At 45.7% G+C, this 72,089-nt stretch overlaps 4 protein-coding genes across 4 annotated transcripts in view; 2 read left to right on the forward strand and 2 right to left on the reverse strand.

Annotated features, from left to right (window-relative positions):
• Nucleotides 1–8,399: 8,399 nt before the first annotated feature.
• LOC120393570 (olfactory receptor 6F1-like) lies at nt 8,400–9,326 on the reverse strand. The gene has a single exon (XM_039518201.1). The coding sequence runs from the start codon at nt 9,324–9,326 to the stop codon at nt 8,400–8,402; it is 927 nt and encodes a 308-aa protein (XP_039374135.1).
• A 10,584-nt stretch (nt 9,327–19,910) lies between these two features.
• Nucleotides 19,911–20,876, forward strand: LOC120393571 (olfactory receptor 6-like). Its single transcript, XM_039518202.1, has one exon. The coding sequence runs from the start codon at nt 19,911–19,913 to the stop codon at nt 20,874–20,876; it is 966 nt and encodes a 321-aa protein (XP_039374136.1).
• Nucleotides 20,877–62,098: 41,222 nt separating this feature from the next.
• On the forward strand, nt 62,099–65,840 carry LOC120393572 (olfactory receptor 1009-like). Its single transcript, XM_039518203.1, has 2 exons — nt 62,099–62,180; nt 64,876–65,840. Exons 1-2 carry the CDS (start codon nt 62,150–62,152, stop codon nt 65,838–65,840), a joined length of 996 nt encoding a protein of 331 aa, XP_039374137.1. The 5' UTR covers nt 62,099–62,149.
• Nucleotides 65,841–71,893: 6,053 nt separating this feature from the next.
• LOC120393573 (olfactory receptor 5A2-like) overlaps nt 71,894–72,089 on the reverse strand; it is a 945-nt gene continuing 749 nt past the window's right edge. Inside the window, exon 1 of the mRNA XM_039518204.1 lies at nt 71,894–72,089. This exon is cut by the window's right edge and continues 749 nt beyond it. Coding sequence (XP_039374138.1) covers nt 71,894–72,089 — 196 coding nt within the window.

Consider the following 72,089-nt stretch of genomic DNA (forward strand, 5'->3'; position numbering starts at 1 on the left):
CCCAATCTTAATTTAAAAATGATAAGTAATGGAGAATCCAGCATGAGCCTTGGAAAGTTGTTCCAATGGTTAATTACTTTCAATGTTACATAAGAACGGCCATACTGGGTCAGACCAAAGGTCCATCTAGCCCAGTAACCTGTCTACTGACAGTGGCCAATGCCAGGTGCCCCAGAAGGAGTGATTCTTACAGGTAATGATCAAGTGATCTCTCTCCTGCCATCCATCTCCACCCTCTGACAGACGGAGGCTAGGGACACCATTCCTTACCCTTCCTGGCTAATAGCCATTAATGGACTTAACCTCCATGAATTTATCCAGTTCTCTTTAAACACTGTAATAGTCCTAGCCTTCACAACCTCCTCCGGCAAGGAGTTCCACGAGTCGGTTGTGCGCTGTCTGAAGAAGAACTTCCTTTTATTTGTTTTAAACCTGCTGCCCATTAATTTTATTTGGTGGCCCTTAGCTCTGATATTATGGGAACAAGTAAATAACTTTTCCTTATCTACATTCTCCACATCACTCATGATTTTATAGACCTCTATCATATTCCCCCCACCCCAGTCTCCTCTTTTCCAAGCTGAAATGTTACAATTTTACACCTTATTTCCAATCTGAATTTGTCAAGATTCAACTTCCAGCCATTGGATCGTGTTACACCTTTATCTGCTAGACTGAGGAGCCCATTATTAAATACTTGTTCCCTGCATAGAGATTGATATCAAGTCACCGCTTCACCCTCTCTTTATTAAGCTAAATAGTTTGAACTCCTTGAGACACATTTTCTAATTTCTCTTTGCTTTTCTATGAACTGGACACAGGTTTTCAGCAGCGATTGCACCATTGCCAGATAGAGAGGTAAAACAACTTCTCTACTCCTCCTCAAGATCCTCCCATTTATGCAATCCGGGATCACATTAGATTTTTTGGTCACAGCATCACCAGGACCCCCAGACCTTTTTCAGAGCCACAGCTTTCCAGGATAGAGTCCCCTATTGTGCAAGTACAGCCCACATTCTTTGTTTCTAGAAGTATATATTTACATTTATCCACATTAAAACACACATTGCTTGCTAGTGCCTAGCTTGCCAAGTCACCCAAATCACTTTGAATCAGTGACCTGTCATCATCATCAACCTCCAATTTGTGTGTCATCTGCAAACTTCATCAGTGCTGATTTTATGTTTTCTTCCAGGACATTGATAAAAATGCTAAATAGCGTACAAGCAAGAACTGATTGCCAGGGTTCAGTGTTAGGTTGACAGGTCTGTAATTACCTGGGTCATCCCATTTACCTCTTAAAAATTGGCATACTAGCTTTCTTCCAGTCTTCTGGAACATCCCCAGTATTCCAAGATTTATTGAAAATCAACATTTACAGTCCAATGAACTTCTCAGCCAGGTATTTTATAACTCTTAGATGCAGGTTCTCTGGACCTGCTGGTTTAAAAAATATCTAACTTTAGTAGATTCTGTTTAACATCCTCCAGAGATACCAGTGGAATGGAAAGAGTGTTATTATTGCCATATGATGAAACTATATCATCTGTTTTTCCCCAGATTCAGAACAGAATTATTTATTGAACACTTATGCCTTTTCTGGATTTTTGCCAGAAGTTTGGAATGGGCGACAGGAACAGATCACTCGATGATCACCTGTTCTGTTCATTCCCTCTGAGGCACCTGGCATTGGCCACTGTTGGCAGAGACGATGCTCGGCTAGATGAACCATTAGTCTGAGTCATATGGTCATTTTTATGTTCATATGGCTCATAATTGCTTACAGCTTTGTGAATCTGGTCCCACTAAAGCACCAAATTTTATATATAAACACCTGGGGGAATTCTATGCCAAAAAATTAAAAATTCTGCACACAATATTTTAAAATTGTGCAAAATTCTGCATATTTATTTGTATAATATAATCATGCCAGTTTCAATTATTTTGGTAATTTATTGCAAAATTTCCATCAGCTAGTATGTCTGTAATAAAACAGACGCATAAAAAAAGATTCTTGGTCCTGCTAGTGAAGGCAGGGGGCTGGACTTGATGACCTTCCAGGGTCCCTTCCAGCTCTATGAGATAGATAGGTAATTGTTTTTTTTAACAAATAGATTCCTTACTAGTCATATTAATACAGAACTTTAAGTAATTCATTTAAATTACAATATCAAGTTGTATTTCCTGCACCTGTCAGAAGCAGTGCAAAGGCTTTGGGGGTCAGGCATAATGGAGGAGCTGAGGGAGAGGGAATGAACCTGGAGGGTTGTTGGGTATGGGTGGGAGAAGTATGGAAGAGGGTTTTTTTGTGGGGGGGAGTGTCAGGAGTGGGGGTCGGGGAGTTGGGACACCTACCCCATGCAGACCGTTGCTTACTCCAACCCTCTCCCATTCAGTCAGGCATATCTGCTCAGCCCCTGCCAGTCTGTCCCCCCACTAGCCATTCTGAACCCCAGTGTGTGACCCCCCCCTTCCCAGTAGCCCCACTCTGTCCTAACTTGGCTCCACTGTCAGGGCCGCCCAGAGGATTCTGGGGGCCCGGGCCGGCGGCGGGGCCCTTCCGCCGGGACCCGCCGCGGCGCCCGAAGACCTGCGGCGGGGCCCCCGCCGAATTACCGCCGACGCGGGCCCCGCCGCCGACGCGCAGCCCAGTCTTCGGCGGTAATTCGGCGGGGGGGGTCCCCGCCGCGGGTCTTCGGGGCACTTCGGCGGCGGGTCCCGGAACGGAAGGGCCCCCCGCCGCTTAATTACCGCCGAAGACCGAGCTGAACTTCTGCGGCGGGTCCCGCTCCGTCTTCAGCAGTAATTCGCCGGCAGGGGGTCGTTCCGCTCCGGGGGGGAAGGACCCCCCCCCGCCGGCGAAGACCGGGAGCGAAGAAGCTCCTGCGCCCGGCCCCGCAAGAGTTTTCCGGGACCCCTGGAGCGAGTGAGGGACCCCGCTCCAGGGGCCCCGAAAAACTCTCGTGGGGGCCCCTGTGGGGCTCGGGGCCTGGGGCAAATTGCCCCTCTTGCCCTCCCTCTGGGCGGCCCTGTCCACTGTGATGAATTTCTATTCCTGGGGGAATTCTGCTCTACTGCACACACACAGTATTCCCCCCACACACGCAGAAACTACATTCTGCCCCAGAAGTGCTGCAGTTTCACCTTTTGACCACCAGAGGACACTGTTGTGCCAGAACAGCCAGCTGCATTCATGCTGCTGGCTGGCTGGCACCACAGTTACCTCTGCTGGGTGAAATGTGGAACTGCAGCACTTCTGGGGCAGAAAGTTTCTGAGGACAAAAATTCAGCAGGACAAATTAATTCTTTGTGTGCACAGTGGCACAGAATTCCCTCCGGAGTAATATATATTACTGATATGGACTTTATTCTGGTTTCACATTATAAATGTAATCAAATGGTAACCACTAGTACCTATGCTACCATTTATTTTATAGGTCTGTGATCAGTTCCACTTTATCTGTCAGGATACGGTCTAATGTAGAAGCAGCAAAGAATCCTGTGGCACCTTATAGACTAAGAAATACCCCATGCAGAATGAAACATTTATTGAGTTAGGAAATCGTTGTCTATGATGTTTAGAAATTACAAGGATGTTTTAGGACTGACCGCAAATAACTTCCAGCATATGTCATTCACATTGGCGTGCCCAGGGGCGGCTCTAGCAATTTAGCCGCCCCAAGCACAGCGGCACGCCGCGGGGGGCGCTCTGCCAGTTGCCGGTCCTGCGGCTCCGGTGGACCTCTTGCAGGCATGCCTGCGGATGCTCCACCGAAGCCGCAGGACCAGCGGACCTCTGCAGGCACGCCTGCGGAGGTCCACCGAGCCGCCTGCCGCCTCCCGGCGACTGGCAGAGCGCCTCGCTGCATGCCGCCCCAAGCACGCGGTTGGCATGCTGGGGCCTGAGCTGCCCCTGGGCGTGCCCCATGATAACACCGTTTTTTTCCTGCACATTATAGATAAGTGCATAAAGAAGTGGTCATCTTGTTCCCAGTTGTGATTTGGTGGTCTGTGGCAGAGACCAACTAATACTCCATCTTGTGCTTTATCTGTTAGGACATTGATCCATAAGCATTTAAAATTATTTTCTTCCAAGTTATCAGTAACTCAGAAACAAGTAATGCCATTTATGACCTAGAGTGCCATTTCCTATTTGATCTTTCCTAAATAGCTTAAAATAATTGATTTTAACATTCCAGTTGCATTAATCATCCCTCCAAGTTTCATTAATACCAAACAGATCAAATTTATTCTATAAATGAACAATTCCAAATCCCCTTGTTTTGTTACCCAGGCTCCTAGCATTCATGTACCAGCAGTTCAATAATTTCTTCTCTTCATGTCCCTTGGTTCCTTGATTAATTTTGTTCTCAATATTTCCATTTTGTTCTGAGTGCCCATATCTTCCCTCTTTTTAACCTCCATTTTTGCTATTAGTTTAATCCTCCTGACTACTCTAGCCAGCCTGTCCCCAAGAAGACTGGTCCCACTTCTACTGAGGTGACTCCATCCAAACTATATATCCCCCTCACCATAGAAGGTGGACTGATGTTCCACAAAACCAAGACCCTGTACCCTACACCACTTACCTAGCCAGCCATTCACCTCCACACTCTTCTTCATTCAGTCTTCTTTCATTCATGGGACAGGAAAGGTCTCAGAGAAGATTGCTTGGACTTTCTTCTTCTTCAGCATGCTTCCAAGTTCCAGAAGTCATCTACTGTGAGATATCCCACAGCACAATGTCATTAGTGTACTATGAACTAATACCCATAGATCCTTGCTTGTTGACTTCAGAAGCCTTACTTTATTTAATGTGAAAAAGACATTCCAACCAAGCTCTGGAGAAAGACTTTTCTGTACCACTTCAGACCACAAAGGCAACCAGTCTTAGGTGGTCTGAAAACTGCCTGCTAAATCAGCACTGCAGGCAGTAAACTGATTTAGCAGGTTTTACACTACCTGCTAAATCAGCACTGCTGCGATCGATGCAGTGATGTTGATTTAGTGGGTCTGGTGAAGACATGCTAAGTCAATGGAAGAGTGATCTCCTGTCAACATCTGTACACCACCTCCCTGAGAGGCAGAAGATATGCTGATGGGAGATCGTCTCCCATCAACATAGTGTGGTGTAGACACTGCTGTAAGTCGACCTAAGTTATGTCAACTTCAGTTATGTAACTTGCATAAGTGAACTAGTGTAACTTAGATCAACTTCAGCATTAGTGTAGACTAGCCCTTAGCTTTGGAAAGGCAGCACACCATGCTGTTGTCCACAAGTCCCTTGCAGAACATTCTTTCAAGTCTTCTGAGTTCTGAATCTACAACAAGGATCATCTGTCTTCCTAGGACAACTGGAGAACTGGGCTGTCCAAATGTTGTTTTGATTTTTTATACCAAAAAAAAGCTATCAGAATTTTGGTCTGTAGGGAATAAAAGAAAAAAATGACATTTTGGAAATCTTAATGGAACAGAAATTCTGGGTTCTGACTTGCTCTAGTTCTGATCAACATGGAGTGTTTTGACATTTCTGAGACTAAAATTTTTGGAACATTTGATTCCACAAAATGTTTATAGTTCATCTTTTCATCCTGATTCAGCATGAAAAGAAATGTCAAGCTATTGGAATTTCCTATGTGATGGACATTCCATTTTCCAGGAAGCTTTAATTATGGATGGGATTTTCAAAGACACCAAGTGGAATTAAGTGCAAAAACTCTATTGAATCTCACTCACGCGCCTTTGGTAAACCCCAACTACATCGTCTATGACGTTGTAGGATTTAACTAAGGACCAAATTTGTTCCCCAGTGTGCACAGGCCCAAATCCCAAATGTGTGTGATTTAACAGATCTGATTGAAAAAGAAAAATGTTTGTCTCCAAAAGAGTTGGCATGATTTTTAGGAAGTTTTTTATTATTCTGTAACAAAATATTTAGTTTGAAAAGAAACAAGACTAACATTTTATTTCATTTACTTTCAAATTATTTTTGTAAAAATAAGCTACATTATTTGAAATCACATTGTTTTCATGAAACATGTTGATTTTGATGAAATTACATGTGAAACACTGAAAACATTTGGCCAGTTCTGGTGACTGAGAAATGGGTTTTACCAATGGGGTCTAAGAGGGTTAAGCAACCTCCATAAATTGAAAATCATAGTGTCAGGCCAGACGGGACCATTAGACTATCTAGTCTGACTTGTATATCACAGAGCCATTGAATTTCATCCAGTTACACATATATTGAGATCAATTACTTGGGATAGACTTTCAGTCCTTAGGAGACTAAGCTGTTGTGAGCCACAGGCAGACACCAGGAGAGACCGAGGTGACACCAATGCCCAAGGCCCCTGCAAGGACAGGGAACTGGTCAGCTGAGATCTGTCCAGATGATTGTACCAAGCAATCTATGTCCCATGCTGAGGAGGGTGAAAAAAATCCAAGGGGAAAATTCCTTCCTGACCTGAAATCTGAAGATCATTTTGACCTGATCATGAGAGGAAAACATACCAACCAAGCTCTTGAGAAAGAAGTTTCTGTACCACTTCAGATCAGCGACCCACCCCGTCCGGTGTCCTGTCTCCCACTGTTTCCAATCTCTGGTGCTTCAGAGGAAGATTTAAACAAACAAAACCACCACCACTGCCACCAACAGAATACAGAGCATCAGGGGCACAAAAGCCCACCTTCTTCCAGACACTTGCATGTGACCAGCTGAAGCCCTGAAGCATGACATTTGATTATAGTCATTGTCTGAACGCAAGTTTTATTAGAAGGTTGAGTACAATACAGGCAAATCTTTTCTATCTGGGTATATCTACACAGCACAGTAAGCCTGGGCTCTGACACAGGTTTGAGACCAAGACCCTCTTCTGTCCAGACACAAATCAGTCAGACTTAAGTCAGCAAGCAGTCAGGACCTGGGTCCTAGGACTGTACTAGGAGCATGGGTCAGAACCCAAGTCCTGCTGTGACTTGGCTCCAAGAGCTATCATTTTGCTGTATGGACACAGCTCAAGCCACAAACCTGAGTGAGAAGTTCTGCATAGTACAGTATGGACATGTTAGCATGGCTGTGAGACCTGGGTCTAGTGATTGTAAACCCAGGTGGACGCTCAAGCACAGGCTTGGGAACACTCACATTTCCACAGGCCTACACACACACACACACACACAAAAATACATACAGGCCTCAGAATTTCCCACAGATGCTGGATTAAAGCATGTCATTTACAAAGAGAATCTGCTTTAAAGACTCCAAGTTATGGTGAATCCACAACTTCCCTGGCAAACTGTTTCAATGTTTCATTACCCTCACTGCTAGGACACTGCACAGGCAGTTGGATGCCTCATTTACTTGCACTCTTTTGAGAAATCCCATCTTAAATAAGTAAAATACTTTCCAAAAGATTGGGGGATAAAATGGTACAATACAAACTTTATTTACATTCTGATGTTCTGAATGGGCTGTAAGCAAATATACAACAGACATCAATTATTCACATACATAGGACATTTCATATTACAATTACATTGAAAAATGAAGGGCATTCATTTCCATATTTGAAATCATAAGGAGATTTTTTTCTTATATCTGTGCTCTACAGAATCTTCCTGTAGCTAAATATTCATTTCACAGCAAGATAAAATACATGGACTGAAGAGTCCATGTATTTCAGTCCACTCACCAGGTGAGCCTGGGACATCACTTAAAGTGGAAATTATAGTCCAGTCCAATGTTGCTTCTTTAGTTCAAGGGCAAGAGGCCTCCATTTTCACACTGTCTATATGTTGATATGATTTCTCAGAATAACCCTAAATCTAATCCAGATTTGTTTGCTATCTCATTCACCAATGTGTAGTCTATGCATTTTTTCTAGGGCTTTCTAAATATTCTAAGGAAGCTAGTCAACCAACTCTAATTGAAATTCATTGGAAGTCATTCTCCTAACTACCTTCAGCTCATTTGAAAATCCCAGCTAGTACTCCAGTAGTGGCCACCAATGCCGTATACAGAGGCAATATCTCCTCCTGTCACTTTCTTGGTATTCCCCTACCTATGACCAACAAGGATCATATAAACCTTTCTTTGCCATAGCATCACACTCCCCAGTTGGTTATCCACAACGACCCATTTTCAGAGTCACCACTTTCCAAGATAGAGTCCCCTCACCCTGTACCATCTACAGAAAATTGATCCATAGCCAGATCCCATCAACAGAGAGTACTTTCTCCCCAGATCTCATGTGCTTTGTCCTGGGCTTAGTGATTTGCATTGGAACACAGCTGTCTTGATGGTTCATAGAAGGAGATACACACTTTGAGGTAACCAAGGCTTGATCCCTTAATGCCTTAATCCCTGTTGATTTTACAATGTTGACCTTTTAGAAATAATGTCATGTCCCAAAGAGCGTATTTTGCATGACTTCCTTCACCTCTCTGTTTCTCAGAGCATAGATGAAAGGGTTTAGCAGTGGCGTAACCACAGTGTTTAGGATGTTGACTATCTTGGTCAGTTCCAATGAATTCTGTGCAGATGGCTTGACAAAGAGAAAAATGGTGGATCCGTACCATAGAAGCACGACAACAAGATGGGACGAGCAAGTGGAAAATGCCCTTTGCCGGCCTTTGGCTGACGGGATTCTCAGTATAGTGGAGATGATATAGATGTATGAAAGGAGGGTTATCACACACGAACCCAGGATGACAACGACTGAGATGATGAAAGCTGATACCTGAATGATGGATGTGTCCGTGCAAGAGAGGACAATCCAGGAATCTATCTCACAAAAGAAGTTATTGATGACATTAGGGCCACAGAAAGACAACCTGGATATTAGAGATGCCAGCACAGAGATAACCAGGAAACCACACACCCAAGAGCCAAGAGCCAGCTGAGCTGACAAGGTACTGTTCATAATGGTGCTATAATGCAATGGGTAACATATGGCCAGATAGCGATCATAGGCCATGATGGACAGGAGGAAATATTCTGTGCAGCCCAAGGAGAATATGAAGTACATCTGTAGGAGGCAGCCAATGAAGGAGATGGTTTTGCTTTTCCCCAGGAAGATTGCAAGGGCTTTAGGAACACAGGCTGTGGTGTACCAGATCTCCAGGAAGGAGAGATTGCAGAGGAAGCAGTACATTGGTGTGTGGAGGCATCGGTGGTTCGCCACTAGGGTTATGATGGTCACATTTCCCAGGACTGTCAGGATGTACATAAAGAGGAAGAGTACAAAGAGGGAGATCTGCAAATACTGGTTCCCCGGGAATCCCAAGAGGATGAATCCCATCACAGCAGATTGATTGCGTTTCTCCATTCAGTGTGTTTTACCTGCTGAAACTAATGAAACAAGGACAGTGATATACACAAGGGACTTAGCCAGCTATCGATCTAAAGTAATAACGGCCTTTCAGTGAATGTACCCATTGACATGTGTTGGTCTTGGCCAAGGTTGGACAGAGAATCAATGGCATCAAAGCTGATCCTAGACTCTAGGAATTCTGACATCCAATTTCTTGATCTAGACACTAGATCACACTCCCTTCTGAGAGCTAGGAATGGAACCCAGGAGTCTTTGACTCAGATTTTTAAAGGAGCCTGATGGGACTTGTTGCCCAGTTCTGACTGATTTTTGGTGGGACTTGAACAATTACCTTCCTTAAACTCTTTTGAAAACCTTCTCCCTTGTTTCGAGTTATTTACTGAAATGATCTGTCTGAAGTCCTCTTCCAGGACTGAAAATAGAAACCAGGAGCCCCAACTCACATTGCCTTACTCTGAACACTAGAGCCCGAAGTAGACAAGAAGGAGGAGGAGGAGGAGAAGATGAAATAGGTTTAAGTTTCATATTTGTCTGGGGCTAAGAGTGTATTTTCCGTTCAGAAGACAACATCCTGTGCTTTGTTCTACAGCAATGAAAATTAACTCTGCTTTGTGTCAATGAAGCTTGTGATGAGAACTCTGGCCAAATCTTTCAGCTCATTCAGTCGTTCAGATACAGGTCTACAATGCAGCTCCTGCTCAGTCACTTCTGCAGCTTAATGTTTGGAAACACAGTCCACAGCCCACATACGCCCAGAAGGGAAGTATTATGGTCCTTAAACATCTGTAATCTCAGATTCCAGCATACATGTGCAGCTCCACTGGCTTCCATTTGTGTTCTCATTACATCAATGTAAACCCATTCTCCAGGTGAGATTTCACACCTGTAGCTGAATGGAACATGCAACGGAATCCAGCCACTCTCTAGTTGTTGGGCTGACATTCCAGGTCTAAAAGGAACAAGTGGGAAAAATAAATTTTTCCCCCTAAAAGTCATATGTTATGTCTGTGAATAGATTTGGGAGGTGGATCTAAGAATTGAAAAAGGGATGATTTTGCATCCTTGTTTTTTGAACTAGACCCCACATGGCCAATGATCAGAAATGATATGCTTCAAAAACAGCTGTAATCTGACACTGAGCATCTTAATTATTATTAGTGAAACAAGCAAAGACTTTTACTGAATCATTCTTTGTTTGTTAAAACCACATGGTCACATTCTGAATCTAAATCCAAAGTGAGCACAGAAAAGCTGGGAAGTGAGCACAGACAATCTGGGAAGACAGTCAAATCTCTTGGAAAATATACTCACATGCAGGCAGGTTTGCTGAGCAGTGGTGAAATCTTGAACTGGAAAGTCATTTGATTTGGCATGAAACATCTATGGAGCTACTCTGCCATCTTGGACAGTGAATGGTTAAAGTTATTTTTAAAAGACAGACAAACATTTTGTGTCAATAAAAGGATCTCTGTTGTATTTGACTAAAGTGTCAGTCTCTAGTGATAGAGTTAGCCAGGCAATATCCTTGTGTCTGTAGTCCTTAATACCCTTGTCTGTAAAAAGTCTCTCTTTTCTTGTACAATATAGTAAAAATGATCTCTCTAGGACTATATATATTCTATGGTGGTTGACATCTAGTGTTATTCCCATCAAACAAAATACAAGTGTTCAAAGGAGATACGGTTATTTCATCTCTTCACAAGCTCCCTTGGGATTCAGTCTCCAAAGACCTCCTCAGCCATGCTTACAATTGGCAGAGTGTGTTGCTTGTGGCATAATTAAAAGAATTCCATGGGCTAGTTATAGGGCCAATGATTTATTTTCCCATGTGGCATGTTTGTCAAATGATTTATCTGCCATTGTGTATATGTCCTACACAAAAACTCATGATAACTCTTGCATTGCCTATCTCCAACGCCCATTGCCTCCATTTGCATTGGATTATACCTTTGAACGCTACAGCTGCCTCTACAAAACCTCCATCTTTGATAACTGGACGCTGTCATGAACAGAGCCAGTCAAATGCTACAAAACAATATTTGTGACCATGTGTTTAAATTCCAAATGACTATTTTGTATGATTGAATTTGTATCATGGTGTTATCACTTTTCATGTTAGCAAGATTTTGTTCACACAAATATTTAGGAAATTACTTTTCTTTCTATACTTGTCAAAAGAAACCAACAAATAAGAGGGATAGCCGTGTTAGTCTGGTTCTGTAGAAGCAGCAAAGAATTTGGACTTATAGATTAACAGAGTTTGCAGCATGAGCTTAGGGTGAATACCCACTTCTTCGCATCCGAAGAAGTGGGTATTCACCCACGAAAGCTCATGCTGCAAAACTTCTGTTAGTCTATAAGGTGCAACAAATAAGAGTATTCATGAGTAAACAAATGGGACTGGTACAAATATTCATCATCAGAGCTGCAGAGAAAAATAAAGCAAAAAAGTGTGTAGGGTTTCTTGTTGTTGTTGTTATTGTTGAAAAATGGCCTTTTTTCAAAAATGAAATTTTTTGTTAACTGTTGACTTTTGTGATCCTTTGTTTTCCTTTTTAATGAATCTTACATGGTGTTTTAATCAAAGTTTTATAACAACCATTATTTTACATATGCCAAAATTTTATAAAACAAAACAACCAAACAACCAAATAAAGAATCAAGCAAACGAACAAAAAATCTTTATAACCCTTACAAACATAAATACCTTTGAAATTTTGAAATTCTTCAATAATTGAAAAAGAATTGCACCAGCTTTGTTCAGCATTCATAATTTAGTAGATGTTATTCATTATTCTGCTGTTTGATCAAGTTTTAGACATCGAATCAGGGAGCAGAAACAATGCCATGTGACTTGGCTGACCAACCAATGCCACTGATAGTGAAGTTACCAGAGCTACTACAAATTTAAATGTTGGAGCTAACCACAGAATTTTGAGCTACACCATTAAGGCTCTTATTCTGCACACACTTATGCCTGTGCTTAGCTTTCCTAGTGTGACTAGTCCCATTTAACTCAATTGTTCTGCACACAATAGTACAATTTTGTACATAGTATTTTCAGGCTTGGAGCCTCTATGTGAATTAGTGATATCCACACAGGGCCTGATTAAAAGCCTGTTGAACTCAATGTACTGGAATGGGTTATCTAGAGAGGTGGTATTCACACTTGGCACCTACATTTTTGCAGTAAAAGATCCCTAGATACCTATGTTTCTGTCTCTGGGCATGTGCACAGCTGCTTCCCTCTAAGCCCCCATGCAAATCAGGAATCGAGAGAAGATAGGCATTCCTCCGCCCAACCCAGCTGTGAGGCCCAATTCTGTAGGTGTGCTCAGATGTTGCTTATCCAATTTGGCCCCTCACAGGTGCTCATGTAAAGTTGGGGTGGGAAAAAGACTTGTAACTTTTAGCTCAGTGGTTAGGGTCTTCACCTGGGATGGGAGAGACCCCTGGTTCAAGTCCCACCCACCCGCCACTGGGATGTTCTGATTGGGTGGGGAGAGGGGCGTGCCCTCAATCTCTCCCATCAAAGCTGTTTCGCTTCAGATAAACAATGCAAATCATTGGAGCAGACCGACTGTATCCTGGGTATCACACATGCTTGTGCCTTCTCTCTGTAGCCCCATGACTCTTGAATTATTTAATCCAAAGTGGAACAGCTTTAATAGGAGACATCAGACTGTCCCATTGGCCCTCACCGGAGAGGTGGCAAAGCCCTGCTCATACCCCTTCTCCCCTCGTGTGGGGGGAAGAGTTGAACTCAGACCACTGGGCTAAGGCTTTGGAGGCATGTTCTTGTTCCCCTCCATCCCAGGGGCCCCTTACACAAATGGAGTAGGCACCTAATGCCGAGAGAGAGCTCACAGCTGTGACTCCCAAGCCTGGATAGGTGCCTCCTTGCAACTTGGATTTAGGCACCAAACTCCCTGCGAGGGGCATGGCTTATGACACACCGCTCACCTCAGCATCTCCCATTGGCTAGCTTAGAAGAGCAGCAACTTCTCTCTTCTTCGGCACCCAACGCTCCCCTTTCATTGCAAATCCCAGTGATACTCCCAGCATCTCCCTGCACTATTGAGAAGGATGAAAGGCCCAGGGAAGCAGAGCAGTCAATGGGAGCAGAGGAGAACCATCCCATAGTTGGGACCCTCCTTCCAGATGGTGTTGGGGTATCCTCTCGCACTGAGGTTACCTCTCCGGGAGAGGGAACTCCAGTCACTAGGAAAAGGCAGGTGTTAGTAATGGGAGATTTGAACTTTAGAAACATAGATAGTTGGGTTTGTGATGACCAGGAGAACTGTATGGTGACTTGTCTGCCTGGTGCGAAGGTTGCGGATCTCTCGAGGCATCTAGACTTATGGGTAGTGCTGGGGAGGAGCTGGTGGTGGTAGTATAAATAGGTACCAATGACATAGGGAAGGGTAGGAGAGACGTCCTGGAGGCCAAACTTAGGCTGCTAGGGAAGAGACTGAAATCCAGGATATCTATGCTGGCATTCTCAGAAATGCTCCCAGTTCCACGTGCAGGGCCAGGTAGGCAGGCAGAGCTTCAGAGTCTCAATGTGTGGATGAGATGATGGTGTGGAGAGGAGGGGTTTAGATTTATTAAGAACTGGGGAAACTTTTGGGATGGGGGAGCCTATACAGGAGAGATGGGCTCCACCTAAACCAAAGTGGAACCAAATTGCTGGCACTTAACATTAAAAAGGTTGCAGAGCAGTTTTTAAACTAAGAGATTAAACCCAACTGCTGCAGAGGAGTCGTGGATCGGACAGAGACTTCTCTTAGAGGGGAGTCTATTGATAGAGATTCTCTAGGTTTTAGTCAGGAGGAGAGGATGGAAAAGGATAAAGCAGGGGCCAGATCAGACAAGAAACATTCACATAAAAAAGAATCTGACACCTCAGAAAAAGGCAGACAAATAAACAGCAACAAGTCTTTAAAGTGCTTGTACAAAAATGCTAGAAGTCTAAATAATAAGATGGGTGAACTAGAGTGCCTCGTGATTGTCGTGAGGACAATCAATGGGACACCATCATTCTGGGGTACAAAATACATTGGAAGGACAGAACAAGTCGTTCGGGGAGGGAGGGAGGGCGGGGGCAGGGCACTATATGTGAAAGAAAATGTAAAATCAAATGAAGTAAAAATCTTAAGTGAATCCACATGTTCCATAGAATCTCTATGGATAGGAATGTCATGCTCTAATAAGACTATAAAATTAGGGATCTATTATTGACCACCTGACCAGGACAGTGATAGTGATGATGAAATGCTAAAGGAAATTAGAGAGGCTATCAAAATAAAGAACTCAATAATAGTGGGGGATTTCAATTATCCCCATATTGACTGGGAACATGTCACCTCAGGACGAAATGCAGAGAGAAAATATCTCGATACTTTAAATGATTGCTTCTTGGAACAGCTGGTACAGGAACACACAAGGGGAGAGGCAATTCTCGATTTAGTCCTGAGTGGAGCGCAGGATTTGGTCCAAGAGGTAACTATAACAGGACCGCTTGGAAATAGTGACCATAATATAATAACATTTAACATTCCTGTGGTGGGAAGAACACCTCAACAGCCCAACACTGTGGCATTTAACTTCAGAAAGGGGAACTATGCAAATTGAGGGGGTTAGTTAAACAGAAGTTAAAAGGTACAGTGACTACAGTGAAATCCCTGCAAGCTGCATGGACACTTTTCAAAAACACCATAATAGAGGCCCAACTTCAATGTATACCCCAAATTTAAAAACACAGTAAAAGAACTAAAAAAGAGCCATCGTTGCTTAACAACCATGTAAAAGAAGCAGTGGGAGATAAAAAGGCATCTTTTAAAAGGAAGTCAAATCCTAGTGAGGTAAATAGAAAGGAGCATAAACACTGCCAAATTAAGTGTAAAAATGTAATAAGAAAAGCCAAAGAGGAGTTTGAAGAACTGGTAGCCAAAAACTCAAAAGGTAATAACAAAATGTTTTTTAAGTACGTCAGAAGCAGGAAGCCTGCTAAACAACCAGTGGGGCCCCTGGACATTCAAGATACAAAAGGAGCACTTAAAGACGATAAAGTCATTGCGGAGAAACTAAATGAATTCTGTGCTTCAGTCTTCATGTCTGAGGATGTTAGCCAGCTTTTGTAGGTGACAAATCTGAGGAATTGTCACAGATTGAAGTGTCACTTGATAAATTTAACAGTAACAAGTCACTGGGACCAAGTGGCATTCACCCAAGAGTTCTGAAAAAGCTCAAATGTGTAATTGCAGAACTACTAACTATAGTCTGTAACCTGTCCTTTAAATCAGCTTCTGTACCCCATGACTGGAAGATAGTTAATGTAACGCCAATATACATTAATGCCTCCTGGCAGGCTAGGGGGCTCTGTAGGGAAGCATGTGATCTGGGCCTAGCAGCAGTCAGCCTGAGATAGCCAGCTTACAGTAGGGTGGGCTGAGTTTTGCCTGTGTGTTTTTAGTTTTTGGTTCTTGTGTATCAAGGTTCTGGATTCTAAGAAATAAAGTGGTGTTATGCTGATACCTTTCAATAAGAGTATGTAATTCATTTAGTATATTACATCAGTATTAAATCGAACCCAGGGTGTAGGCACCTATGTCTGGGGCACAGGCGCCTAAGTACCTTTGTGGATCTGACACATAAAGTCTATCACTGTAAGCAATTTTCTCCAGCCTTTTGGTGGCTCCTTTTTGCTCCGTGTCTAAGTTTTCAACAGCCATAAGATGTAAGTGGAGACATTCTGTGACTCCTTCGTTTTGACTCAGTCTCAGCTCTTTATATGCCCAGGCCTTGGCTGGTGTGAATCCGCATAATTCCATGGAGGATTTGACCCCTGACTTTAATGGATTTAGGCTGATTCTTACCACCTAAGGATATTGTGATCATCTAGTCTGACCTGCTGTAGAGCACTGGCCAGAGAACTTCCTCAAAATAATGTCTAGTGCAGATCTTTTAGAAAGGCATACAATCTTGATTTTAAAATGGTCAGTAAAGGAGAATCCACCATGACCCTTGACTCCAATGGTGCTACCCCAATTTATACAAGTTCAAGATCTTGCCTCATTGACGTCAATGCAGTTAGGCCGATTTATCTCAGTTGGGAATCTGATCCTCTGAATTCAACTGAGCTCACCTACTGAGGATATGGTGTCATGTACAGCAGTGACATTGCATCAATTTACACCAGCTGGGAATTTGATTCACTCATTTCAGTGAGGGCTTTGTTTGGACATGAGAGTTTGGCCTATGATGGTTGGGACTGTCTCCAGGAAATTAGACTTGCAGAAGACACTGTGCCCACCTAGGAACTTCATTGCCATTCTGCAGCACAGGAACTCCCACTAACAGTGAGGTTAGAACTCTCATTCTCAGGATACCAGAAACACAAGTTCCAACCACTTGGGCTAAAGGAGCCATTAGATGATCCTGAAGTAGGGCCTATGAAGAATAGCTGAGCAGTTCTGATCCCACATTCACCAGCTGGTTAATTACATTATTTTAAGCAGTAAGGATAGGGTATTTAAAATTACTTGAAATTGAATCCCCTAGGGTGCTTAGTAAATCTCCAGATGCATAGATTAGGTTAGACAAATACACACCTGGTTACCAAAACTGACAGCTTGCAGTTTGTCCACAAGCTGACATTTTCACAGAAGCCTAAGGAAGTCGTGTGCCCAAATCATATTTACACTCAGTGGGAGTTGGGTGCCCAATTCCATTAGACTCATTTGAAAATATCTATGGTAGATAGATATGTGGAGCTGCTGTATCTGTGTTGGTCCCATGGTATGAGAGAGGGAGGGTGGGCAAGGTAATATTGTTTAGTGGACCAACTTCTGTTGGGTAGAGACAAAAGCTTTTGAGATTACAGAGAACTCTTCTTCAGACCTGAAGAAGAGTTCTGTGTAAGCTCAAAAATTAGTCTCTCTCACCACCAGAAGTTCGTTCAATAAAAGATATTACCTCCTTCCCCACCCCGTCTCTGAGATGAAAGAGAAAAGAGAGAGGAGAGAGAGATACTGTGTGTGAGACACACACATACAGAAAGAAAGAGGGAGAGAGAGATCGAGATCAAGCAAGCAATAACTTTAATAAATAGAATATACTTTTGAGTAGAAAATATGAATGGGACATTCATACAACATTCCTTTGCAGACTACCTTTAGAAATGTGGTCATGTTTTACAGAAAATCCTGCTACCTTCACCTCAAATCACCACAAGTTCCTCTGAACCCCAGAGAGAGACACTGTAAGGCCTGTCATTGACAGCATTACAAATGGGTCACTCTGGAACGTGATGTTCACAGATGCTATTCTCAGTGCCTAGCCTATTATGTCTGGGCATTTAATCATTTACCACCTGCTTGTACAACTACAGCGAACAAGCAGAGAGGTTCATGAGCAAATAAACTGTTTAGCAAATCACACCTGGGAGAATGTTCAGGGAGGCTGAAGGTTTGATCCATGGGGGTTTCTTTATTTTCATGGATATAGTTAGGTCTCTCAGCCAGAATCACTGAAGGAGCCAGACCTGTGGCTGATGATACATCTCCTTGTGAAAACACTATTCAGCCCTCTGGCTTGTGTTTCTCCTTGGTGGAGAAAGGAGCGGAGCAGCAATCTGAATACTGTCCCATCTACATTGATGGGCACTTTCTCGTGCTTGGGTCTTTGGAAAGAGACATCTCTCATAAATAAAGGATCCTCCAGCTTCAGACCTTGAATGTGTAAGTAAACAAAATAGTTGTTGTTATTTTAATGGATTCTAGCATGATGGGCTTGGATAAATGCGTAGAGCGCCCCATTGACTTCCATGGACCTGTGCCAATTTGTACCTAAAGAGAAATAGACCCAATGTCAATAAATATAAAAATTAAGTTGGGTTCTTCTCTCATATAGAAGCAAATTACTACAGTGAATTACTCCTGATTTTTGCTGTTCAAACTGCAGTTGAATTCCTCCAAATTGAACCCAGCATAACTCCATTCCCTTCAACAGAGTTAGCTTTCTTTCACACTGAGAGGAGAAACATGCCTACTGTGCTTGTGGTTTAGGCCCATGACAATGGGTTGAGAATCAGACCCAGCGTAGCAGGGACTCAGGAGAAATATAGAAGTGACAGACCGGACAACTGAGCCCTTTCCTGTATCCATCCAAATGCAGAGCGTAGACACTAGGGGAGACTTGGCTGGGAGTATGGCTGAGTAAGAATTGAGGAAGAATCTCAAGCATCAGCCTATTGACTTCAGTGTGAATATGGCCCAAGTAACAATATTGCCCACTAAGGCTGGGATTTTCTAAGGGGCCTAAGGGAATTAGGAACCTGATTGTCAATGGGACTTGAGAACCTAACTCCCATAGGCTCCTTTGAAAATCCCAGCCTAAGTGAGCAATAAGTAAATAATAGCTAGTAAGAAAGTAGATGATGAATAAGGACCCCAATGCTCCCCCTCTCTCAGTCTCTTCACCTCAAGGTTTGTCCACACTGCATGCTTCTTTTGGTGGCATGTGGGGTAGATATGCAGGCAGCCCCTAGCACCGGTGTAAATAGCAATATAATTGGTGAGGCATGGCTTAGGTAGGGTTGCCATTCCTCCAGGATTGGCCTGGAGTCTCCAGGAATTAAAGATTAATCTTTAATTAAAGATTATGTCATGTAATGAAATCTCCAGGAATGCAGCCAACCAAAACTAGGCTTGGGTGAGAAAAGAGACACTTGAAACCTGTTTGTATGTGTCCCAGAACAGACCCTACACAGCTCTCTACTCGCCCAAGCAGTGCTGTCTACATGGGTATTTTCAGCTGTATAGTGTCCTCCTGCCTCCCCCCAGCACTGGAGCCTTTTCCCACCCTAGGGAAAGACTCAGGCAAGGGTGATGTAGCCAGGAAAGGCTCTCCACCGCTGAAGTGTTTCCCCTGCCATTGTCTTTCACTGAGCCGTGCATCTACACACTGCAGCATGTAGCTACACATACTCTACCTGCTGTTGCCAGTGCTGTGTAGTGTAGACATATCCTCAGTTTCACTCCACACCTGGCCCTTTTAACATCTTTTTCCCTGCTCATCCCTCCTTCTCTTCAGTTCCCACCTCTCCCTTCCTTTTAGCTGATCTTCCCCCTAACAAAATAAATGAATGAACATTGATAGAATATCAGGGTTGGAAGAGACCTCATTTAGTCCAACCTGCTGCTCAAAGCAGGGGTAATCTCCAAACTGTTTTTTGCCCCCAATCCCTAAATGGCCCCCTCAAGGGCTGAACTCCCAACCCTGGGTTTATCAGGCCAATGCACAAACCACTGAGCTATCCCTCCTCCCTCTTAGACAAGGGCATAAAATATGGATGTGTAAACATGGAGTTAGAAATGAATGAATGAATGAACCAACACTGAGTAGCCATAGAGTAAGCATCTCTGGATGTAGGCGAATAAGTAATATTAAGTAGGATATAGGGAGGTTTGGAGGGGTTGAATTTTCCCCCCACATACTCCCATATCCCTACTTAAAGCTCCGTTCAGTCACTTTTCCCAATTAACGTTTAGGCAGTGAGGAAAGCAGACTGTGGAGATGAGAAAGGGAAACCAATCCTCACACACTGACTTCATCATCTTGGGCTTCCCAGGGCTCCCAGAGCACCAGGGGTTGCTCTTTGTGCTGTTTGTAACCATCTACGTGCTGACCCTCATGGAAAACCTGGTCCTGATTGTCACCATCAAGTTGAACTGCCAGCTTCACACCCCCATGTATTTCTTCCTGGGCAACCTCTCCCTCTTGGAAATCTTCTATGTATCGGTGACTGTTCCCAAACTGCTCTCCAACCTCCTGTTGGGGGAGAAGGCCATCTCTCTGGAGGGATGCATGGCTCAGCTGTATTTCTTCTTGTCCCTGGCTTCCTCTGAGTGTTTTCTCCTGGCGGCAATGGCCTACGACCGCTATTTAGCCATCTGCCATCCGCTGCGCTACCCAGCCCTTATGCATCACAGAGCCTGTGCTGTGTTGAGTCTGGCCTCCTGGCTGAGTGGCTTCCTGGCTTCCTTCCCATCCATTGTGATGCTCTCCAGGCTACAGTTCTGCAGCGATAACACCATCCAGCACTTCTTCTGTGACCTCCCGCCACTCCTGAAGCTGTCGTGCATAGACACCTCCACCATCGAGACGCTGGACTTTGTGGCAGCACTGTCTGTCCTTGTGCCATCCTTGCTAGTGACAGGAACCTCCTACATCTGCATCTTCTCCACCATGGCCAGGATCCCATCTGTGGTTGGGAAGCATAAAGCTTTCTCCACCTGTGCCTCCCACCTGGTGGTGGTCTCCATGTTCTATGTCACCACCCTCTTCATGTACGCACGGCCCAGGGCTGTCGGCACCTTCGACCTCAACAAGCTGGTGTCTGTGCTGTACACGGTGGTGGCCCCATTCCTGAACCCCATCATCTATAGCCTGAGGAACAGGGAAGTGAGAGAGACCCTGGGCAAAGCGCTAGGCAGCAAAGCCAACTCTTTGGTCTTCATCATTAGAGTCAAGTGGGGATAGAGTGAAAGAGTCACAGAGTTTAAGACCAGAAGGAATCACTAGGCTATATAATCTGACCTCCTGTATATCACAGGTGACCAGCACCGCCCAGCCCCTACACACTAAACCCAACAACCAAAATTAGACCAAAGTATTACAGCCCACAGGACTCAACTATAGGAGATGAGGAGGGACCAAAGTGTTACAATGTCCAATGCACTTGCAATGGCAGGGAATTGATTCAGTGAGAGATACCCAGATGAGAAGGTGAAACCTTACTGAATTGATACCATTTATAATACTATTAGGCCATACTGTGTTCCTCACAGTAGAGTGACTAACTCCTATGCTGATGGATAAGGTCAAAGTACTTTTTAAGTCTCTTGAGGCGGGGATGTTGCATAGGACGCTAATGGAATTAGGTGTCAAAATCCCATTGTATTCAAGTAGGAGTTAGACGGCTAACTCCTTTGGTCACCAGTTAGGTGCCCAATTCCCATTGATTTTCAAAGGAATTTGAACACCTAAATCATCACTGAACTGGTGTGTTTCCAGTGGGGCCCCACAGAGACCAGTTCTTGGCTCTTACACAAGTTCACATTTTTATTAATGACCCGGGAGAAAACATAAAATCATCACTGATAAACTTTGAGGATGGCACAAAAATTGAGGGAGTGGTAAATAATGAAGAGGACAGTTCACTGATACAGAGCCATCTGGCTCACTTGGTGAACTGGGTGCAAGCAAACAATATGGGTTTTAATACACCTAAATGTAAATGAATACATCTAGGAACAAAAAAATTAGGCTTACACTGCACTGGGAAGCAGTGATTCTTCCCTGATAGCAGCTGAAAGTTGAAGCAAGACAAACTCAGACTGGAAATAAGGTGTCATTTTTTAACAGTGAGGGTTTCAGGCCAAAGGAGGGGTCTCGGATACACTCAATGAAGCCACACCAGGTGTATAAGTATAACTGGTTTTATTGCCAAAGTATAATAAGCTTCCCAGCCTTCACGCATTACTAAATACGTGCTTTCCAGCAACCAACCAAGCAAGAATCAATGCTTATGCCCCTTCTGCTATGGACGGTCCCGGACCCTCCAGCCTTCTCCTTGAGTGCTCATAGCAGGTGCTGCTCTAGCATGGGGAATTCCTGGGCACCCACAAGGCCAAGGTCTGCAGGTGAGACTCTTTGTCTAAAGCAATTCTCATAGCCGTTTTTATCATCATCTCTTTCTCAGGGGGTATATTCTTACACAACCACGCTCTGGAAGGAAACACTATTGCTTTCTATTCCCACACTTAACACTCTTAGGCCCTTCTCATCTCTTTACTTGTTTATCCAGTTGGAGTGGCTGCAAGCCAGCCTGGCTGGTCAAAGCCAGTTCACCACAAGCTCCACCCAGATCATTCTTTAACAACAGTCCGAGGTAACTTGTGGTCAGCCCCAACAGAAGGTAATTAACCATTGGAACAACTTACCAAGGGCTGTTGTCAGGGACGGCTCTAGGTATTTTGCTGTCCCAAGCACGGCAGGCAGGCTGCCTTCGGCAGCTTGTCTGTGGGAGGTCCCCGGTCCCACAGATTTGGAGGCACACCTGTGGGAGGTCCACCAAAGCCACGGGACCAGCGGACCCTCCGCAGGCATGCCACCAAAGGCAACCTGCCTGCCACCCTCGTGGCGACCGACAGAGCACCCCCCGCGGCTTGCCGCCCGAAGCACGCACTTGGCGTGTTGGTGTCTGGAGCCGCACCTGGCTGTCGTGGATTCTCCAACAGTGACAATTTTAAAACCAGAAGTGGATGATCTTCTAAAAGATCTGGTCTAAGAATTATTTGGGGGAAGGTCTCTGGCCTGTGTTGTACAGGAGGTCAGACTGTATGATCAGAGTCGTCCCTTCTGGCCTTGGAATCTATGAACTCCCTTTAGGTCTTTTGACAATCCCAGTCAAAATATGTTCTAATTGCTGATCAGGTCCTGTGCTGTACAGGGGTGAATTTCACCTATAGAGTGAAAGAACACCTCTGACTTTACAGAACAATTCTGACTTTAAAATCTCACATTTTAAATTATGGCTGTGAAACATGGAAGAGGGGACTAACCAGAATCCAGGAGGGCTGGAAGCTGAGAACAGGAAGAGATGGACCAAACTATGTTGGGTGTCCATCACAGATTTAGGATGATAGATTGGTGTTTTCCTTTGACTTTGATTGCACCCAAAAGGGTGGGGCAGAAGGTTTAGCTAGAGAGCTGAATCACCTCAATAACAGAGCTGTGCTAAAGGCCAAGAGAGTCATTGAAAACCCAGGAGGGGACCTGTGGCAGGTTGACTGCAGTGCCACATCACGAAGGGGTGTGCTACAGAACTGCAGCCTGCTATAGGTCTCATTGAAAATCCCAGTCCTGATGTCTATTCTGTTCTTTGGATTTCAGAATAAAAGCTACCTCATATCAGGTACAAAGGAAACAGAGACTCAGGTACCACAATAATCAGCTTAGCTAAATAGACAGATCTTCATACAGGATCTGACTGTGATGTTACTGACATAAACTGTGACCATACAGATCATTGTTACAACCAAGGTCCTATGGTTGTACCAAATCTTGTACAGAGGACAATTTATGAGTTTACCCTGTATAAGGTTTATACAGAATAAAACAGATTTACTGGGAGTTTGGATCCCATTGGGAGCTGGGTGTTTGGGTGCTAGAGTCAGGAGCACTTGCTAAGCCATTTTCAGTTAAGTCTGCAGCTTTAACGGCCTGGGTCAGACCCTGGATCTGTGTTGCAGCAAATTAGTGTATCTGGTTCAACAAGAAAGGGTTCTGGAGGCCCAAACTGGCAGAGAAAATGGGCTCAGAGGTAGTCTCAGCACGTAAGGTAACAGTCTCAAGGGGGTCTCTGTGACCAAACCCATCACACTGACCTCAAGCCATTGCCATGTGTTTGATGTTCCACTAAACACACACATCAAGGCTTTATAAACAAATCCAGACTGAAAACCACACCAAGGCCTTGCATAGCAGAAGACAACACGCTCTGCCCCTATGGCCATGCAATAAGGGAGGAAAGAAAGTGGACCTGCTTTGGCCAAGAGAAAGTATCACAGTTATGAGGACCCTGAACCTTGATAACAGCTGTGTAACACGTGATACTTGGACTGTGTGTTTTGCTGTCATGGGAAGGTGCCTCCTCAGCATTCTGAAGAGGGCAGAGTCCTCGTGGATGAGAAAAGGGCAGCTACACTGTATAATGGGCAATAGGGGCAGCAGAGGGTGGGGCGGGAAGGCGGCTATACTGTATAATGGGCACTAGGGGCAGCAGAGGGTGGGGCTGGGAAGGCGGCTATACTGTATAATGGGCACTAGGGGCAGCAGAGGGTGGGGGTGGAGAAGGCGGCTATACTGTATAGTGGGCACTAGGGGCAGCAGAGGGTGGGGTGGGAAGGCGGCTATACTGTATAATGGGCACTAGGGGCAGCAGAGGGTTGGGATGGGGAAGGGTGGCTATACTGTATAATGGGCACTAGGTGCAGCAGAGGGTGGGGTGGGGAAGGGCGGCTATACTGTATAATGGGCACTAGGGGCAGCAGAGGGTGGGGTGGGGAAGGGCGGCTATACTGTATCATGGGCACTAGGGGGCAGCAGAGGGTGGGGGTGGGAAAGGGGTGGCTATACTGTATAATGGGCACTAGGGGCAGCAGAGGGTGGGGGTGGGGAAGGGGCGGCTATACTGTATAATGGGCACTAGGGGGCAGCAGAGGGTGGGGGCAGGGAAGGGTGGCTATACTGTATAATGGGCACTAGGGGGCAGTAGAGGGTGGGGGCAGTGAAGGGGCCAATTATACTTTATAATGGGCACTAGGGACAGCAGAGGCTGAGGGATGGGGAAGTGAATAATTTATTCTGGTTTCCACCTGCTCAAGTTCTGGTGCTCTACACTGAAAATATGGGATTTGGGCCTGCTTGACATAAATCAGAAAGAATTTCATTAACCCCACACATATGTTTACACTTTAGAGCAGAGGTGAGCAAACTACAGCCCGCAGGACCCTCCTGCCCGGCCCCTGAGCTCCTGCCCCGGGAGGCTCGCCGCCAGCCCCACCCCTGCTGTTCCCCCTCCCCCGCAGCCTCATGTCACTGTGCCGCCGGCACAATGCTCTGGGCAGCGGGGCTGCGAGCTCTTGCCAGGCAGCACAGCTGCAGAGCCACGGCCTGACCCAGTGCTCTGCGCTCCGCAGTGGCATGGCTGGCTCCGGATGAGCGGCGCAACTGCCTGTCCTGCTGCTCTAGGCATCACAGCTGTAACACCGCCAGCCACCAGTGTTCCCGGCAGTGCGGTAAGGGGGGAGGGAGCGGGGGAGTTGGATAGATGGCAGGGGTGTTTGGGGTGGTGCTCAGGGGGCAGGGGTGTGGATAGAGGGCAAGGGAGTTCAGGGTGGTGGTCAGGGGGCAGGGGAGTTGGAGAGAGGGCAGGGGAGTTCGGGGTGGTGCTCAGGGGGCGAGGGTGTGGATAGAGGGCAGGAGAGTTTGGGGTGGTGGTCAGGAGCAGGGAAATTGGATAGAGGGCAGGGAGTTCGGGTGGTGCTCAGAGGCGGGGTGTGGATAGAGGGCAGGAGAGTTCGGGCTGGTGGTCAGGGGCGGGGAGTTGGAGAGAGGGCAGGGGAGTTTGGGGTGGTGCTCAGAGGGCGGGGGTGTGGATAGAGGGCAGGAGAGTTCAGGGTGGTGGTCAGGGGGCGGGGGAGTTGGAGAGAGGGCAGGGGAGTTTGGGGTGGTGCTTAGGGGGCGGGGAGTGTGGATAGGGGTCAGGGCAGTCAGAGGGTGGGGAACAGTGGGGTTGAATGGGGGCAGGGGTTTCCAGGGAGCAGTCAGGAAGGAGAGGAGAGGTTGGATGGGGTGGCAGGGGACAGTCAGGGGTGAGGGTTCCGGGGCTGTCAGGGGACAGGGAACGGGGGAGTTGGATGGGACAGGAGTCCTAGGGGGCCATCAGAGGGCAAGAAGCAGGAGGGGTCGGATAGGGGGCAGGGGCCAGGTCACGCCTGACTGTTTGGAGCAGCACAGCCTCCCCTAACCAGCCCTCTATACAATTTCAGAAACCCGATGTGGTCCTCAGGCCAAAAAATTTGCCCACCCCTGCTTTAGAGCCTTGCAAATTAATTTGAATGGAAAATTAAATCAGAAGATTACATATGTGAATTCATGTGAATGGGTGGGTGGGGAAATGAATGAGCTCCTGGAAGGACAGGTGAAGTGAGGTTTGAAAGCTGGAGAATTATTGTTTTATGTGGTGGTATATGTGCAAGGCCCTTTGTGTGCAGAGTTTTTTAAATTTAATTTTATTTTGTTAAAAATTTCCTGAGAATTTATCAGTGTTTATTACAAACTTAAAAAAGGGTGAAAATCAATACAAAAAAATCCATTTCTGTTAAATATTGACATTAATACTGGGGAACAGGAGGACAGAAAAACATCAACAAATAGCAAAGTAAGAGTATTGAAAGTAAAAACAGTTTAATGCTGTGGTTTATTTCATGAACTGTACTTTAACAGTACTCACACACATGCACATGCATGTTTGGTTTTTTGTGTGTATGTCTTCCACTGCATTGCTTTACTTTAAATGTAAATGTGGAGCTAATTTATTATTTCCATAAACACATCTACCTACAGTAATGTAGCAGAGTTTCTAACACAATCAGTATTTTCATGGACTTAAGAGCTCCGAAATTCATGTTCAAATTGGTTAAAAAAAAAAGTTGGAAAAATCTGGGGAAATTTTTAATAAAAATTGGTATGTGTTAGAGTGCTACTGTGTGTGTGTGCACATCAGGGCCGGCTCCAGATTTTTTGCTGCCACAAGCCAAAAAAACCCACCCCAGAATGCAAAAACGCTGGAGCAAAAAAAAAAAGGCCAGAGTGCCGCCCCTTGAAAAGTGCTGCCCCCAAAGGGCCAGAATGCCGCCCTTGAAAAGAGCCACCCCAAGAACATGCTTGAAACGCTGCTGCCTAGAGCCAGCCCCGGTGCACATGCATATTGTGTGTGGGTCTTTGTTTGAACCTCCTTTCGTAGAAAATGTGTGTGTCCACATGCGTATGGGTAATTCCTGTATATGTGTGTGAATCTGTACGTCTCCCTATGCCTGCATGTGTATCAGTGAGCACATGTTGGGAAACGAATGCCTGGTTACCATTTGAGTGTGAGAGATGTGATTTGCTGTGTAACACACAGCTAAAGGCAGAACCTCAGCTAACGTAAGTGAATGTAGCACCACTGAGGATAACCCAGTTAGCTGGTGAAAATGAGTGTGAGGTTCTAGCCCGATGTTCCAATGCCTCCCTGATTTCTCCCCCGTACCACTGATGTCCAGGCATAATTGTGCTCCATAGAGCTGCCCCTGCAATTGTCTGATGCTAACTGGGGCCATTAGCATCGCTGGCACCAACTGCGTATTGCCATGGTCTTACAGCTCTGTCCAGGCCTCTCTGGTCTCCGTCTAATCCATAGCAGCAACGGGCCTGAATGAAGCTTCCTGGACTTCAGGATCTGAGAGCAAAAATGCTCAGATCCAAACACCCCAATAAACTGGTGAGTCTCAGAATCCAGAACTGAATTTCACAGCCCTGGTCATTCATGAGTTCTTAATTGGACAAGCAACCACATGAGAACCACCATCCTGTGGACCGCACCAACTGGTCTCCTTACTGGCAGCTCAGAAGCCACATGAAGGGACAATAGACATGGAGTGTGAACGAACTTCTGGGTTCTGACCCATAGAAATGAGCACCTTGGGGCATTGCCTGATGTGGGGGGGGGGGGGCAGGGAGACAGCATGCACATGTATCCCTACTCATCTACCTAGTCATCTCTTATCCATCCATCCAACTGTCCATCTGTATAATCATCTGTCCATCCACCTAATTGTCTTTCTTGCCTGTCAATCAAGATGTCTGTCCATCTTCTCCTTCTATTCGTCCATCTAAGTATCTACCCCTTGGTCTGGCTCATTGTCTGTCTGTCTACACTTTTGTGAATCTGCCTTCCAAGATGTTCATCTGTCTAATCATCTCTCAGTCCACCTGGCTAAATGTGTTTACATTCCCGTTATCTATTTATTGCTAATGGATCCTTTCCTGTGGAAGTGGACTTCAGTGGGCAGGGGCTGCTGAGTGGGGACATCACAGTCACTAAATTCAATTTAAAGGTTTAACCTGATATTTGGTAACTAAGAAATATTCCTTCTCACTCTGTGTGCTGCTAATTTCACAGGCAAAGCAGGGGGGAACTGGAGCTGACAAGAGGCTGGCACTGTATCTGACACTCTGCTAACAACAGCAGTGGCAAGGGGATAGACTGTAACAAGTGCTATCTTGTTCCCTGATGGCTGATTAGAGAAGTGGTAATGAATGGTCTGTCCACGGTGTGAAAGGTGCTTGACCTTAAGGATGCAGCTGTTTCTATAGGTCTGATGACAGATGTGCTGTGACAGATCCCCAGTGTGAAGGAACTCAGATCAGTTTAATTTGGAACATGTTAATTTCACTGATGCTTTGTTTAGATAAAATATATTTTTTTTAAAACCTGCTTCCTTATGTGCTTGTTAAAACCATCTCAGCTAGCAACACACTTACTAAAAAGAAATCTCTCCAATTAGCTATGAAGGACCTGTGACTCAAGAGAGATTTAAAGGAGGACACACAGATCATTAAAACTTCAAGTCTTAATCAGCACTCTGAGGAATATTAAACCCAGCCGAGAGCTGGGCACTACCTGGAAATTTAACAACCTCTCAAGGTGTTATGGGCCAATAGCAGAAACAAAGTTACTCCTTCTTTTAATGGGTCCCGTCGAGGACCATTAGAATAGAAATGCTGTCAGGAAATGCAGGTCCCAGAGGCAGTCCCATCGGGGCTGATTAGAAGAGAAAGTCAGAGTCATTGATTAAAGTTAGACAAAGGAAGGGACAGGTCTGTTTCTGTTTCAAGTAGCCCTTGCTGGTTAAAGTGAAAGGGGTCAAGCCAGTCATTCCCAGCCCCTGTGAATGGCGACCCCTTCATTCATATATTCCATCAGACCCCAGGAGGGAGGGAATGCAAGCGGGAGGCATGGCTGTAAGGAAACTGCCATGTAAACACACCTCATATTCCCGCTAGGTTAGCCAAGACAGCATGGCCCAGGCAATTCCAGGTTTCTAGGCCTCAGAGAAGGAGCTCAGCCAACATACCTGGGTTATGACAGGCTTTGCTGTCCTGCCCACAAACCCCAGCTCTGACAGTGCCCCTCAGTCCAAACCCACAGCCCCCTCCACTGTTCCATCTCTGGGTTCACACACACACATCTCTGGTCCTGCAACTCATTTCCAGCCTGCAGCCCCTGTTATCCCAGCACCGGGCTACCCCACAACACAGCACTCTGCTGATGGGCTCCAATCCTGATCTGCAGCCCCCTAGGCTCCCCCCCACCCATGCACAGTTCTGTCATTGCCCCTCAGTCCTGATCTGCAGCCCCCTGTTCTCTGCTGAAGTCCATTAGTCCTGACCCACAATCCTCTGCTCTCCCGGGTTGGCTCCTTCATTGCTTTGGTGACATACCTCAGTCCTGACTTACATCATCCCTTCTATTCCTGCCCTGAAAACGATCCCCGGTTCAGCCAATGCATCACAATAGTGAGCTACAACCCCCCGATCATTGCTGTCCCACCCCGAACAAACAACACTGAAATTGTTCCTCGGTTTGCCCACTGCCAGTCCAGTTCACACCCACTCCTCTCTGAACACCCCGAACCTGGCTTTGAACACCCCAATGCCCTGGCTAACCCAGGCCTGCCACCCTCAGAGCCTGGTATTTCTGCTGAGTTCTGCCCCAGAGCACCCCCTGCCAGGCTAGGCCTGGGACAGAGCTGAGCTGTCTCAATGCATCGCAAAGCAGCTTGCGCTTTCCTTCCCCTACTCACACACACATACACACTGCTATGGTCCTCCTGGGACACACCCACCAGAGTACACCGGGCTTCACCTCTGACAGCCCCTTACCCATGTGCATGGAACAACAAACCTACGTCAATCGACAACCCACACCCCTGCCTAAATACTCCACAATGCACAAAACTTTGATATTCATTTTGGATGTGCATGCGCATGCGCGCACACACACACACACAGAAGGCCTCAGTCCATCTAACAGGGCAGTCCACACACACACCAGATTGCAGCCCATCAAACAGGGGAAGTAAGTACACACATACCCCACAAGTCTTATAGCCTCCAAAAGGGGGTAACAATACACACATGCATACACAAACACAAATACACACATATTGAACAGGATTCATTTTTCCACCAGGGGGCAGGAATCTCTCTCTCTCTCTCTCTCTCTCTCTCACACACACACAGAGCCTATATCCATCAACATGGCAATGACAGACAGATGCAAGTGCACACTGAAATGCTCATTGCATGCAGCAGGAACACACAGTTACACACCCACAGAATTGGGCTGTTTACCACCAGCAGGGCTCACCCACTGATTCCTGCATGAAGATGAAGTTCTGATCATTGGTGTAAGGCACTCGACCAGCCCTCAGATGTCTCAGCTTAGTTCCTGGCTTTACTGCTGGTCCTGCATGGGGCACTGAGATGGTGACTGAGGGTGAAGTTTACAAACCAAAATTAATGGGAATTGTGTCTCCAAATCCCACAAGCAGGCTAGAAAAAAAAAATCTTAACCTTAAACCCTGTGGACCAGACCTTCAGCTGCTAGAAACTGGCCATAGCTCCATTTGATTCAATGGGGCCAGACCCCAGCTGGTTTCAATGGGTCATAGCTCCTTGTGTGAATCACTTAATTGTTGTAAATCACTTCATAGTCTCCATGCCTGGGTTTCCCTATCTGTAAAATAGAGATAATTGCACTTCTCACCCCACAAGGTGTTATGACATAAAAGTCTGTTCATGACTGTGAGATACTCAGACACTACACGGATGAGGCCTATGTAAATACTAGAAAATATAGAAGTCTGGATCCTCAGATGCTGCAAATCCACCTTTCTGTGCCTCAGTTTCCCTTCATTTAACATGGGGATAATCCCCTCTCCCTACTTCACCTGAATGATGGGAGGTTACATTTATTGTTGGTTGTGGTGTGCCCAGACTCTATTATGCTGGGAAACATTTGGCTACCTAGACAGACGTAATCCCAAACAATGGGCCCCAACCCCACTGAGATCAAAGACCAAGCTCCCATTTGTCTCCGTGTAACCAGGACTGGGGCCTAGCTACGTTACTTGCTGATGAAGTAACAATGCAGAGGTAAATTTCTGTGGGTGCCTGTGGCACTGTGAACTCGTCCAGATTTCAAGTGTCCCAACTCAGCTAAGGGGTGGTTTTGGTTTAGTAATTTGTACTCAGACTTTCAGGTCAGAAGGGACCATCATGATCATCTAGTCTGACCTCCTGAACATTGCAGGCCCCAAAACCTCACCCACCCACTCCTATAATAGACCTCTAAACTCTGGCTGATTACTGAAGTCCTCAATTCTTCATTTAAAGACTTCAAGTTACAAATAATCCAACATTTGTCTAGTTCAAACTAGCAAGTGACCCGTGCCCAACGCTGCAAAGAAAGGTAATAAACCCCCAGGGTCTCTGCCAATCTGACCTGGGGGGAAATTCCTTCCTGACCCCAAATATGGGGATCAGTTAGACCCTGAGCATGTGAGCAAGACCCACCAGCCAGGGGCGGCTCTAGGCACCAGCAAAACAAGCTGGTGCCTAGGGCGGCAAAATCTAGGGGGCGTCCCCTACTGCCGGGGGGGGCGCAGGCTGGGCCGGCGGACCTGCCGCAGTCATGCCTGCAGGACGTCCACCGGAGCCCCGGGACGATTGGACCTGCCGCAGGCATGACTGCGGAGGGGGCGCTTCTCGCGGCTCGGCTGGATCTCCCGCAGGCATGACTGCGGCAGCTCAAGCGGAGCCGCCGGACCCGCGAGCCGTCCGCAGCCGCGGGAGGTCCAGCCGAGCCACGCGGGACCAGCGGTCCCTCTGCAGTCATGCCCGCGGGAGGTCCGCTGCTCCCGCGGCTCCGGGGCACCTCCCGCGCATGACTGCTTGGGGCGGCCAAAAAGCTAGAGCCGCCCCTGCCACCAGCCAAATCCCTGGGATAGAATCTCTGTAGTAACTCCGAGCCCTCCCCATCTAGTGCCCGATGTCCGGCCATTAGAGTGGCTTGCTAATAGCAGTTGCAGATGGGCCATATGCCATTTTCACTGACAAACTGGAAGCATTGATCTGGATCATGATCATGCTATCTAGCAAAGGAAAAGCAAGAGACTGAGAATAGGGCTCATATCAAAGAAATGCTGTTGGCTTCATGTGATCACTAGAGGGAAGCAAAGAGTATGAAATGAGAAGGAAGCAGCATTGTAGGGAATGGCTGGAAGGAGACAATAATTCACGGATTTTAAGGCCAGACAGGATCACTGTGATCTTCTAGCCTACTCTCCTGTTTAACACAGGCCATGGGACGTGCCTCACTCAATTCCTGCTTCTAATGCAAACAGCTGTGGTTGGACGAGAGCAGATCTTACAAAAACACATTCAGAACCGGGCAGCTCCTCTGTGAAATGACAATGATGAATATGAACAACATACAACACATGGACCATCACATTACTAGTATTATCACCACCTTCTACTATTGATTGTCATCTAGTGAGTGGTTTTCAAAGTAGTCTAAGCCGACTCCAGCCCATACATTAGTATAACACCCAGAGACCCTAACTGAGATCAGGGTACCCTTGTACTGTACCCTAGTACAAGAAACAGTCCATGCACCCAACAGCTTGCAGTTTAACCAGAGAGGGCAGACAAAGGGGGGGAGGGAAACTGAGGCACAGAGCAGGGAAATGAGCTGCTCAAGGTCATACAGCCTGTCAGTAGAAGAGCCAGGAATTAAACCCGGGGCTCCTGGTTCAAGTTTTACTAGAGAAAAATTAGCATACAACTCATTCAAACTTGATGGTACCTTGGAATGAAAATTAACAGCCATGTTTATATCATCGTTTTGCATTACTATGGCATCCAGATGTGCCAGTCAAAACCAAAGCCCCATTGTGCAGGCTGTAGAAACACAGTGAGAAATAATCCATGTCCCAAAGAGTTTATGATTAGGCTCAAAAGAATTCAAATTGTGTTGGTAATGCCGATTTCACTGAACACACATGAACCGACAACAAATATTTCCATCATTAATAATCAAAATTTACAGAGAAGCAAAATAAAAAAAAATGCTGCCTGAGAACAGAGTTTGATTTCAGGCTATTTACTCTATATTTTGATATGTGATGTTGATCATTTGTGTTTTAATGTTTATAGAGCTTTAACTTTTTGAATTTCAATGTCTACTGTCATTAAATAATTATTGTCGCACCCCTCCCCCAATGTCTGACCTCCCACATTGTTTCCCGCAACTGTGAAAACTTAAAAAAAAATGGAAAAAAAGGATTAAAAATAAGCTTCAATATTATCTGCTGAAGTGTTAGAAAATAAATCAAATTCTGTCAAGCCTACTTATAATGGAAATAGACAAGACAGACAAAGGGTGGGAGGGAACCACTGGCCCTGCGAAGTGAACATTACACTCATTAGTTTAACAAAGTTATTTAATCATATGAGGAGTGTTGGGAAATGTCATGATTTCATAGGTTTTGTAGTGTTTAGGGCCAGAAGGGACAACTAGATTAGTTAGGCTGATCTCCTGCTGTATAATACAGGACATGAAGTCTCATCCAGGTACCCCTATCTGGGCAAAATTTGTTGGCTAAATAGTTTATTTGGGGGGAAAGGCAATGTTATTCATCCCAAACTAGTCACAAATTTTACAAAAAATTGCCAAATAGTTTTGGACAATTTTGCAGGGGTTAGGGGATTTAGGCACCTTTCAGCAAACAGCAGTGCTCTCCTTGGGACCTTTAGTCCCAGGTTTAGGGCAAGTATCAGGGGGTGGCCATGTTAGTCTGTATCCACAAAAATACAAGGAGTCTGGTGGCACCTTAAAGACTAACAGATTTATTTGGGCATAAGCTTTCGTGGGTAAAAAACCCACTTCTTCAGATGCATGCAGGGTTAGGGCATTCCCCTGGGTTCTGGAAGGCCCAGGTTTAACCCACCCCTCTGTGTCAGGGCTGGAACAGGGGCAGCCTGCGTACACCGGCCAGGCAATGAGTAGCAGGGCTGGGAGCAGGGGCGGCTCCAGGCCCCAGCACGCCAAGCGCGTGCTTGGGGCAGCAAGCCACGAGGGGTGCTCTGCCGGTGCTGCGAGGGCGGCAGGCAGGCTGCCTTTGGTGGCTTGCCTGCGGAGGGTCTGCTGGTCCCGCGACTTCGGCGGACCTCCCGCAGGCGTGCCTGCGGAGGGTCCGCTGGTCCCGCGGCCTCCGAAGCCGCGGGACCAGCGGACCCTCCGCAGGCAAGCCGCCGAAGGCAGCCTGCCTGCCTGCCATGCTTGGGGCGGCAAAATGCCTAGAGCCACCCCTGGCTGGGAGCAAGCCAGGTCAGAATGCCAGGGCCAGGCACCAAGTAAATAGCAGTGTCAGGAAGGGGACTCTGAAAAGTGTCATTGAGTCCAGCCCCCTGCTTTCACTAGCAGGACTGAGCACTGATTTTGCCCCAGATTCCTAAGTGGTCCCCTTAAGGATTGAATACATAATCCTGAGTTTAACAGGCCAATGCTCAAACCACTGAGCTATCTCTCACCCAGCTGAAAGTAATAAGTACATATATCCATCGTAAGCCACTGCAGCGAGACTGTGATAGGATTAGATAGATACTCTCCAATGTTAAATTTTAATAAAATTGTAGCCTGGTGTTTAAAATGCACCTATCTATCCCAGTTTCTGTCCTCATCCACTTTCATGTCCTGATCACCATTTTAGAACAGGACCCGGTGGAAATAACTGGATATTTATAGTTGAAAGATTCTGTATATTTGGCTGTCTCCCTCTTCTAAACCATCTGAATTAATTGTGTTTGCTTTCTTAGGGCCTGATTCTGAAAACACTAACATTTGAGTAACTTTGTGTAGTCTATCACAGTCGAGGGCAACTGCATCTGTGTTCCGCCACTATGGTCCAACAAGGTCACCCGCTCTAGACTCCCGGCTTCCCAGCTTCACCTCTCTTTGGTGGAGACACATGTCTCTCTCTCTCTCCTGACCAGGGTTATTCCAGACCACACTGTTCCCTGCCTAATTGTGAATTCCCCAGCAATATGGACTGTCTCAACAGGCCTGCTTTGGAGGACTTCCTCTTCTCCTCTGAGGCCATACATAGAGTAATTGCTCACAGTTCAGTCAGCACAGAACTCTCCGTAAGCAAGCACAGTTATTATTAAGGTGAAAGCATTACAGAGAAAACATCTTAAAACAATAACAGAACTTACATGCTGTGACAGGATCCCTGGGGTGCAGCCTGGGACCATGGGACCACTGTGCCCCTTTAACTGTCTCCAACCTGGCTGACTCTCACAATGCCTAGCTAGTGACCAGCAGCAAACTCCTCCAGGTGCTGTTATCACTCAGCACAACTGCATGTGGAGACCCCACAGCCAGCTACATTGCATGAATGCTCCCAGAGCCACTCATGAATCACACAGGGAAAGGGGAAGCTGCGGGTGAGATTTAAAGGGCTCCATCGGGCTTCCCGCCAGGGTGGGGAGCCCGGAGGAGCCCTTTAAATCCCACCCACAGCTTTGGCAGCTGGGTGGCATTTAAAGGGCCCAGAGTTCCATGGTGGCTGGAGCCTCAGGCCCTTTAGTTCGCCCCAGGGGCTACCAGCCACCTCTGCAGCTAGTAGCCCCCGGGGTGATTTAAAGGCCCTGGGACTCCCAGCCACAGCTGGTGCCCCAGGACCTTTAAATCTTGAGGCCACACCTCTTCCATTTGAGGCCACACCCCCAGACTCCGGCCGTACAGTGTAAAGCTGAAATCGCGCATGTTATATGCGCGTAAGTTGCAACAGACCTGTACTTGGTCCTGGTAGTGAAGGCAGGGGGCTGGACTCAATGACCTTTCAAGATACTTTCCAGTTCTACGAGATAGGTATATCTCCAATTATTATTATTATTATTATTATTATTAAATTATACACCAACCTTTGCAAACCTGAACACATTTGCCACTCACTTCAGGCAAACTCACTGGTAAAGGTAAACAATAAAAGAAGTTTATTGACTACAAAAGATAGATTTTAAGTGATAGGCAAAAAATCAGAGTTAGTTACCAAAATAAAATAAAATGTAGCCATGCAGTCTAAACTCTCAACCCTGTTAGACTGGGCAACATGTAGATTAAATTGTTTTTCTCACTCCACTGGATATTGCAATTCATAGTATACAGATTTCACCCTTCAAATCTGGGCCAGTCCCCTCAGTTGGAGTCTTCAGAGTGTCCTTGTTGCTTGCAGCATAGGTGGCTGAAGGCGAAAGTTCCAATGTTGGTCCCCTGTGTTTGGTTTTATACCCTCAGTCCATGTGCTTGGAAAACACAAGTCCAGGCATGTTTGGGGGGCATTGCTGAGTCTCCAGGGAAGGTTAAGAAATTCCCCTGGTGTGGCCTCATGCAGGTGAGTCATTGTGTCATAGCTCCCTTGCTGGACAATGGTTGTTGATGGGTTGATTGATACCCCACCAGGGTGTTGGTTAGTTTCCTTGCTGTTGCTTCTGGGGAGCTAATATCTGGCTGATATCCCAAGTTAAAGCATGTTTTTGTGACCACCATACAACACAATTCTCATAACTTCATATGCATCAATGATATATGTATATGGACAGAGAAATGACTTTCAGCAGATCATAATCTTTCTCCTGATACCTTACAAGGCATGTTTTGTATGTAAGATCACAATTACATAAAAATGAGGAATATGGGGTTTCCAGGACATTCCCCCAAGGTATAGAACATCACACATGCATGCTAATAAGTCTACCAGAGATGATCCCAACTCCAACAAGGGACCTGGCCAGTGATCAGTCTTTCAGTACTCACACAGGGTTCTTTTCTTTTTTGTTTGTTTCTTTGTTTGTTTTTTCCCCAGTGGTTACAAGTTCACAACAGCTGTTCTCTCAGAACAAGCACACCCATGAATCTGAGAGTCAGTTTTATTCCATTTGGGTCTCTGGTCTAGTCCTCATGTAACAGGTGATGATCAGATAACGGTTTCTCCTTAGGATGCAGCTTTAAAAGGATGGTTCCAGGGGAAGGAATTTGCCTTCCCCTTCTCCCAGGTATTTCCTAGCATCCCACATAACTGTGGTTGTCTAGCACATGATTTCAATGATTCCTTTGAAGCTCATAACACCTCCAAAGATTTACATGAGTCACATTTCCTCGAGAAGTTATATACAATCCCACAACAGCACATAAACCTTTGCATTTTTAATACAGTGAAGTCTGAAAATACTTAAACTTAATTCAATAAGATTAAACTCAATTCCACTTTGTACAGTCAGCAGGTTATGATGATGGGTGAAATAATATAGCAGAATAAATGCAGACATCTATGGTATAATCTTGGCCTTTTTAAGTCAATAGATTTTTTACCACAATCATGCATATAGTGGCTCCATAGCTCAGGGGTTAGCACATTGGTCTTGTAAACCAGGGGTTGTGGGTTCAAATCTCACTGGGGCCTGGTCTGTTAATTTGTATGGTCAGAGTGTATTTTATATGGGGGGATAGCTCAGAATTAACTCCTAAGATTCCCCATGGCCCATTCAATTATAACTTCACTATAGACCTGACACAATTAAGAGGTTTTTCTAGGACACAACGGGGACTGAAGTTTCTGTCCAAGCACAATCTGCTGTTGAATCAGAACCTAAACTAGATTCCTCTTGTTATACCTGGTGAAAGCCAGTGAGGAACCCTTGGGGCGTTGCATAAGAGAAAAAGAAGATTTCCTGGACAGACGTCAGGATATGCTTCTATGGGCACAACGTCCTGAAGAATTGGAGCAGGCTGTGCAGAGTGGAGAGAGGGACGGTGAAGAAATTTGGCAGCATGTGACCTCCAGAAGAAGAAAGAGGAGCGTCCATGTACCAGCAATGGAGATATAGGTGAGCAACCGTTTTCATGTTCTTTCCACAGGTACTAATGCGGAGAGTGGACTAGATGATACATCTGAGAGAAGGCAGGAGAAGGAGACTCCACCGATTGGAAGGTATGAGATGCACTGTCCTAGGGATGGGGGTTCCACGACCACCACTCCCAAGAGAAGGGGGAGGGTGGTGGTGGTTGGGGACTCCCTCCTCAGGGGGACTAAGTCATCTATCTGCCGCCCTGACCGAGAAAACTGAGAGGTCTGCTGCTTGCCAGGAGCTAGGATTCACGATGTGACGGAGAGACTGCTGAGACTCATCAAGCCCTCGGATCGCTACCCCTTCCTGCTTCTCCACATGGGCACCAATGATACTGCCAAGAATGACCTTGAGCGTATCACTGCAGACTACGTGGCTCTGGGAAGAAGGATAAAGGAGTTTGAGGCACAAGTGGTGTTCTCTTCCATCCTCCCTGTGCAGGGAAAAGGCCTGGGTAGGGATCGTCGAATTATGGAAGTCAACGAATGGCTACGCAGGTGGTGTCGGAGAGAAGGCTTTGGATTCTTCAACCATGGGATGGTGTTCCAAGAAGGCAGAGATGGGCTCCACCTAACGAAAAGAGGGAAGAGCATCGTCGCAAGCAGACTGGATAACCTAGTGAGGAGGGCTTTAAACTAGGTTCACCGGAGGAAGGAGACCAAAGCCCTGAGGTAAGTGAGGAAATGGGATACCAGGAGGAAGCACGAGCAGGAGAGTGCAAGAGGGGAGGACTCCTGTCTCAGACCGAGAAAGCGGGACAATCAGCGAGTTATCTTAAGTGCCTATACACAAATGCAAGAAGCATGGGAAAAAAGCAGGGAGAACTGGAAGTCCTGGCACAGTCAAGGAACTATGATGTGAATGGAATAACAGAGACTTGGTGGGATAAATCACATGACTGGAGCACTGTCATGGATGGATATAAACTGTTCAGGAAGGACAGGCAGGGCAGAAAAGGTGGGGGAGTTGCATTGTATGTAAGAGAGCAATATGACTGCTCAGAGCTCCTGTATGAAACTGTGGAAAAACCTGAGAATCTCTGGATTAAATTTAGAAGTGTGAGCAACAAGGGTGATGTCGTGGTGGGAGTCTACTATAGACCACCAGACCAGGGGGATGAGGTGGATGAGGCTTTCTTCCGGCAACTAGCAGAAGTTACTAGAAGGCAGGCCCTGGTTCTCATGGGAGACTTTAATCACCCTGATATCTGTTGGTAGAGCAATACAGAGGTGCACAGACAATCCAGGAAGTTTTTGGAAAGTGTAGGGGACAATTTCCTGGTGCAAGTGCTGGAGGAACCAACTAGGGGCAGAGCTCTTCTTGACCTGCTGGTAACAAACAGAGAAGAGTTAGTAGGGGAAGCAAAAGTGGAGGGGAACCTGGGAGGCAGTAACCATGAGATGGTCGAGTTCAGGATCCTGACACAGGGAAAAAAGGAGAGCAGCAGAATACGGACCCTGGACTTCAGAAAAGCAGACTTTGACTCCCTCAGGGAGCTGATGGGCAGGATCCCCTGGGAAAATAACATGAGGGGGAAAGGAGTCCAGGAGAGCTGGCTGTATTTTAAAGAATCCTTATTGAGGTTGCAGGAAAAAAATCCCGATGTGTAGAAAGAATAGTAAATATGGCAGGCGACCAGCTTGGCTTAACAGTGAAATCCTTGCTGATCTTAAACACAAAAAAGAAGCTTACAAGAAGTGGAAGCTTGGACAAATGACCAGGGAGGAGTATAAAAATATTGCTCAGGCATGCAGGAGTGAAATCAGGAAGGCCAAATCACACTTGGAGTTGCAGCTAGCAAGAGATGTTAAGAGTAACAAGAAAGGTTTCTTCAGGTACGTTAGCAACAAGAAGAAAGTCAAGGAAAGTGTGGGCCCCTTACTGATTGAGGGAGGCAACCTAGTGACAGAGGATGTAGAAAAATCTAATGTACTCAATGATTTCTTTGCCTCTGTCTTCACAAACAAGGTCAGCTCCCAGACTGCTGCACTAGGCAGCACAGTATAGGGAGAAGGTGACCAGCCCTCTGTGGAGAAAGAAGTGGTTCGGGACTATTTAGAAAAACTGGACAAGCACAAGTCCATGGGGCCGGATGTGCTGCATCTGAGGGTGCTAAAAGAGTTGGCGGATGTGATTGCAGAGCCGTTGGCCATTATCTTTGAAAACTCATGGTGAACGGGGGAGGTCGCGGATGACTGGAGAAAGGCTACTGTAGTGCCCATCTTTAAAAAAGGGAAGAAGGAGGATCCGGGGATCTACAGGCCAATCAGCCTCACCTCAGTCCCTGGAAAAATCATGAAGCAGGTCCTCAAGGAATCAATTCTGAAGCACTTAGAGGAGAGGAAAGTGATGAGGAACTGTCAGCATGGATTCACCAAGGGCAAGTCATGGCTCACTAACCTAATTGCTTTCTATGAGGAGATAACTGTGTCTGTGGATGAGGGGAAAGCAGTGGATATGCTATTTCTGGACTTTAGCAAAGCTTTTGGTACGGTCTCCCACAGTATTCTTGCCAGCAAGTTAAAGAAATATGGGCTGGATGATTGGACTATAAGTTGGATAGAAAGCTGGCTAGATTGTCCGGCTCAGAGGGTAGTGATCAATGGCTCCAGGTCTAGCTGGCAGCCGGTTTCAAGTGGAGTTCCCCAAGGGTCGGTCCTGGGGCCGGTTCTGTTCAGTATCTTCATTAATGATCTGGAGGATGGCATGAACTGCACTCTCAGCAAGTTTGCAGATGACACTAAACTGGGAGGAGTGGTAGATATAGGGTAGGGATAGGATGCAGAGAGACCTAGACAAATTAGAGGACTGGGCCAAAAGAAACCTGATGAGGTTCAACAAGGACAAGTGCAAAGTCCTGCACTTAGAACAGAAGAATCCCATTCATTGTTACAGACTAGGGACCGAGTGGCTAGGCAGCAGTTCTGCAGAAAAGGACCTAGGGGTTAAAGTGGACGAGAAGCTGGATATGAGTCAACAGTGTGCCCTTGTTGCCAAGAAGGCTAACAGCATTTTGGGCTGTATAAGTAGGGGCATTGCAAGCAGATCGATGGATGTGATCATTCCTCTCTGTTACCGAAATATCAGGTCCGTCTAGCTGAGAGCCAATAACAACCTGAGAGGGATAAGGAAAAGGTTGCTTTATTCTGCAGAAGAAAGGAGAGCCTTACACCTTGGTACAAAAGACTCTGTCATATACAAATTTCACAGAACCTTTATACATATTCAGACAAAGACCCTTGCCGTGTTAACACTTGATTGGTGGTTGCCAGACCCCGTACTTCTGCTATCTGGTCAGTGAAAACCGGTTTGGAGCCAGTTTCCTCTGCCTCAAGGCAGAGGAGAGAAGACAGTTCAAAAGTTCAGATTACTGTGTATGTGAGGCTTCTGCTTCTCCCTAATGGTTGCCTGCTAGCTGTTAAGCGGGGTCGCTAGTAACTTTCACAGCTCTATTAGACATTGGTAAGGCCTCATCTGGACTACTGTGTCCAGTTTTGGGCCCCACACTACAAGAAGGAGGTGGAAAAATTGGAAAGAGTCCAGCGGAGGGCAACAAAAATGATTAGGAGAGGCTGAGGGAACTGGGATTGTTTAGTCTGCAGAAGAGAAGAATGAGGGGGGATTTGATAGCTGCTTTCAACTACCTGAAAGGGAGTTCCAAAGAGGATGGATCAAGACTGTTCTCAGTGGTAGCAGATGATAGAACAAGGAGTAATGGTCTCAAGTTACAGTGGGGGAGGTTTAAGTTGGATATTAGGAAAAACTTTTTCACTCAGAGAGTGGTGAAGCACTGGAATGGGTTACCTAGGGAGGTGGTGGAATCTCCTTCCTTAGAGGTTTTTAAGGTCAGGCTTGATAAAGCCCTGGCTGGGATGATTTAGTTGGGAATTGGTCCTGCTTTGAGCAGGGGGTTGGACTAGATACCTCCTGAGGTCCCTTCCAACCCTGATATTCTATGATTCTATGATCCAGGCTATGTATGCCTCCTTCAAAATCACCTGTTATTCACTAATGGATCAATCAGTGCTAATGGCCATATCTATCACTAGTCTGCTTCTCTGAGGGGAGGGATAGCACAGTGGTTTGATCATTGGCCTATTAAACCCAGGATTATGAGCTCAGTCCTTGAGTGGGCCATTTAGAGATTGGTCCTGCTTTGAGCAGCAGATAGGACTAGATGATCTTCTGAGGTCTTTTCCAACTCTATGGTTCTATGATCCTGATGGATCAATGGCTGCCTGCCAATCCAACCAGCAATGAAGACATACTTGCCACCATATGTTTAACAATACCACCTGATGATGCCTGCAATACTACACTCCCATTGAAATCAAGGCACATAGGCATGGTTGAAAATCTCCCTAAACCCCTATCTGCTTCTTTAGGCATCAAAATACTTTTAAAAATCTAGCACTGTATGCTTAAGAAGTACCTACCAAAATGGGACCCCACTATTGGTTCGTGTCTCTAGCTATTCCTGTACTAGAAATAATACATAGACATAGAATCATAGATTTTAAGGTCAGAAGAGACTATTATGATCATCTAGTCTGACCTCCTGCACAACACAGGCCACAGAATCTCACCCACCCAATCCTGTATCAAACCTGTCTGAGCCATTGAAGTCCTCAAATCATGGTTTAAAGACTTCAAGGTGCAGAGAATCTTCCAGCAAGTGACCCGTGTCCCATGCTGCAGAGGAAAGCGAAAACCCCCCAGGGCCTCTGCCAATCTGCCCTGGAGGAAAATTCCTTCCTGACCCCAAATATGGCGATCAGTTAAACCCTGAGCATGTGGGCAAGACTCACCAGCCAGACACCCAGGAAAGAATTCTCTGTAGTAACTCAGATCCCACCCCATCTAACATCCCATCACAGACCACTGGGCATATTTACCACTAATAGTCAAAGACCAATTAATTGCCAAAATTAGGCTATCCCATTATGCCATCCAAGGCCAACTTTAGAGCGATTCCCCCGATTCCCCAGAATCAGACCCCATGCCTAAGAGGGCCCCGTGCCTTAGGTGTCTTTTTAATTTTTTTACTCACCAGGCGGCAGTCCGGGTCTTCGGTGGCAGTTTGGCTGTGGGGGTCCTTCAGTGCCGCAGAAGACCCGGACCACCGCCGGGTATTCGAATTGGGCTCCGCAGTTCCTAAAGCCAGCCCTGATACCATCCCCCCAATAAACATATCAAGCTTAGTCTTGAAGCCAGATATGTCTTTTGCCCGCACTACTCCCCTTGGAAGGCTTTTCCAGAACTTCACTCCTCTGATGGTTAGAAACTTTCCTCTAATTTCAAATCTCAACTTCCTGATGGCTAGTTTATATCCATTTGTTCTTGTGTCCACATTGGTACTGAGCTTAAATAATTCCTCTCCCTCCCTGGTATTTATTCCTCTGATATGGTTATAGAGAGCAATCATCAGCCTTCTTTTGTTTAGGCTAAAAAAGCAAAGCTCTTTCAGTCTCCTTTCATAAAACAGGTTTTCCATTCCTCGGATCATCCTAGTAGCCCTTCTCTGTACCTGTTCCAGTTTGAATTCACCCTTATGAAACATGAGAGACCAGAACTGCACACAGTATTCCAGATGAGGTCTCACCAGTGCCTTGTATAACGGTACTAACACCTCCTTATCTCTGCTGGAAATAGCTCGCCTAATGCATCCCAAGACCGTATTAGCTTTTTTCATGGCCATATCACATTGGTGGCTCATAGTCATCCTGTGATCTGAGGTCCTTCTCCTCCTCTGTTACTTCCAACTGATGTGTCCCCAGGTTATAACAATAATTCTTGTTATTAATCCCTAAGTGCGTGACCTTGCACTTTTCACTATTAAATTTCATCCTATTACTATTACTCCAGTTTACAAGGTCATCCAGGTCTTCCTATATGATATCTCACTCCTTCTCTGTATTAGCAATACCTCCCAGCTTTGTGTCATCCACAAACTTTATTAGCACATTCCCACTTTTTGTGCCAAAGTCAGTAATAAAAAGATTAAATAAGATTGGTCCCAAAACCAGTCCCTGAGGAACTCCACTAGTAACCTCCTGCCAGCCTGACAGTTCACCTTTCAGTATGACCCATTGTAGTCTCCCTTTTAACAAGTTCCTTATCCACCTTTCAATTTTCATATTGATCCCCATCTTTTCCAATTTAGCTAATAATTCCCCATGTGAAACCATATCAAATGCCTTACTGAAATCGAGGTAAATTAGATCCACTGTGTTTCCTTTGTCTAAATAATTTGTTACCTTCTCAAAGAAGGAGATCAGGTTGGTTTGGCACGATCCACCTTTTGTAAAACCATGTTGTAATGTGTCCCAATTACCATTGACCTCAATGTCCTTAACTACTTTCTCCTTCAAAATTTTTTGCAAGACCTTGCATACTACTGACATCAAACTAACAGGCCTGTAGTTGCCCGGATCACCTTTTTTTCCTTTCTTAAAGTTGGAACTATGTTAGAAATTCTCCAGTCATATGGTACAACACCTGAGTTTACAGATTCATTAAAAATTCTTGCTAATGGGCTTGCAATTTCATGTGCCAGTTCCTTTAATATTCTTGGATGAAGATTATCTGGGCCCCCTGATTTAGTCCCATTAAGCTGTTCGACTTGGCTTCTACCTCGGATGTGGTAATATCTACCTGCATATCCTCATTCCAATTTGTCATCCTACCATTATCCCTAACCTCCTCATTAGCTTCATTAAAGACTGGGGCAAAGTATTTGTTTAGATATTGGGCCATGCCTAGATTATCCTTAACCTCCACTCCACCCTCAGTGTTTAGTGGTCCTACTTCTTCTTTCTTTGTTTTCTTCTTATTTATATGGCTATAGAACCTTTTACTATTGGTTTTAACTCTACATGGCTTTTGGCCTTTCTCACTTTATCCCTACATGTTCTGACCTCAATAAGGTAGCTTTCCTTGCTGATCCCTCCCATCTTCCACTCCTTGTAGGCTTTCTGCTTGTTCTTAATCACCTCTCTGAGATGCTTGCTCATCCAGTTTGGTCTACAACTCCTGCCTATGAATTTTTTCCCCCTTTCTTGAGATGCAGGCTTCTGATAGTTTCTGCAACTTTGACTTGAAGTAATTCCAGGTCTCTTCCACCTTTAGATCCACAAGTTCTTCAGTCCAATCCACTTCCCTAAATAATTTCCTTAATTTTTTTGTTGTAGTAATATTGCAACTTTTAGGTCTGTAATCGAGTGACCAGGGAGATTGAAGTGTTCTCCAACTGGTTTTTGAATGTTATAATTCTTGATGTCTGATTTGTGTCCATTTATTCTTTTACATAGAAACTGTTCGATGTGGCCAATGGGCATGGCAGAGGGGCATTGCTGGCACATGATAGCATATATCACATTGGTAGATGTGCAGGTGAACGAGCCTCTGATAGTGTGGCTGACATGCATCCGATGAAGTGGCTTTTAGCCCATGAAAGCTTATGCTCAAATAAATGTGTTAGTCTCTAAGGAGCCACAAGTACTCCTGTTCTTCAAACAAATACATTTATTCTTCAGGTGAAAGCTTTACTGAGAAAACACATACAAAATTCCAATTTTCTGTATGTATGCTAAAAGCTTACCAGAGGTCACCCATCCATCGTATGGAGCCTCAGTAGGTCATAGTCCTTTCACCCCCTGTCAGGAAGGATTGAGGGCCCCCAAAACTGAAGGTCCTGTCTCTTTGCTGGATCAGAAGGAAGGCCCTGAGTTGATTTAAACTTAGTTATTTGTCCAAAAGTCTTTCTTGGTCTGTTAGGCTCTGGAGAATCCAGTTGGAACCTGTATACATAAGTCTTTCCTGGTGGGGTACCTCTCTAGAGGTGTTACAATCTGAGTGAATTTGCCTAATCACCACTCCACACCATTCTTAGTTCCTCCAGGGCTGATGTCACCCCCCACATGGAATTACAGACAGTGCCTGGTCCACAACAATGCAGGAACTTACTGCAATAAGATCTCCCAAACATATTTCAGGAAATTGTCATCTCTATCACAGATATCATTAAAGAAAAAAATTAAGTACTACTAAATATAACGACATGAGTACACATTCTCAGTTCATTGTATGAGCTCAGGCTATTGAACACTCAGTTCTTCTGTGCATCTTTATTAACTAATTAAGGAACATTACTAACATAACTTGAGCATATTTTCCCCAGAGCCATTTCACTTCTTTGTTCTTCAGGCTGTAAATGATGGAGTTTAACATGGGAGTTAAGATGCTGTGTTGGATGGAGAAGAGTTTGTCGAGAACCATGGGGGATGCTGCCCTGGGTTTCATATATGGAAGAGAGACGTCAGGTGCAATAAACCCACCATGGCGAGGTGGGAGCTGCAGGTGGAGAAGGCTTTCTGCCTGCCTTCCACAGAGACTATCCTCAGGATGGTGGAGATGATGTGAATGTAAGAGACAAAAATGGGGATGAAGGAGCTCAATCCAAATATCACAATGGATGTAAGAAGAGCCATTTCATTGGTGAAGGTCTTGGGGCCGGGAGCTCACAGCCGAAATGATAGACTTCATTGGGTCTGCAAAAGTTTATGCTGAATAGAAAAAGGGTGTTGACTAGTGCAAACAAAAAACTCATTGTCCATGAACCAGCCACCAGGTGACTGCAGACTCGCTTGTTCATGATGTTCATGTAGTGCAGTGGGTCACATATGGCAGCGTGCCTCTCATAAGCCATCGCTGAAAGCATGAATCCTTCAGTACCACCTGACAGTATAATAAGGAAAACCTGTGCAAAGCAGCCATAGACAGAAATAGTTTTTTGCTTTGAACTGAAGTTCTCCAGCATTTTGGAGACGGTGACAGAGGAATAGAAGACATCAAAGAAGAAGAGGTGGAAGAGGAAGAAGTACATGGGTGTGTTAAGCTGAGAATCAGTCCTTATTGCCAGCATGATCACCACATTCCACAGCAGGGTAAATAAGTAAATAACTAAAAACTCCAGGAAGAGGAAAATCTTGAGCAGTGGGTCATTGGAAAGTCCCAAGAGAATAAACTCAGTCACATTTTTTTGACTTTCCATTGACTGTTATTCATAAAATGGTGAGCAGTGAGAATGGGGAAAAATTAAACTAAATTAATTGACATCCTGAGAGGGGTGAATGTGACAACATGTATGCATGTGCTATCATAAGCTTAGTACCAATGTGGACATAAGAGCAAATGGATATAAACTGGACACTAGGAAGTTTAGATTCTATGATTCTATGAACTAATTAACATCAGAGTGAAGATTCCCTGCACTCTGTCACTCAGCCCCCATCTTTCCCACCAGCAGAGAGGGAATTTGAGACTTCCACAGAGGAATGCCTGAGTCATTACACCTTGAGCTGATGAGCCACTAGCTTCTAGCCAGAACATATAATACTTTCTCAGCTTCTGTGGACTGGACATTGGGGGGACAGGCAGGTAAAGTAGATGGATGAGGGGCTTTCATGTTTTCCTCTCAGCAGAGGAATATCTACCGAGCACCTGAAGACCACAGCAGCTCAAATCTCCCCATTGGGTGATAAATGCCACTTTGGGTGTCATACCTGGGATTGAACTAGGAGCCTCCTGAGAGCCATCTTCAGTACCCCTCCGGTGCACTCACCCATGTTACTAGCCCATATGGAAGCTTATACCATCACCTCTGTGCTGGTATTTTTAGAGTGGTAGCTAAATGAAAGCTAATTCTGGGATGCCTACCGGAGCTGCAAAATGACACCCTCAGTTGCAGTGTAAAAAGAGCCTTCAAGAAAGGATGTGTGTACTGGCAGGTAACTTCTAATCCATCTCCAGCATAGGTCTAGTGGTGTGGGGAGAAGATAATTAGATCACTGCTCTAACAAGATCATTGCTTAAGACAAAGCAGATCTCTCTCCTGGCTTCTGTTTCTATGCATCCAGCAGCACACTGCTTCCAGTGTGGGGGTCCATAAATCTCACTGTAAACATCCCTTCTAACCCTAATCTTCATACTTACACTCATTGTAGACACATGAAACTCAACTGACTTCAATGGACTTATTCAAGCTGGTTGAAAAATCTTATTTTATTCCCACCAAATATTACAAACAACTGTATTCAAAAAATTGCTTGGAAAAAATCTCATTTTAGACCCCCGCCAAAAAACATGATATGATGAATATTTTTTATTTCAAATTGCAATTTTTTTTGTTTGGTTCTGTTTTGAAAAACAAACAAATGTATTTCTGTTTTCAGATTTCCCCTCAGCGCATTCTCTCCTTGGTAAAAGGGGGGGGGGGGGAGAAGAAAAGGGAAGAAAAAAATGTAGGGAAAATGGTAAAAAAAAAATCAACTCTTCTTGACATACACTTTGTCTTCCTTTTTTATTTTCCTACCTTTTCAGTGAAAAAGAGGATGAGAATGAAAAAACAAAACAAAATTCTGAAAACCAAAAATCAAATCCCTCATTTTATTCTGTTTTCAAAACCCAAAGAAAACACTTTCTTTTGGAGGGTTAAAAACAAAACAAAAACTTGTTTTATGTTGTTTTATTTTTTCCCTTTAAAATTCCGTAATATACAACCTTTTGTAAAAAAAAAATCTATACAACTATTTTTGTTGGAAAAATGTTTGTAAAAATAGTTTAACTAGCCCTAGGAGTCACTCCTGATTTATACAAGGGTGAATGAGAAGAGAATCAGCTCCATTCACTCCAATGGAGTTCTGATTTACACTGAGGTCAGGGAGACTCCAACACAATCACTCCTGATTTGCACCAGGGTGCATGAGATGAGAATGAATCCTGTTGACTCCAGATGTACCCTAGAAAGAGGGATTAATTTGATTTTTGGAAAACTAAGGCTTTTTTTTTCAAATCCAGCAACTGGATTCTCAGATCCCTTAGCTAGCTGTGGAATTGGCTCCATAGCTCAGAGGTTCGCACACTGGCCTTGTAAACCAGAGACTGTAAGTTGAACTCTCACTGGGGCCTCATCTGTTATTTTGAGGCACCTGCCATTGGCCACTGTTGGTAGACAGGATACTGGGCTAGATGGACCTTTGGTCTGACCCAATATAGATGTTATCTGAGAGATGCCAAATCCCTTTTTCCCCTTAGGCAGAGGTGGGACTTCAACCAGGCATCTCCCATGTGCAGCTGAGCTCACTATCCTCTGGGCTTGCCATAGGTTTATTCCCCACTTTGAACTTTAGCGTTCACAAGATGGGGACCTGCATGGACTCCTCTAAATTAAAATCCTAGTTTAGATCTGGTTCTCGCTGCCACCAGTCAGTTTTTAAGTCTCTGACACACTCCCTGTTCCCCCAAAACTTTCCCTGGGGAACACAGATTCAAACCTGAATCTCAACACAAAGGGAAACAAACCATTTCCCTCCTCCCCTCTCCTAGTGCTTAGGAGAGATACCTGATTCAAACTCCTTGAATCTTAACACAAAGGGAAACAACCCATTTCCCCCCTCCCCTCTCCTAGTGCTTAGGAGAGACACCTGATTCAAACTCCTTGAATCAACCAAAGAGGGATTCACTTTTCCCCCTCCCCTTCCCCTGAAAATCCAAACAAGGGAAGAAATCAATCAAGTTCTAAAAGGAAAAGATTTTATTAAAAGAAAGAAAGTACACTATCTCTGTAATACCAGGATAAAAATATACAGAGTCTAGCTTATAAGAACTGGAGAGACTTCCCCTCCCTCCTCCTCAGAATAATCAAAGTAACAGCAAACAGAAATAAAGAATTCCTTCAGCAAACACACAATTGCAAATAAAGAAAGCAACTCAGAAGACTAATCCGCCTTTTTAACTAATACTCACTATACTGGATAGTAGGAAATACTCCAGGAGAACTTGGAGACATGTCTGGCCTCTCTTAGATCCAAAGAGAGCACAGACAAAGCCTTCCCTCCACAGAGATTTTAAATTATCCTGTCCCTTGATTGGTCCTCTGGTCAGGTGTTCATCAGGTTACTGAGCTTGTTAACCCTTTACAGGTAAAAGAGACTTTAACCCTTAACTATCTGTTTATGACAGGGCTAAAGGTCACCAGGAAAATCCTCTCCCTCCTGGTCATTTTGTATGGAGTTCAAGCATGCCGTAGGGGCTCACAGACGTGTTAGGTATAGGAACACCTATCATTCCCCATGAATGCTGCTCCATGCCCCCCTCTGGGTGTCTGGCATGGAGGATGCACCTAGTGGATGCATAAATAATAATACTAATAGTATGATATCCCCTAACTTGTATATCACTCTTTCATGGAATCATAGATTCCCAAGGCCATTGTGACCATCTAGTCTGACCCAAGCAATGTTAACATCAGCTCTATAACAAAGGATTGAATTTAAAAATTCTGGAACCCTAAGCTTCTTTGATGGCCAGGATTCTGGAAATGAAAGTGTTAGTTTATTTCAGTCACTCATCTGATCTCTGAAGAGCTTTATTGTGCTTATGTTTGCATACTGTCTATGACTGTTTCTTCTTACTCTTCTAAGTGAATTCCATACTATCAGATTTCAGTAGAACTCAACTTCAGTGGAGAATTCTGCTTCAAGGCTGATAGTAGAATATGACCCATAGCAATTTACATTTAAATAACTGTTATAAATGTTTAGCACTTTCAAATTCTTGTGGTGGGTTTAGTTCCTAGACAGAGAACGGAATACACAGATCACTTTTAGAACAGTTAAACACAAAGATGAATGCACAGCATGGATGTATCCAGTACGATACAATCACAGAAATAATGTTATTAGGAAAAACTGGCTACGGAAATAAAATGTTCAGTTCTTAGTGTGACGGGTTGGATCACAGAACCCCCCTTGGGAGCTGCCACCTGATGTGCCAGGACTACTTCTGCCCCTGATTTCTTGCCCCGTCAGCTTAGGACTTCAGTACCCTGCCTGGTTTGAGCCAGACTTGATAGCCTGCTGCAAACACAGACCTAAGTCTGAATCATGTCCCCTAACAGCTGTAGGCTTAGCTGAAAGCAGCTGACAGAAGTGTTCTTGTCTTTAACATTCCGATGCCCAACTCCCAGTGGGGTCTAAACCCAGATAAATCCGTTTTACTCTGTATAAAGCTTATGCAGGGTAAACTCAGAAATGGTTCGCTCTCTATAACACTGATAGAGAGATATGCACAGCTGTTTGCCCCTCCAATACATACTCTGGGTTAATTGATAAGAAAAAAGTGATTTTATTAACTACAGAAAGTAGGATTTAAGTGGTTCCAAGTAGAACAAAATAAGTCACCAAGCAAAATAAAATAAAACACGCAAATCTATGTCTAATCAAACTGAATACAGATAATCTCACCAGTTCCAGAATGCTCCCTTTTACAGACTAACCTCCTTTTAGTCTGGGTCCAGCAATCACTCAAACCCCTTGCAGTTTCTTTCAGGTATCTTTGGAGGTGGAGAGGCTCTCTCTTTAGTCAGTTGAAGACAAAATGGAGGGGGTCTCACATGGGCTTAAATAGACTTTCTCTTCTGGGTGGAGACCCCCTTCCCTCTCCTATGAAAAGTCTAACTCCAGAATGGAGTTTTGGAGTCACCTGGGCAAGTCACATGTCCATGCAGGACTGAGTTCCTTACCAGCTAAGCCACATTCCTGGGAAGGCCTAGATGTGGATTGGTGTCTCCAAGTTCATTGTTGGCTTAAGTGTTTCCTGACTTGGCACTTACTGAAAATAGTCTTTTCTCAGGAATCTGACCAACTGCTCCACTACAGCCTACTTAGAATCAAACAAGTATGCAGCCAATATTCATAACTTCGAATTAAAAAATGATACATGCAAACAGTGAGAGATTATGGAACTGGTCCAACCCTGAGATTCTATGATTCTATGGTCAGAAAATAGTTTAGTTATTGTGGAAAACTTTGATGGAAACTAGCAAAGCATTCAGTTCCTCAAAATATTTTTTTCAGAAGAAAGAAAGAAAGAAAGAAAGAAAGAAAGAAAGAAAGAAAGAATACCTGAGAATAATTTTTTCCAGTTACGGGTTTTTAATTTTTTCATTAATATCTGGAAAATTTAATAAAAAATAGACATTTCCCACAGAAATTTCATTTTGATGAAAAAGCCATTTTTTCATCAAAAGGGTTTTTAATGAACGCTATTTACTAGTTAGCTAGCCAGCTAGCCAGATATTCCTAATAGTTAAGTCATCCCTGATATAACTCGTATGCTTTTGGCCACTTGGTTATGGAGTAGCTGTTATGCCTTTTATTTACAGAATTATTAATAGAGGTTTATCCAGCCAGTCCCATGGAGAGAGAACTGTACAGTGGTCACTGAGTTCATCTTCTTGAAGTTCATCAGCATTTAGCAGTTCCAAGTCTTGCTCTTCATGCTGTTCTGAATCATTTACATCCTCTCACCCGTGGGTAGCATACTCATCATCCCCATCATCCTCATGGACTCCCACCTCCACACCGCCATGTTCTTCTTCATCTGCAACTTCTCGCTGGTGGAGGTCTGGTACGCCACCGTCACAGTGCCCAAGATGTTGTCCAACTTCTTAGGAGATAAGAGGACTATCTCTGCCTCCAGCTGCATTTCCCAGTATTACTTCTTCTCCTTTGCTGGCACTGAGCTGTTCCTCCTGACAGTCATGGCTTATGATAGCTACTTGGTGTGACAAAGTGGGGATTTTCCGTTGTTATATTGTATGTGAGCCTATGTGAATCTTACTATTTTCCATGAATGCTGTGTGTGCCTCAGTTTCTCTGTGTATTGCACCAATATCTAGGTGGTGGGAATAAAGGTGTATGACTTTGCAGAGGCTGCTCCAGCTGCCTGCATAGATGCTATGTTTGCCCCTTCATAACCTGAGACCCAGGAGGGGGATGAGACCAGGTGACTCTTGGACCAGGAAGTGAGACAAAGGCTGGAGGAGGAGCAACGGGCAGGGTGGAGGCCAAGCAGCTGAAAGCAAGTCAGTCTCGGTTGGCTTGGGACGCAGGGGGAGGACCAGAGCCCTGGCTCTGGGCTCCCCTCCCCCCAAGATGGACTTGGATGAAAATCACTAATTTCTGTGCTAACAAGTTCTGTTCTATGCTGTGTTCCTGTTGACTAATAAACATTCTGTTTACCGGCTGGCTAAGAGTCATGTCTGACTGCGGAGTTGGGGTGCAGAGCCCTCTGGCTTCCCCAGACGCCCTGCCAGGGCAGACTCATTGTGGAAGTGCACGGTGTGAAAGGGGATGCTAAATGCTCTGAGGTCAGACCCAGGAAGGTCGAAGCTGTGTAAGCTTCTAGCCCTGTAGACAGTATGCTCAGAGAGTGGAGGCATGCTCCCCCAGAGTCCTTACTGGCTTCATATGGAGTAGTTCCAGAGCATTGCCCAGGTGACTCTGTGACATTTGACCATCTGCAACCCACTGCATTACTCCACCACCATGAACCCTAGGATTTTCCACAATGTGGCCATGGCATGTTGGCTCATGGGGCTCGCCTGCCTCACTTTCCCATCTTTCATGCTAGCCAGGATTTCCTTCTGCACCCCCAGCTGGATGAACCATTTCTTTTATGATGCCAATCAGCTCTTTAAGCTCTTGTGCACCAACACCTACACCATCCAGGCCATAGGCTATGCCATTGGCATTGTCATTACCATGTCTGCTGTCCTCTTCACCATGGCCTCTTACTTCCAAATCATAGCCAGCATACCGAGGATGTCATCAGCCTGCAAGAAGACATTCTCCACCTGAGCCTTGCACCTCTCAGTGGTCACCATCTATTTTGGGACCCTCATTTTCATGGACATCCATCCTGCAGTGAAGTATGAATCTGATGTCAGTAACGTGTCTGTTTTTTACTCTGTGATAACACCACTGCTGAATCTGATAATGTACACACTGAGGAACAAGGACACGAAAGAGGCCCTGAGAAAAACATTCCTGAGGAGCAAGGGTTAAGTTTCAAGAGTACATAACCCTATCTTCCTACCTCTTCTCTCATTGTCATAGAATCATAGAAGATTAGGGTTGGAAGAGACCTCAGGAGGTCATCTAGTCCAACTCCCTGCTCAGAGCAGGACCAACACCAACTAAATCATCCCAGCCAGGGCTTTGTCAAGCTGGGCCTTAAAAACCTCTAAGGAAGGAGATTCCACCACCTCCGTAGGTAACCCATTCCAGTGCTTCACCACCCTCCTAGGGAAATAGTTTTTCCTAATATCCAACCTAGACCTCCCCCACTGCAACTTGAGACCATTGTTCCTCTTTCTGTCATCTGCTACCACTGAGAACAGTCTAGATCCACCCTCTTTGGAACCCCCCTTCAGGTAGTTGAAAACAGCTATCAAATCCCCCCTCATTCTTCTCTTCTACAGACTAAACAATCCCAGTTCCCTCAGCCTCTCCTCATAAGTCATGTGCTCCAGCCCCCTAATCATTTTTGTTGCCCTTCACTGGACTCTTTCCAATTTTTCCACTTCCTTCTTGTAGTGTGAGGACCAAAACTGGACACAGTACTCCAGATGAGTCCTCACCAATGTCTAATAGAGGGGAAAGATCATGTCCCTCGATCTGCTGGCAATGCCCCTACTTATATAGCCCAAAATGCTGTTAGCCTTCTTGGCAACAAGGGCACACTGTCGACTCATATCCAGCTTCTCGTCCACTGAAAACCCTAGGTCCTTTTCCGCAGAACTGCTTCCTACCCATTCGGTCCCTAGTCTGTAACAGTGAATGGGATTCTTCCATCCTAAGTGCAGGACTTGGCACTTGTCCTTGTTGAACCTCATCAGATTTCTTCTGGCCCAATCCTCTAATTTGTCTAGGTCACTCTGGACCCTATCCCTACTGTCCAGTGTATCTACCACTCCTCCCAGTTTAGTGTCATCTGCAAACTTGCTGAGAGTGCAATTCATCCCATTATCCAGATCATTAATGAAGACGTTGAACAAAACCGGCCCCAGGACTGACCCCAGGGGTGAGCTGGAGCCGGTTCGCACCGGTTCGCATGAACCCGTTGTTAAATTTAGAAGCGGTTTTAGAACCGCTTGTTAACTAGCTTCCCTGCGAGGGAAGCTTTGATGGGCTCTGCCTGGGAAGCCTGTAATTCCTCCTCCCGGCCGCCGGGGGGCGCTGCGCTGTGCTGCGAGAGCCATGTGAGCTGCCTCCTGGCCCTGTTGCTGCTCCTGCTCTTTGGACCTCTGGCCCTGGGGCTCCTGCTGCTGCTGCCTGGTGAGTCCCCGGCTGCGTCCTGCTGCTCCCAGCCCCCCCCCGCGTGTGAGTGTCTGCGCCCCTCCCCCGCTCCCCCCGCTCCCAGCCAGCCCCTGCCCCCTGCCAGCCCCTGCCCCCGCCTCCCCCTGCCACCCCTGCCCCCAGACACCCCCTGCCCCCAGCCATCCCCTGCCCCCAGCCACCCCTGCCATCCCCTGCCCCCAGCCACCCCTGCCCGCCGCTGCCCCCAGCCAGTCCCTGCCCCCAGCCACCCCAGCCAGCCCCTGCCCCCAGCCAGCCCCTGCCCCAGCCATCCCCTGCCCCCAGCCACCCCAGCCAGCCCCTGCCCACAGCCCCCTTCCATCAGCCTCCCCCTGCCACCAGCCAGCCCCCTGCCTGCAGCCAGCCCCTGCCCAAAGCCGCCCCCTGCCCCACCCCCTGCCCACAGCCACCCGCAGCCAGCCCCTGCCCACAGCCACCCCTGCCAGCCACCCCTGCCAGCCACCCCAGCCAGCCCCTGCCCCTGCCACCCCTGCCAGCCCCTGCCCCAGCCGCCCCTGCCCCCAGCCACCCCTGCCCCAGCCAGCCCCAGCCACCCCTGCCCCCAGCCACCCCAGCCACCCCTGCCCCTGCCAGCCCCTGCCCCCAGCCACCCCAGCCAGCCCCTGCCCCTGCCAGTCCCTGCTCCCAGCCACCCCCAGCCAGCCCCTGCCCACAGCCACCCCTGCCAGCCCCTGCCCACAGCCATCTGCAGCCACCCCTGCCCCCAGCCAGCCCCTGCCCACAGCCAGTCCCTGCTCCCAGCCACCCCAGCCAGCCCCTGCCCCCAGCCATCCCCTGCCCCAGCCACCCCCAGCCAGCCCCTGCCCCAGCCAGTCCCTGCTCCCAGCCACCCCAGCCAGCCCCTGCCCCCAGCCATCCCCTGCCCCCAGCCACCCCAGCCAGCCCCTGCCCACAGCCCCTGCCATCAGCCTCCCTGCCACCAGCCAGCCCCTGCCTGCAGCCAGCCCCTGCCCAAAGCCGCCCCTGCCCCACCCCTGCCCACAGCCACCCGCAGCCAGCCCCTGCCCACAGCCAGCCCCTGCCACCCCCTGCCCCCAGCCACCCCTGCCCCGCCTCCCCAGCCACCCCTGCCCCTGCCACCCCTGCCAGCCCCTGCCCCAGCCGCCCCTGCCCCCTGCCCCCAGCCACCCCTGCCCCAGCCAGCCCCAGCCACCCCTGCCCCCAGCCACCCCAGCCAGCCCCTGCCACCCCTGCCCCTGCCAGCCCCTGCCCCCAGCCAGCCCCTGCCCACAGCCACCCCAGCCAGCCCCTGCCCACAGCCATCCGCAGCCACCCCTGCCCCCAGCCAGCCCCTGCCCACAGCCACCCCAGCCAGCCCCTGCCCACAGCCATCTGCAGCCACCCCTGCCCCCAGCCAGTCCCTGCCCCCAGCCACCCCCCAGCCAGCCCCTGCCCCCAGCCAGCCCCTGCCCGCAGCCACCCGCAGCCAGCCCCTGCCCCCAGCCAGCCCCTGCCCACAGCCCCCCCTGCCATCAGCCGCCCCCTGCCACCAGCCAGCCCCCTGCCTGCAGCCAGCCCCTGCCCAAAGCCACCCCCTGCCCCACCCCCTGCCCACAGCCACCCGCAGCCAGCCCCTGCCCACAGCCAGCCCCTGCCACCCCTGCCCCAGCCACCCCTACCCACAGCCACCCCCATGCCTGCAGCCAGCCCCTGCCCACAGCCACCCGCAGCCAGCCCCTGCCCACAGCCGCCCTCTGCCCCACCCCCTGCCCACAGCCACCCGCAGCCAGCCCCTGCCCCCAGCCAGCCCCTGCCCACAGCCGCCCTCTGCCCGCAGCCAGCCCCTGCCCACAGCCGCCCTCTGCCCGCAGCCAGCCCCTGCCCACAGCCGCCCTCTGCCCGCAGCCAGCCCTTGCCACAGCCACCCTCTGCCCGCAGCCACCCCCTGCCCGCAGCCGCCCTCTGCCTGTAGCCCCTGCCACAGCCACCCCCTGCCTGCTGCCAACCTCTGCCCACAGCCGCCCGCAGCCACCCCCTGCCCACAGCCACCCGCAGCCCGCCCGTCTGCATCACCTGCCCACAGTCAGCCCGTGTCACTCCCTGCCTCCAGCTAGCCCTGCCCCACGCCCCTATCTGCAGCCAGCCCCACATCCACTGGTGCCCTGCAGTTCCCAGGGCAGTAACCCTGCACACCTGCTTTAATGAGGGGGGGGCAAGGGAGCAGCTGGGACCCACACATGTGCACACCTTAGAGTGACCAGACAGCAAGTGTGAAAAATCGGGACGGGGGTGAGGGGTAATAGGAGCCTATATAAGAAAAAGACCCAAAAATTGAGACTGTCCCTGATCACCACCCACACATGTGAAACAGAGCTCATTTCTAGTTCAGACCCATCTTTTTTAAAAAGAACTTTAGGTAGGGTTAAAATACATCTGTATTTTCCTGGACATGTCAGGCTTTTTGGTTCTTAATCACCTCCTGGGAAAATATGGACGTATGGTAACCCTATTGGTAAAAAAAATACATGCTGTCGCACATCCCTTAAATCAGAACTTTTTATAGGGAACCCGTTGTTAAATCAGAACTTTTTATAGGGAACCCGTTGTTAAGATTTTGGCAGCTCATCACTGACTGACCCTTGGGGCACTCCACTTGATACCAGCTGCCAACTAGATATCAAGACATGTCCTGTGTCTCTTCATTCCATTACAAACTCCCATGCTCCTAGATCTCTTCTCCTCTCCATGTCTCCTTGCACCTCTGTAAGAGATTGAGCAATACACGATAGACCTTTTCAGTCCTGACCAGTGATTTTCAGTGCCTCAATTTCTGAGTGTTTTGGTTGAGACCCATTAAAGTGTCCTGGTTTTCAGAGGGTGTCCAGTAAGAACTTTCTGAAAATGTACCTCAAGTTGGGCACCCAAAACAACAAGGAACCTGAAACCAGATTGAAAATTTAGGATCTAGTATACTATAGTAGAGTGGCAGCTGTGGTTGATTTAAAGTGGAGACACTTGCTGTTTGACAGATTACCTGCAAACTTTCTCAGATTGTCTTGAAAATTGCTTTGCCTCATGGTTGGCCAGTGTAGGGTTAGTGATCCAAATGTGAGGTCACTTAAACAAGGGGTTCGTGAGATAACTACTCCCTAATAAATAATGTCATAGATTTTTTTTTCTGATTCTTCCAACTTTGTTTGGCCTGGGGCTACATGCCTTAATTTTTTTTCACTATTTTTCAGTTTGCATTACCTTTACTCTGCATTACCTGGTTTTCAGAGAGTTAAGTTTAGCCACTTTAATCATTCTGGAAGGACATGAGTAAGCCGTAGGCAATTACTTCTGTGTTAAGGAAGTTTGGGGCAGTTAATACATAAAATAGGTAAAAGAGTTGAAGAGCTGAACTATAATTAGGTGAAAAATCCAGAAAATTACAATTATCATGGCATTTGTCAAACGTCACTCTGATCATTCTGCTTGCATGTTGTGGTTGAGGTGTCACTCTTTGTGAGTGGAAGGATCAGAACCTAGTCCTAGAAAAAATTGGGACAGTCTCAAAATTCAGATCTGCTCCTAGATAAGGATTGGGACGGCGTTAATTTTCCAGTCTCTTTTATTTTTATTTTATTTATTTTTTTACCAGCCCCATTCTGGATCCAGGAAAGAGCCATGAAATTAGAGCTAACTTGGAGGGAATGCTTGAGAAAAGAAAATTCACCAAAACCTGCAGGTTTTCTGGAAAATAAAATAAAATATAAATATAAAAAACAAAAGATTACATTTTGACATTTTTTAAATGAAATGTTTTGATTTTTGCTTCAAGTTTTACTTAAATTTTATTTAAAAAAGATTTAAAAGTTCAAAAATGAAATAAAATTTGACCCAAATGAAAATGTTAATCAGTTTGCTGAAAAAATTAATAAAAATGTTTCAGGTTAACCTGAACCATCCTCCTTCACCTTCCCCCCCACCCATGTTTTCAGTTTGACCAGTGAACCAGAAAATCAGTTACTCACATGGCTGCAGTTGAAATCCACACCAAGATCAGGTTCAGACTTGGAAATGCCCCCTATATCACACACATTTTGGTGGTACCTTTGGCGGTTCCATGTTTCAGGTTGCATGGTGATATGGTTTTCGTTTAAAACAGGTGCTAAAATCCTTCTAGTCACTTAACTGCAAATACACAGCAGTACGGGGACTTAAATTACTGAGGGATATTACAGGGGGCTAGATTCTGCCTCCAACAAAGCCAATGGTAAGCTCGAATAGATTTCAATGGGGCAGAACAAGGTACAGAAAGAACAAATATGTACTATTTTATAGGATCCTTTTTAAAAACTCTCTCTCTAGTGAGCAATTCCTGGACACTGTTTGTAAGACTGCTCTCAACAAACTACAGGCCTAAATCACCACTGGGTCACCATAATTTTCCACCCACCGAGATCCATTAAATCCAGGTCCACTAGCTAGATGAATTTCATAGGTTCATAGATTCAGAGACTAGAAGGGACCGTTGTGACCTCCTGGACAACATAGGCCAGAGAACTGCCCCCAAACAATTCCTAGAGCAGATCTTTTAGGAAAATAACCTAAAATTAAATTTAATCCTAATTTAAAATTGTCCACTATGAACCTTGGCAAATTGTCACAATGTTTAATTACCCTCACTGTTAAACATTTATTTCCAGTCTGAAATTGTCCAGGTTCAACTTCCAGCCATTGGAGTGTGTTAGACCTTTCTTTGCTAGATTGAAGAGCCCATTATTAAATATTTGTTCCCATGTATGTACTTATAGACTGTAATCAGGCCACCCATTAATCTTCTTAATTAGATTGTGCTCTATAACTCTATCACTCCAAGGTAGGTGTTGTAATCCTTTAATCATCCTCATGGCTTTTCTCTGACCCCTGTCCCATTTACTCACATCTGTCTTGAATTGTGGGAACCAGAACTGGACACCGTATTCCATCACCAGTCACACAAGTCCCAATACAAAGATAAAATAACCTCTCTTCTTCCACTTGAGATTCCTCTGTGTATGCATTCCAGGATGGCATTAGCTTTTTTGACCACAGTCTTGCACTGGGAGCTCATGTTCAGCTGGTTATCCACCATAACTCCCAAATCTTTTTCAGAGTCATTTCCTCCCAGGACAGCCCCATCCTGTCAGTGTGACCTACATCTTCAGTCCTAGATGTATCCATCTACATTTAGCCATATTAAAACACACAGTGTTTGCTTGCATCCAGTTTACCAAGACATCCACATTGCTCTGAATAAGTGATCTGTCCACTTCATTATTTTACATGCCTGCTGAGAAACGTAAAGGTTTAAAGTACAGTGTGGTGCATGCTAATACATAATCATTACATTCCATTTATTTTGTTTGAAAATTGTTCACTATTTTTGGGAGGGGAAGGGGAAAGAGGAAGGGAAATGAAATGCTATCATTCAGACAGTCTATGTCATTCAACATTTAAAAAAAAAAAAATAATGTAAAAGTGGCAATTAAAGTTCTTTCATTTCATTTAGAAATTTCCTGTCAAAACAATGTGCAAAAATTGACTTTTTTTTTTGCCAAGTGTTCCTAATTCACTTAGCTGCAGAGTTTTCATTCTCTCAACAATGACTTATGTTGGATACAGGCTGAAGTCTGAGCCCCTCCACCCAAGATCTGAAGCCTGGTCCTTGGTGGGCTCCCTGAAACCTGATTATGGACACTCAGGAGGCCACAGAACCCGTCTGAGATCCTGTGGTGTAGTTGGACCAATGGTTGAGCTGAGTGATCTTCCAATCAGAGCTTCTATGTGTGGCATCTTGGCTGGGATTATGGTGTTAGCAGCTTCTCAGCCCACCAGATTTCAGTAGGCATTGGGTGGCAGCTGTGTGGGAACTCCCTGGCCTGGGTTCAAGACATGGGTCATCACATGGGTTTCCTTAGGTTCTTTAGAAAATGCACCAATTCCATTTATGGAATTTTTAAAAAGAGCCTAATGAAGTTTCAATGGGGCAGAACAAGGTACAGAAAGAACAAATATGTACTATTTTATAGGATAGAACATCAAACTCCTATTGATGTTCAAAGGCATTGGGTACCTAACTCCCTTAGATCCCTTTGAAAAACCCAAGGACAATCAATCTGGAAAATGACCATGGGTGGGATTAGAGGAAAGGGGCTGCAGGCAATAAAAGGAGATTTGATCCTACTAACAAGTAAAGTACACCCAGTAGAGGAAATGGACAGCAGGAAACAATATGGTGAGATGTGTCCAAGTTGCAGCACTAAAGTGTAATTAAGGGGTCTACTTGTGTTGGGGGAAATCTGGGGGTCAGAGATGGGTAGTTTGGGCAGGGAGGTGATAAGCATGTCAGATGTTTCCTTTCCATAATAAAACATGACTATGATTCCCCTACATCTCCCATTCATTTGCACTTTCCACTGCAGTCATTTGCCATCCCATCAAAATGTTTGTGGAAGTAAACAGGTGCTGGGGGGATGAGTACCCATAAATTTCCCTTTCTTCAAACACGGAGCTACTCCACAGTACACTAGTGATAATCCAGACTCCTGGATTGAACACCAGTTCTAATTCCTTTTAAAATTTAGCAGACTCTCCCAGCAATCACACTCCCTGACCCTGGCCCCCACCCACACCTGCGGATGTACTAAACATAGGATGAACTTTATGTGATGGCAAACAAATATGATGTAAACACAGACTTCAGGGAACAGGTCCTAAAGGTAAACAGCCTCCTCCCAGAACTCATTAGAAATTTGAAGTCAGATAAAGGCCATCTCTTTGTTCTCAGTTGAGGAAAGAGAAAGAAGGACTGGATATAACTTAGGTTCTGTTCTACCCAATTCCTCCTATGCCAAAAAGGATTTGGCTGGTCAGCATAAAAACCAGGCAAGTTCCTTAAATATCAGAAGAGATAGACAGATAGACAGATACCCTCTCATCTGTGCCGCCAGAACTCCAGAGGACAAATACTACCGTCTCATGGTTTCTCTCATTCCCACGCAGTTCTCAGGTGAGTTTGGCTGTATTATTTATTTCAGGTCAATGTGTTAAAATATCCCTGATGCTGAGAGGTGGTGAATCAAACAGCATTGAGGGTACATATGAAGGTGAACATTTATAACCAAGAGGCTAATTTCTTTCAATCAACCAATTTCATTAAAGACCCAAAAACGGTTTCTCGGATAAAACTTAAGATCAGTAATTTTTATAGTTCTGTGAATTATTTTATGATTTTTCCCACTGTCTTTCGCCTTTGCTCATTAAATCATTGAGGTTTTCTTTATTTGATTTCAAATCCCTCACTCCTCCTCACAACTTCCTTGAGCCTTCATTGAATGGTATAAATATTAAGATTATTTATTTCTCTCTCATCCATTTGCTCCATAGCCATGTCCCTTGTTGTGAGATCCTGCACTGAATTTATCATGAGGCCCAAACAGTGTGTTTCCCTGCTTTCGCAGCCACTTTCCTGACACCCTACTGACTCAGTTTCTTCACTGGTATCAGTTTCAATTATTAGATTCGCCTGAGGTCTTGAATTGCAGCTCAAAGTTGAAGAAGTCACAGTCAAATCATAGATCAAAGCAGGATTCTGCATGCCACAAATTTGATCTGTCTATACTAATCCCAGCCCTGAAGAAGAACTATGGGTAAATGAGAAACCTTGTCTCTTTTACCAACAGAAGTTGGTCCAATAAAAGATATCACCTCACCCACCTTATCTAATCTATCTATCTATCTAATCTTCCTCCTCCAGGCCACTATTCAGAACAGCAAGTAATTGCATGCTTAACTTAATCACATGCTTAAGTGCTGACCTAAGGATACTTTCCTTAATTGCGGTCTTAATGGCCACTTCTCTGAGCTCCTTTTGTTCCTTTGTTTCCAGGCAGGTAGGCATTGAAATGGTCCAGGGACTTGGAGCTGCAGGTGACAGCAGAATTGTGGGAAACTGGAATGTCTCAGGGCAAGACCAACTCTTGGAGATGTTCAGTGTTGTCTAGCAAGAAACTACGGCAACTGTAATGATGGGAGAGCCAGCAGTTGCTGCTGCAGAAGCATTAATATAGTAATAGGAGGAGAGAAGTCTGCAGGCAATGAGGAGGACTCAGTAGTGTCTCTCATTCAATATGGAATAACCATATAATAACAATGCTAATGATATAAGAGCATGCTGCCTTGGGATTACAGCTCTGTGCTATGCCCTGGCTTTTGCACAGTCTCCTGGGAGTATCCAGACCCCAAAGGGTCACACTTTTCCACAAGGGTCAGCCACACAGCCTTGACGCTGCTGAGACTGGGTCTTTGGCCTCCAGTGCCCCTGTTACTCACTGTGAGCTTGCTGCAATGAGTCCAACTGAAATCAAGGCCCTAAGAGAGCTTTACCCCTCCAGGGATCAATGCAAGGCAGTCTTTGCAGCAGCCCAAAGCAGCCTTTTCCAAAAGAGGGTAGGGTTCTGGAGACAGCCGGAAGACAGCGCCGGGCAGCATTTGGCATCACATAGTGAAGCAACAGTCAAAGCACAGTTCAGACTAGCAGGTGCCATGGCTCCACAATGTCATGCTCCTGCATAATCCGTCTGCGTCTCATTGACTGTCAGCCCTAAATGAGAGCTGCTGTGTGCACGGCTGGAAACCCTGGTCTTAGTGCAGGCTCCTGACACTGCCAGTCCATTGTCCCCCCGTGACTACGCCACCCTGTGTTCACATGTTCAGCCCATCTATGCCTCCATTTTGTTCAGTCGCTGGGTTTCCTCATGTCTTTTCCATGTCCTCCACTGCTATATGTTGATTCCAGCTGGCCCTCGATGGCTCAGTCATACCCCTCCAGGCAGGGACATGACCTATACACGTCATGCCTTGTCCCCTGTTCCAGGGGAAGGATTTTAACCCTTCTTCACCTAATGGGTGACAACACCAATGCTTGTAAATATATTACAGAACATTCCCACTTTCATCACCACATTTGGCGTCATGTAAAAACACAAAATCTTTAGGTTTGATTCCCCTCTCACATAAGCTTTACAGCAGCAAAACTCAAGTGGGGGCGAATCTTCCCCATCAAATCCAGTAGAATTACTTCTCATTGATGCTACGGTAAGAGGAGAATCAGGCCCTCTGATGCCAAGAGAGTTACCCCTGGTTTATTCTTATTTTATGTTCTAGTCAAAAGGGAGGCAGAAGCGGAGATGGTATCAACCACTGAGGGGTGTAGAGAGAAGTGCCTACAGGGAGTAAAATATAAAGATTTTTTTTGTAAAGAATTTTATGTTCCTTGAGGCTTTCTCAACTATTTTCTGTGCTGTATTTATTGTTGGAAGGGTATATACAATAGGCTGGAAAGGGAGGATTTATGCTAAAGTATCTGGATCTGGTTCTATGCTTGGGGCTATACACTGTTCCAACGTTAATGAGAGCACAACAGGGCCTTGCATGGTCTTGGGGGGAGAAAAGTGTTTTCAGGAGAGAGGCAAGCGAGCTCCCAGCCAAAGGGAAGAAAGCTCTGCGATGGAAATACTAAATGCAAAGTCCTGTGCAACTGAGACCAAACAGCAAAGATAAGTGTGACGATGAAGAGTTAATAATGATTAGTAAAGATGACTTCACAATTATCCTATCACTTAGATCATCTCTCTTTTTCACTATCTATTTATAACAGGTGAATTGCAATTTCATTTAAACAAATTCTGATTCTGCTCTTACAGAGGAAGGGTTTCCTGGATTAATGGCAAAGGACAATCGAACCACGGTGACCGACTTCATTCTCTTGGGACTGTCTGATGATCCACGGCTCCAGCCATTCCTCTTCCTGGTATTTTTAGTGATTTATCTCATCACCTTTGCCGGGAATATGGTGATCATGGGGGTGATAAAGGCTGAGCCTCAGCTTCACACCCCCATGTACTTCTTCCTGTCCCATTTATCCTTTGTTGATATCTGCTATTCCTCCGTCACGGTGCCTAAGATGCTGGAGAACTTCCTAGCAGAGCAGAAGAAAATTTCCTTTAATGGCTGCGTTACTCAGATATTCTTTTTTACTCTGTTTGTTGGAGTTGAAATTTTCACTCTCTCAGTCATGGCTTATGACCGATACACAGCCATTTGTGACCCACTACATTACCTGGACATAATGAACAAACGTATCTGTGTCCAGGTGGTGCTGAGTACATGGGCTTTGGGTTTCTTGCATGCCCTGATAAATACTGTTCCTGTGCTGAATCTTCATTTCTGTGGGTCCAATGCAATCAGTCATTTCAGCTGTGAGCTCCCTCCCCTGCTACAACTCTCCTGTACTGATGCCACCATCAATAAAGTGGTGCTTTTTGCGACCCTTATGGTATTTGGATTGAGCTCTTTCCTCCTCACCCTAGTGTCCTACATTCACATCATCTCCACCGTCCTGAAGATACGGTCTGTGGTGGGCAGGCATAAAGTCTTCTCCACCTGCAGCTCCCACCTCATTGTGGTGGGTTTATTGTACCTGACGGGTTTTTTTCTGTACATGAAACCAAACACAGATTCTGCATCAATGCCAGACAGACTAATTTCCATCCAGTACAGCATCTTGACCCCTATGTTAAACCCCATCATCTACAGCCTGAAAAACAAAGAAGTGAAAACAGCTCTGCGGAAAATGCTAAGAAAATTCAAGTTCCTCAAATATTTTTAAGGTTATCCATTGGGTGTATAATAAAGACTTATTGAAGAAACATTGGCCAGTGATGCTTCTATATTGTGGTCCTATAGACTGATAACGTGTATTTATTTACTTTAATTTATTTCAATATATTTATTCCTACAGAAGAAGGATCGTCTTTTGGATTGCGACTAATGAGATCTAAATTCAATTGCTGGCTCTTCTCTACATTTCTTGAGTGATCTAGTGAGTCACCTACACTGAAGTTCTCAAAGCTACTTAAACTGATGTAGGTCCACAATGCCCATGAATATTAAACTGGCTAGTAATGAGATTTTCATAGAAGATTTCTGTGCCTAAATCTTTGAGAATTTTTTTTAAAAATCCAAGCCTAAATTAATGGGAGCTCACCACATGATCTTCATTGCTCTATGACAGTGGTCGGCAGCCTTTCAGAAGTGGTGTGCCGAGTCTTCATTTATTCACTCTAATTTAAGGTTTTGCGTGCCAGTAATACATTCTGACATTTTTAGAAGCTCTCTCTCTATAAGTCTATATTATATAACTAAACTATTGTTGTATGTAAAGTAAAAAGGGTTTTAACATGTTTAAGAAGCTTCGTTTAAAATTAAATTAAAATGTAGATCTTATCAGTTTAGTGCAGTGGTTCTTACCTTTCTGGGGGTGCAAGACATGCAAGATTTTTTTAGAAGGTAAATCATCGAAAACACAAAATAAGCACAGGCACATAAGTACAACTACTTTGTTTCATCAAACCTATGTATTTATTAACATTATATATTTTTAACGATTACTGTAATATACAAAGTTTTTAAGCTAATTGTAGTGTAATTTTTGATAAGTGGTGTGAGAACATATTTTGAGACCTCCAGACCATCAGCGGCTGAGCAGGGCCAGCTGTAGTGTATTAAATCACTCCCTGTAGGAATGTGCTACTTACCCTGTACTTCTTACTGCTGCCAGTCCTGATGCTCTGAGTGGCACGGTAAGGGGATGGGGAACAGGGAAGGTTGGATAGGTGGGGGGCTGTCAGGGGTCGGGGGTGTGGATAGGGATCTGGGCAGTCAGGGGACAGGGAGCAGGGGTTTGGATGGGTGAGAGGTTCTGAGGAGGGGCAGTCAGAGGTCAGGGGGTCCTGGGAGGGGGTGGTCAGGAGCCAAGGAGCGGAGGGGGGTTGGATGGGTCAGGGGTTAAGAGGGGGACAGTCAGGGGACAGGAAGTGGGAGGGGGCAGATAGGGGGAGGGCTGTTTGGGGAGGCACAGCCTTCCTTTCCCGGGTTTAGTGTATTAAATTTCTCCCCGTAGGAATGGGCTACTTACGGTGCACTACTTATGGCTGCCAGTCCTGGTGCTCCACAAGTAGCATATTCCTACAGGGAGAAATTTAATACACTACAGTAGTGGACAAAACCCCAGACTGGCAGTGGGCTGAGCGGAGGCAGTGGCCGGGACCCCGGCTGGCAGCAGCGTGCCAGTAAAAATTGGCTCACGTGCCACCTTTGGCATGTGTGCCACAGGTTGCCGACCCCTGCTCTATGATATTAATATGAATTCGGGAGCAATATCTTGTAGGAACCACTGGAAATGTAGGTTAATCCTAGGGATAATAATAGCAACTTTCACACTCTTTTAAACTCTTCTCTGTGTAGTTTTGTGGTAACTGGGTCCATAAATTTACCCTAATTAGGACCTCAACTGTGAAAAGCCAGTGAAAATTTATAAGGAGTCACAGTAACCTATAACAACAAATGTTGATGGGAAAAGGGAAGAAGAAAGACTAAATGAGTCTAAACAAAAAGTCTACCCAATATAATTCAAGGACTGTGCTAAGATCATGCCTGGTGAATAAGAAAAGAGTGGGACCAGCAATCGATGAACCAAAATCTGTGTGTCCGAAATTAAGCCTAACTGGTGAGTACAATAATGCAGGAATGAGCTATTCCACCCATCTCTCCCTCTTCCGTTCCTTACAAGAATAATCATTTGGGGGAAAGCTGGCAACCATGACCCCAGCTGAGTGAAGAAGGGGAAGGAGCAAGTTTCACCACCACGGTCGCCACCCACAACTTGTCCTGGGACCCTTGACCTTCTTCATCCTAATTTTGAGAGATATCCTGACCAGATCGGGTCAGAGAGACTGAGCCAGATGACACTGCCACCTCCAATGGCTCTGGCTAAATGTTGAACACCACCATGGATATGAAACTCTGTTACCCTCCTCTCCCGGTGTGTCCTTTTTCTTCCGATCTTATTTTTTTTCTCTTTCCTAGCACTCTTTTGTCCCTCTGGTTAAAAAGAGCCTGGGTCAGCCAGCCAAAACTGTGGGGTTTTTTTTGTTTTTTTTTTGTTTTGTTTTTATTTTCAACACTGCTGTAAGCTTGTGACCAGAGAGACATCTAAATGCAATGACCGAAACAGCCCAATGCTTGTTCAAGTTTGCCAAGTCTCAGAGTGGCTGGTAAGACCATGTGCTCTGCCCGTGTTTTTCCAACAGTGAGACTGCAAGTGAGAGTCAACACCAGAGACAGAAGCTGCATTTTATATCTTTGTTATTCTTTTCTTTTCTTTTTTTGGTGTGTGCTTGTCTTGTTTGGTTTTCTAGCAGATGGGAAAGATCTTTTACAACAACGACAGCTTCAACCCATCTCAACTCACTTTTTCTCTTTGCGCCAAGAAAGACAGTTATTCCTATGTTGAATACCATCTAAGAGATTGTTGAACAAAGGGTGTTTCCTTTAAAAAAAAACCCATCCAGCTAACAGGAAAGGGAACAAAGGATGTTATCGGAATGAAAGCCTGATTTCATACTTCACATTTCAAATGCTTTAATGGTTTTTCTTTTTTCCCCCTTTATCGTTAATAAAAAGTTTAAAAGATACTTAATGGTGTGTTTGCCATGATACTAAACAGCTGAGGTTTCTGTATTACCGAATCCCAAACTGTGTTTAACAATCTTTAATGCTGGACAGTTACAGGGTCATGTTAATACTTTTGACTCTTTGGCTGAGACAGACCTTTTCAAATGAGCATCAGAGAGTTTGTATTTAAATTCTCATTTGATTTCAAGGCATTTGAATGTCTACCTCCCTTAGGCTCCTCTGAAAATCTGAGTCTCTAACACCACCACCACTTCTTATTATTATTCTCCTTCTTCTCACAAGTGCTAACAGTGTTCTTTATTTCATCACCCATCATCATGCTCCATGGGAGTCACATCACTGCAAATGCAAAATGTAATCTGGCCAGGGAACCTGGCCTATAAGGGTATGTCTACAGAGCAAAGAAAATCCTGTGACTGGCCCTTGACAGCTGGCTCGGGTTCATAGCACGCAGGTTGCTGGGCTGATTCACTGCTGTGTAAACTTAGGGACTTGGTCTGGAGCCCAAGCTTAGTGACCCTCCTACCCCACAGGGTTCTAGAACCCAGGCTGCATCCTGATCCCAAATGTCTACACAGCAGTGCAACAGCCTCCATGACCCCAAGTCGGCAGACACTGGCCAGCCATGGGTGTCTAGTTGCTGTGTAGACATACCTTAACAGAGAATAGAGGAATCAGGAACCCAAACTACAGCTCCCCTGAGGCTGTGCATGGCCATAAGGAAACACAGATTAATACTGAATTGACTCAAACCACTTTGTTTAAAAGTCAGTCCCCCAACAAAGGGGACCAAAATATTCTAATTCAGGAACACTGAAATGTTTTCTTTCAATTGAAAAAGGTCAAAGTAAAATATCTTATCATTTCCAAACTGAAAATTTTCAGAACTTTTCATTTCTCTATTTCTATCTCTATCTATGTTGATATAGATATAGATTATATCATAGAATCATAGAATCTGAGGGTTGGAAGGGACCTCAGGAGGTCATCTAGTCCAACCCCCTGCTCAAAGAAGGACCAAACCCAACTAAATCATCCCAGCCAGGGCTTTGTCAAGCCTGACCTTAAAAACCTCTAAGGAAGGAGATTCCACCACCTCCCTAGGTAACTCATTCCAGTGCTTCACCACCCTACTAGTGAAAAAGTTTTTCCTAATGTCCAACCTAAACCTCCCCCTCTGCAACTTGAGACCATTACTCCTTGTTCTGTCATCTTCTATCACTGAGAACAGTCTAGATCTATCCTCTTTGGAACCCCCTTTCAGGTAGTTGAAAGCAGCTATCAAATCCCCCCTCATTCTTCTCTTCTGCAGACTAAACAATCCCAGTTCCCTCAGCCTCTCCTCATAAGTCATGTGCTCCAGCCCCCTAATCATTTTTGTTGCCCTCCGCTGGACTCTCTCCAATTTATCCACATCCTTCTTGTAGTGTGGGGCCCAAAACTGGACACAGTACTCCAAATGAGGCCTCACCAGTGCTGAGTAGAGGGGAATGATCACATCCCTCGATCTGCTGGAAATGACCCTACTTATACAACCCAAAATGCCATTGGCCTTCTTGGCAACAAGGGCACACTGTTGACTCATATTCAGCTTTTCGTCCACCGTAACCCCTAGGTCCTTTTCTGCAGAACTGCTGGCCAGCCATTCGGTCCCTAGTCTGTAACAGTGCATGGGATTCTTCCGTCCTAAATGCAGGACTCTGCACTTGTCCTTGTTGAACCTCATCATATTTCTTTTGGCCCAATCCTCTAATTTGTCTAGGTCCCTCTGTATCCTATCCCTACCCTCTAGCATATCAACCACTCCTCCCAGTTTAGTGTCATCTGCAAACTTGCTAAGGGTGCAGTCCACACCATCCTCCAGATCGTTAATGAAGATATTGAATAAAACCGGCCCCAGCACTGACCCTTGGGGCATTCCACTTGATACCGGCTGCCAACTAGACATGGAACCATTGATCACTACCAGTTGAGCCCGACCATCTAGCCAGTTTTCTATCCACCTTACCGTCCATTCATCCAGCCCAGACTTCTTTAACTTGCTGCCAAGAATACTGTGGGAGACTGTATCAAAAGCTTTGCTAAAGTCCAGAAATAGCACATCCACTGCTTTCCCGTCATCCACAGAGCTGGGTATCTCATCATAGAAGGCAATTAGGTTAGTCAGGCATGACTTGCCCTTGGTGAATCCATGCTGACTGTTCCTGATCACTTTCCCCTCCTTTAAGTGGTTCAGGATTGATTCCTTGAGGACCTGTTCCATGATTTTTCCAGGGACTGAGGTGAGATTGACTGGCCTGTAGTTCTCTGGATCTTCCTTCTTCCCTTTTTTAAAGATGGGCACTACATTAGCTTTTTTCCAGTCGTCCGGGACCTCCCCCGATCGCCATGATTTTTCAAAGATAATGGCCAATGGCTCTGCAATCTCATCGGCCAACTCCTTTAGCACCCTCGGATGCAGTGCATCCGGCCCCATGGACTTGTGCTCGTCCAGCTTTCCTAAATAGTCCCGAACTACTTCTTTCTCCACAGAGAGCTGGTCACCTCCTCCCCATACCATGCTGCAGAGTGCAGCTGTCTGGGAGCTGACCTTGTCTGTGAAGACAGAGGCAAAAAAAGCATTGAGTACGCCAGCTTTTTCCATATCCTCCATCACTAGGTTCCCTCCCTCATTCAGCAAGGGGCCCACACTTTCCTTGACTTTCTTCCTGTTCCTAACATACCTAAAGAAACCCTTCTTGTTACTCCTAACATCTCTGGCTAACTGCAACTCCAAGTGTGATTTGGCCTTCCTAATTTCACACCTGCATGCCCGAGCAATACTTTTATACTCCTCCCTGGTTATTTGTCCAATCTTCCACTTCCTGTAAGCTGTTTTTTTGTGTTTAAGACGAGCAAGGATTTCACTGTTAAGCCAAGCTGGTCGCCTGCCATATTTACTTTTCTTCCTACACATCGGGATGGTTTGTTCCTGCAACCTCAATAAGGTTTCTTTAAAATACAGCCAGCTTTATAGATGTGTGTGTGTTGTGTGTGTGTGTGTGTTTGTTTTCAGGGCAAAAACCAAATATTGAAATATTAGAATTTCCCATGGGAAGAAAATTCAAATTTTCACTCTGTAATACTCATAAAGATAAACAGAACCAGGGTTTTACTGGCATACATGAATGCACCTTTATTAAACAATTATTTTGGAACCATTGTGCTTGGAAAACATAGGGTTTTTCCTAGGACTTTCCGCAGGGCGGTCTTTACCTCTTTGTTTTTCAGGCTGTAAATGATGGGGTTTAGCATAGGGGTTAAGATGCTGTACTGCACAGTAACTAGCTTTTCAAAGGACGATCCTGACGTTGGTCTCAGGTACTTAAAAAATGCTGTTACA

The sequence above is a fragment of the Mauremys reevesii genome, unplaced genomic scaffold (genome assembly GCF_016161935.1).
Source record: "Mauremys reevesii isolate NIE-2019 unplaced genomic scaffold, ASM1616193v1 Contig24, whole genome shotgun sequence".
In the NCBI taxonomy this organism is placed as follows: domain Eukaryota; kingdom Metazoa; phylum Chordata; order Testudines; family Geoemydidae; genus Mauremys; species Mauremys reevesii.

Bases quoted from the DNA above. Each gene is read 5' to 3' on its own strand.
- LOC120393570 (XM_039518201.1), bottom strand. From the start codon at position 9,326: ATGGAGAAACGCAATCAATCTGCTGTGATGGGATTCATCCTCTTGGGA.
- LOC120393571 (XM_039518202.1), top strand. From the start codon at position 19,911: ATGAGAAAGGGAAACCAATCCTCACACACTGACTTCATCATCTTGGGC.
- LOC120393572 (XM_039518203.1), top strand. From the start codon at position 62,150: ATGGTTTCTCTCATTCCCACGCAGTTCTCAG. The intron at 62,181-64,875 runs GTGAGTTTGGCT...CTGCTCTTACAG, and splicing joins CATTCCCACGCAGTTCTCAG to AGGAAGGGTTTCCTGGATTA.